General features: G+C 34.5%; 6 protein-coding genes and 2 non-coding genes across 8 annotated transcripts; 4 read left to right on the top strand and 4 right to left on the bottom strand.

Annotated features, from left to right (window-relative positions):
- Positions 1-19,266: 19,266 nt before the first annotated feature.
- LOC130941876 (tRNAse Z TRZ4, mitochondrial) lies at positions 19,267-23,330 on the bottom strand. The gene is made up of 11 exons (XM_057870503.1): positions 22,880-23,330; positions 22,755-22,799; positions 22,623-22,677; positions 22,423-22,466; positions 21,914-22,336; positions 21,549-21,799; positions 21,332-21,458; positions 21,196-21,246; positions 20,667-21,070; positions 19,941-20,571; positions 19,267-19,851 (listed from the first exon to the last, which is right to left on the bottom strand). The coding sequence occupies exons 1-11, from the start codon at positions 23,291-23,293 to the stop codon at positions 19,534-19,536; spliced, it is 2,763 nt and encodes a 920-aa protein (XP_057726486.1). The 5' UTR covers positions 23,294-23,330; the 3' UTR covers positions 19,267-19,533.
- Positions 23,331-27,528: 4,198 nt separating this feature from the next.
- Positions 27,529-27,602, top strand: TRNAK-UUU (transfer RNA lysine (anticodon UUU)). The gene has a single exon. It is a non-coding gene; the product is annotated as a tRNA-Lys (tRNA).
- A 55-nt stretch (positions 27,603-27,657) lies between these two features.
- On the top strand, positions 27,658-29,277 carry LOC130940754 (photosynthetic NDH subunit of subcomplex B 3, chloroplastic). Its single transcript, XM_057868983.1, has 6 exons — positions 27,658-27,974; positions 28,067-28,177; positions 28,272-28,328; positions 28,407-28,469; positions 28,844-28,906; positions 29,015-29,277. The coding sequence occupies exons 1-6, from the start codon at positions 27,735-27,737 to the stop codon at positions 29,093-29,095; spliced, it is 615 nt and encodes a 204-aa protein (XP_057724966.1). The 5' UTR covers positions 27,658-27,734; the 3' UTR covers positions 29,096-29,277.
- Positions 29,278-30,183: 906 nt separating this feature from the next.
- On the bottom strand, positions 30,184-31,762 carry LOC130940753 (aquaporin TIP2-1-like). The gene is made up of 2 exons (XM_057868982.1): positions 31,261-31,762; positions 30,184-30,736 (listed from the first exon to the last, which is right to left on the bottom strand). The coding sequence occupies exons 1-2, from the start codon at positions 31,636-31,638 to the stop codon at positions 30,368-30,370; spliced, it is 747 nt and encodes a 248-aa protein (XP_057724965.1). The 5' UTR covers positions 31,639-31,762; the 3' UTR covers positions 30,184-30,367.
- A 1,503-nt stretch (positions 31,763-33,265) lies between these two features.
- On the bottom strand, positions 33,266-36,730 carry LOC130940343 (proteinaceous RNase P 1, chloroplastic/mitochondrial-like). The gene is made up of 6 exons (XM_057868454.1): positions 35,475-36,730; positions 35,265-35,354; positions 35,009-35,190; positions 34,618-34,738; positions 34,270-34,338; positions 33,266-33,935 (listed from the first exon to the last, which is right to left on the bottom strand). The coding sequence occupies exons 1-6, from the start codon at positions 36,609-36,611 to the stop codon at positions 33,792-33,794; spliced, it is 1,743 nt and encodes a 580-aa protein (XP_057724437.1). The 5' UTR covers positions 36,612-36,730; the 3' UTR covers positions 33,266-33,791.
- A 1,376-nt stretch (positions 36,731-38,106) lies between these two features.
- On the bottom strand, positions 38,107-42,391 carry LOC130941271 (uncharacterized). The gene is made up of 13 exons (XM_057869708.1): positions 42,247-42,391; positions 41,997-42,150; positions 41,705-41,910; positions 41,504-41,541; positions 41,067-41,146; positions 40,644-40,711; positions 40,231-40,540; positions 39,706-39,818; positions 39,559-39,624; positions 39,204-39,294; positions 38,966-39,033; positions 38,534-38,571; positions 38,107-38,404 (listed from the first exon to the last, which is right to left on the bottom strand). Exons 1-13 carry the CDS (start codon positions 42,334-42,336, stop codon positions 38,218-38,220), a joined length of 1,509 nt encoding a protein of 502 aa, XP_057725691.1. The 5' UTR covers positions 42,337-42,391; the 3' UTR covers positions 38,107-38,217.
- Positions 42,392-50,666: 8,275 nt separating this feature from the next.
- On the top strand, positions 50,667-51,738 carry LOC130941272 (dehydration-responsive element-binding protein 3-like). The gene has a single exon (XM_057869710.1). It carries the CDS (start codon positions 50,789-50,791, stop codon positions 51,401-51,403), a length of 615 nt encoding a protein of 204 aa, XP_057725693.1. The 5' UTR covers positions 50,667-50,788; the 3' UTR covers positions 51,404-51,738.
- A 16,361-nt stretch (positions 51,739-68,099) lies between these two features.
- Positions 68,100-68,172, top strand: TRNAR-UCU (transfer RNA arginine (anticodon UCU)). The gene has a single exon. It is a non-coding gene; the product is annotated as a tRNA-Arg (tRNA).
- The last annotated feature ends 3,505 nt before the right edge of the window (positions 68,173-71,677 follow it).

The raw sequence follows: 71,677 nt of genomic DNA, 5'->3' as shown, positions 1-71,677 counted from the left end.
CCTCCACGCCTAAGTCACGTGACTTCTAAAAAAATCATATTCGCGAATCGGCGCGCACGCGTGAGGTGCGCGCACGCGCCGTTGAGGCGTCTTGCGAAGTGCGCGGAGGCGTGATGTACGCGTGCGCGTCCATGAAGGTCCTGGCTTGGCTGCTACTCAAGCCGGCTCGTGGCTTGGCTCTTAGTCTCGGCTTCACGTTGCTCTCATCCGCGCGCACGAGCCCATCGATTCTGCACCCCTCTCTAAGCCACTTTACAGAGAGTTGAGCCCCCTCCAGGCCCTTTTCATGCCTGGGGCACAACCACATTGACGCGTGCGCGCACCGTGCGCGCGCGCGCCAAAAAGCCCAAAAGCAACCTCTGGTACTTCGTCCAGAGAGTTATGCTACCCCTATGCCTTTCCTGTGCCACCAGCCCAAGCGCATGGGCGCATACGCGCAATGTGCGCGCGCGCGCCCCACTCCACCTCGCCTCCCTGCGCGAGCGCGCACTGTGCGCGCACGCGCGGGTGATCGGCGCCAATGTAAGAAGGGGCACACTCACCCCTTCACTCTCATTTCACATTCCCCCCCCCTCTCCTCATACCTTCCACTACACACCCAACTTGAAAAGGGGCACACTTACCCCTTCATCCTCATTCCACCATTCCCTCTTCTCCACTACCTCCTACCACCTATCACCAATGGCTCCATATTAACTCTTCATCCTCCATCAACCCACACTACAACTTCTTCTCCCATATCATTCTTCATCTCACAAGGTATTATACTAAGCTACCCTCTTAGTCTAATAATCTCTTGTGATTCTTAATCATTTAGTTGCATCATCTTTTAGGTAACTTCTTTCTTTTCTTTCTTCTTTCTTTAATATTTTTGGGATGTCTTTGTTCTTTTCTCTCTTTCAATCCAATTCTTCATGGGAATTTGGGTCTCGAACTCACTTACATGAGTAGATGAATGGTGTTGCTTAATTTCCTTGCAATCAATATGCACTATAATCATTAATAATGGATTGTGGAATGTTACATTGCTCTCATTTTCACATAATCACATACTACTTCAAGGATGCACGCCAGGTGTTCGATGAAAGGCAAACTTGAATTTTGGACTCACTGTGACTACCTTACCTCTCAATCAATCACTTTTGAGTGCATCCCCACGTTCCACAATCCATTCACTCATATTTTCTTAGCTTGCTACCCATTTATGGTCCCTAAGGGTGTGCGACTCCCACGCTCCTTACTTGCGTGCTTAAATTGCCCCTGCACCATATGAAAATGATTTGCCTTGCTTTTCTCATGTTATCATAGTTACATGTTGCAGCTGTCATGTGACAACGATACCCATATTCTATGGCATAACTTTTCATTGCATATTCGCATTTACTTCCACTCATTTAGGTTTGATGTTTTCCCTTTCTTTGCTCTCATAGGATGGTGACCAAAAGGAACAAAGGGAAAGCCCCAAAGAAGCCAGCTTCCAATAAAGCGCACCACGACCTAACGGCCAAGCCACTCTTAAAGAAGACTAAGGGCCCCGTTGATGTTCTAGAGAAGGATAACCCTCCTAAGGATTCGAACAAGTTTCCCAACCGCTATTGCGAACTTGTTTACTCAAGAATGATCGAAAGGAATTATCATCCGGAACCCCTCCTAGTCCTACCGGCCCACCTCAATCCGATTGTGATGCCACACATTAACAGGAGGCAATGGAAGTTCCTCTTGAGGCAACCAACGGAGGCCAATCTCTCATGGGTGGTGGAATTCTATTCCAACTACCACTCACCCCTTCTCACATCAATATTTGTGCGACGAAAGCAAGTGTCGGTCACAATAGAAACCATCCGAGAAGTCCTTGGGATTGAACCATCAACGGATGCATATGACGCCTACCAAGAAGTCTTGGCTACATGCGATGACCGTGCATTTGATTGGAGCGAGATCCTCCGCGTCATTGCTCTACCCGACGCATACTGGATTCGGGGGACCATAAAGCAACGACCCAAAGGTTTAGATGTCCGCCACCTCACTCAAGAAGCCACGGCATGGGCCCAAATTCTGGCTCACTATGTGCTCCCAAGCACACATGGGTCATCCATCACCGCCGAGCTGGCCTTATTAATATGGTGCATCTTAACCGATAAACCGGTCGACGTTTCGCATGCCATCCGCCAATCCATGGGGCGCATTCACGCCAAAGAAAATCTGCCATTCCCCGCTTTAGTGACGGCATTAGTTGCGAAAGCCGGCGTCAACCGGGAGGCTAAAGATAGGAGAACCACAATTCCGGTCGATGGTGATATAATTCCGACCAAGAGATGCCTCAAGCCTCTGGAAGACACCAAGGACATTGGATTACCCACACAAACTTGCAACCCTACCACTCCATCTACATCACAAAAATCGGCCGCCCAACGCCTTGAGGACCTTCACACGAAATTGGACCGTTATGAGAGGCGTAACCAACGCCGTTATTCTCACGTGAAGAGACTTCTAAGCAAAGTAGCCCCACCTATGGAGGAACCCGATATCTCCACATCCACCGCAACCTCAAGCGGAGATAGCGATGACATTGGAGATGTGGGACACTCGGAGCTCAACCACCCACTGCGCCTAACCTATAGCACGGAGGACCGTGCTAAGTTTTAAGTGTGGGGAGGTCGACCGACCGATCTCCGTAGGTAACATCTGAATAAATTAGGATAGGTTGCATGATTAGGTTTTAGTTAACACCATTTGCATGATAAGTTTACTTGGTTGGAACAATGAAATCCTTTCTTAGGAAACCAAAACCGTGGGGCATTGCAAATTTTAAATGCTTTGATGCCTAAAATTGCATGAGGAATTATATTTTGGAACATGGGTTTGAGTTAAGAACACAAGCTAGTGAGTTTTGAGCCTAATTGCGTGGTTACATCTTATAACCACTTATTCTCCATTCTTGTGTGCAATATTCTCTTTCTATGATTGTAATCTGTGATTTGTTTGATTCTTTATGTCCATTAATCTGTGTATACATGCATTTATATGATTGAGGCCATCATTTCATTAGCTTACATATCCAAACAGCCAACCCTTTTATATTCCTTTGTTAGCCAACTTTGAGCCTACGCTTAACCCACTCATTCTTATTTTAGCACATTACAAGCCTTAAAGCGGAAAACAATGAATGTCCTTTATTTGGATCTTTGATTGGCTTAGGCTAGTGAGTGTGAGTGCCATCCGAGAGTGGGAAGATTTTAGGACGTTGGTTGGGAAAAAAAAGGGCGTTTGTGTTTTGTATTTTTACATTGGGAAATTGGGTACATGCTCATGTATCGATCAAATGTATAGACCTTATGCATTGATGTTCTTGTACATGGTTTGAAAAAAAAAAGAAGAAAAAAAAAGAGGAAGAGAAATAAAAGCTACTAAAAAAAAAAGAAAAAAAAAGAAGAAAAATAATAAAAGGGGACAAAATGCCCCAAAGCGAAGCCCAATAAGATCAATGCATAAGTGTTGTGAAACGAGAAAAATTTTTTGCATGAGTATGTGGAAAAGTGAGGAATGGGTAGTTAGGTTAGTGCTTAATTGTATAGGTCATTATGTAGGTTGGGTGGGAAAATCTAAGTTAATCAAAGATTCAAATCCCAAGTCCACTAGCCATATATGACCCTACCTTGACCCTAGCCCCATTACAACCCAAGGAAAAGACCTCATGATAACTGTATGCATGCATTGGATAATTGTTGATTGTTAGATGAAAAACAAATCTTGGAAAGCATGATTAGGGAAGAATTGAGAGAATAAACCCCCAAACACCGAGTGACTAGAGTGCAAACATTTCCGGTGAGGGTTCGATGCTCAATCCTATGATTCCCTGCTCTCGCAAGCATTCCTTATGCAAAGATTACACATAATGCAATTGATGCTTAGAAAGTGGCAAGTCCTATGCTTTGACCACCATCGTGTCCCATGTGCTCGCATATGTCCTAAGAAGGCTAATTTGTTCCCAACCAAGTGGAAAGTAGCACTAGTCATAGTTGCATGCATATAGGTAGGTTGCATTTCATGAGTCTTATACTTTTGCGATCCTTCGGTCATCTGTGTTTCTTTGCATTTCTCTAAGCATGAGGACATGCTAGAATCTAAGTGTGGGGAGGTTGACAAACCCCATTTTGAGGGTTTATCTTGTGCTGATTTCAGGGGTTTTATCAATGATTCCACACACTTTCTATATGAAAGTACAAGATTTTGCATTCCTTTCCTAGTTTTGCCTCATGGATGAAAACATGCTTATTTTGTACTAAAATAGATACATTTCTAATCTTCTCTTGATGCCATTCGATGCCGCGACTTGTGTGTTAAGTGGTTTCAGGATATAGATAGGAATGGACCGGAAGAGAGAAGGAAGACGGATGCAAAGGAGAGAAGCATGAGAGTTGAGCCTTGGGAATTTCCGCATGGGCGCGTGCGCGCACCTGGCGCGTCCGCGCGGATGAGAGCAACGTGAAGCCGAGACTAAGAGCCAAGCCACGAGCCGGCTTGAGTAGCAGCCAAGCCAGGACCTTCATGGACGCGCACGCGTACATCACGCATCCGCGCACTTCGCAAGACGCCTCAACGGCGCGTGCGCGCACCTCACGCGTGCGCGCCGATTCGCGAATATGATTTTTTTAGAAGTCACGTGACTTAGGCGTGGAGGTAGTTAAGAATCCCACTTTTGGGGAAATGCTTTGGCGGGAGAAGGCTTAAGAAGACCAAGAGAGCAAGGGTTAAGGACACTTAGCTCATTTTCTAGAATTAGATATTTTGGGAGGAGTTAGTTACACTTTTGGAGAAGAGAAGAGAGAGATTCCAAGCTTTTCCCTAGGGTTCATCTTCATTCAATTTCTGGATTTTCAGTGACTCTTTGGTGAGATCCATTGCAATTCTCACTCTACTTTGTTCATGTCATAGATTTTCCTCTTCAATTTCAAGTAGTAGTTGTAATTGACCAATTCTCATAGATCTAGAATTCAACTTGTAATTTTGGATTTCATCCATACTTTGAGAATTTGATTTCTATTGTTACTCTTTGAGATTTGTTGTTAGATCCTTGTGTTGAAATACTTTTAATTCTACTTTTTTTTTCATTTTACTATGGCTTTCCTTGTTGCTCATCACATGTTTGATAAAATGTCAACACCAGCTATGGAGTAGAATTTCACACTTGGCATAGGGTTTGGTCATTGGAAGAAGTTGAATAGTTATATCAATGGTTGATTTGGAATTAGGGATTGCTAGTTGGCTTGGAGTGCACTAAAGCTAGATTCTCATGAGGTGAAACTAGGACTTGTGACTCAAGTTGATTGCTTCCATTTGATTTTTTTTCTATACTTAGGGGATAACTAAATGAAGCAAGACCTAATTGTTGTCAACATTGAATGAACTATAAGGATAGAATTTCCAATGCCAATCCTAAGCCAAGTCTTTTGATAATTGATTGTTTGTTTCTCATTGTTTTGCTAAAACCTTCAAAGAATTTCAACAAAGCTTACTAAACCAATAAGATGCACACTTTGGCAATTCCGAGGGAGAACGACTCGGGAGACTAATACTCTCGGATATAGATTGTAGATTTGTTTGATGATGGATTTTGCGTCGGTTTAGACTATACTACGATTGATCACTTGATAATTTCTATACCGGCAAAAATTCATTTGTCAAAATGCGCAGGGAGGCGAGGTGGAGTGGGGCGCGCGCGCGCACATTGCGCGTATGCGCCCATGCGCTTGGGCTGGTGGCACAGGAAAGGCATAGGGGTAGCATAACTCTCTGGACGAAGTACCAGAGGTTGCTTTTGGACTTTTTGGCGCGCGCGCGCACGGTGCGCGCACGCGTCAATGTGGTTGTGCCCCAGGCATGAAAAGGGCCTGGAGGGGGCTCAACTCTCTGTAAAGTGGCTTAGAGAGGGGTGCAGAATCGATGGGCGCGTGCGCGGTAAGGGCGCGCGCGCGCAATTCGTGCTCGCAGTGTATGGACGCGTGCGCGCCAGGTGCGCGCACGCGGCAAAGGTGTTGGGCCCGTGGCTTAGCGTAGGCTTAGGAATGGCCTAACTCTCTGTAAGATGTACTAGGGGTGCAGCAAGGCAATCGGCGCGGACGCGCACAGGACGCTTGCGCGTCGATTGGCGGATTTCGTCATGGTGCGCGGACGCGCCATGTGCGCGCTCGCGCGAGCTTCCTATGCTTCAGGCGTGGTCTTGGCATGGTGTGGGCGCAACTCTCGGATAAATGTATGGAGGGCTGTTATTCGCGATCCACGCGTCCGCGCACGGTGCGCGTCCGCGTAAATGACCGCTGAGTGCTTTAAGGGCGCGTACGCGCCAGGTGCGCGCACGCGCAGAGGGGGTGCTTTTTCTGAATTTGCATGTGTTTACATCACTTTTTGATGTTTCAACCCCCTCCCCCCCGATACAGCCACTGAAACACTATAGCAAGGCATTTTAATTGGTGAACTATCAATGAATTTTAACAAATGAAGGAGAATTGACATTAAAATCTAGCTAACAAACATGAAGTCAAGTGTCTATGTACAAAGCTAAAGGAAGATCTTACCATGGTGGGGTGTCTCCCACCTAGCACTTTTGTTTAACGTCCTTAAGTTGGACTTTCTGTAGCTCATAATGGTTGTTCAAGAGTTGCATCCCTCAAGAGGAACACTTCAAATTCCTTGGAGTTCTTTCTTTGCTCACCATGATACAATTTGAGACGGTGCCCATTTACCTTGAAGATGTCCGGGCTTGTTGGGTGGCGCAAGTGGTAGACCCCATAAGGTTCTACTTTCTCCACTTGGTAGGGTCCATCCCACCTTGATCTTAGCTTTCCGGGTAGTAATCTCAACCTTGAATTGTAGAGGAGGACTAGGTCACCGGGTTGGAACTCTCTTCTCCTAATGTTCTTGTCATGGATGGCTTTCAACTTTTCCTTGTAAAGCCTAGAGTTGTCGTAGGCTCCTTACTTGCGTGCTTAAATTGCCCCTGCACCATATGAAAATGATTTGCCTTGCTTTTCTCATGTTATCATAGTTACATGTTGCAGCTGTCATGTGACAACGATACCCATATTCTATGGCATAACTTTTCATTGCATATTCGCATTTACTTCCACTCATTTAGGTTTGATGTTTTCCCTTTCTTTGCTCTCATAGGATGGTGACCAAAAGGAACAAAGGGAAAGCCCCAAAGAAGCCAGCTTCCAATAAAGCGCACCACGACCTAACGGCCAAGCCACTCTTAAAGAAGACTAAGGGCCCCGTTGATGTTCTAGAGAAGGATAACCCTCCTAAGGATTCGAACAAGTTTCCCAACCGCTATTGCGAACTTGTTTACTCAAGAATGATCGAAAGAAATTATCATCCGGAACCCCTCCTAGTCCTACCGGCCCACCTCAATCCGATTGTGATGCCACACATTAACCGGAGGCAATGGAAGTTCCTCTTGAGGCAACCAACGGAGGCCAATCTCTCATGGGTGGTGGAATTCTATTCCAACTACCACTCACCCCTTCTCACATCAATATTTGTGCGACGAAAGCAAGTGTCGGTCACAATAGAAACCATCCGAGAAGTCCTTGGGATTGAACCATCAACGGATGCATATGACGCCTACCAAGAAGTCTTGGCTACATGCGATGACCGTGCATTTGATTGGAGCGAGATCCTCCGCGTCATTGCTCTACCCGATGCATACTGGATTCGGGGGACCATAAAGCAACGACCCAAAGGTTTAGATGTCCGCCACCTCACTCAAGAAGCCACGGCATGGGCCCAAATTCTGGCTCACTATGTGCTCCCAAGCACACATGGGTCATCCATCACCGCCGAGCTGGCCTTATTAATATGGTGCATCTTAACCGATAAACCGGTCGACGTTTCGCATGCCATCCGCCAATCCATGGGGCGCATTCACGCCAAAGGAAATCTGCCATTCCCCGCTTTAGTGACGGCATTAGTTGCGAAAGCCGGCGTCAACCGGGAGGCTAAAGATAGGAGAACCACAATTCCGGTCGATGGTGATATAATTCCGACCAAGAGATGCCTCAAGCCTCCGGAAGACACCAAGGACATTGGATTACCCACACAAACTTGCAACCCTACCACTCCATCTACATCACAAAAATCGGCCGCCCAACGCCTTGAGGACCTTCACACGAAATTGGACCGTTATGAGAGGCGTAACCAACGCCGTTATTCTCACGTGAAGAGACTTCTAAGCAAAGTAGCCCCACCTATAGAGGAACCCGATATCTCCACATCCACCGCAACCTCAAGCGGAGATAGCGATGACATTGGAGATGTGGGACACTCGGAGCTCAACCACCCACTGCGCCTAACCTATAGCACGGAGGACCGTGCTAAGTTTTAAGTGTGGGGAGGTCGACCGACCGATCTCCGTAGGTAACATCTGAATAAATTAGGATAGGTTGCATGATTAGGTTTTAGTTAACACCATTTGCATGATAAGTTTACTTGGTTGGAACAATGAAATCCTTTCTTAGGAAACCAAAACCGTGGGGCATTGCAAATTTTAAATGCTTTGATGCCTAAAATTGCATGAGGAATTATATTTTGGAACATGGGTTTGAGTTAAGAACACAAGCTAGTGAGTTTTGAGCCTAATTGCGTGGTTACATCTTATAACCACTTATTCTCCATTCTTGTGTGCAATATTCTCTTTCTATGATTGTAATCTGTGATTTGTTTGATTCTTTATGTCCATTAATCTGTGTATACATGCATTTATATGATTGAGGCCATCATTTCATTAGCTCACATATCCAAACAGCCAACCCTTTTATATTCCTTTGTTAGCCAACTTTGAGCCTACGCTTAACCCACTCATTCTTATTTTAGCACATTACAAGCCTTAAAGCGGAAAACAATGAATGTCCTTTATTTGGATCTTTGATTGGCTTAGGCTAGTGAGTGTGAGTGCCATCCGAGAGTGGGAAGATTTTAGGACGTTGGTTGGGAAAAAAAAGGGCGTTTGTGTTTTGTATTTTTACATTGGAAAATTGGGTACATGCTCATGTATCGATCAAATGTATAGACCTTATGCATTGATGTTCTTGTACATGGTTTGAAAAAAAAAAAGAAGAAAAAAAAAGAGGAAGAGAAATAAAAGCTACTAAAAAAAAAAGAAAAAAAAAGAAGAAAAATAATAAAAGGGGACAAAATGCCTCAAAGCGAAGCCCAATAAGATCAATGCATAAGTGTTGTGAAACGAGAAAAATTTTTTGCATGAGTATGTGGAAAAGTGAGGAATGGGTAGTTAGGTTAGTGCTTAATTGTATAGGTCATTATGTAGGTTGGGTGGGAAAATCTAAGTTAATCAAAGATTCAAATCCCAAGTCCACTAGCCATATATGACCCTACCTTGACCCTAGCCCCATTACAACCCAAGAAAAAGACCTCATGATAACTGTATGTATGCATCTATGAAGCTTAGATACCGGTATCCCGCTGCCGCGTCGACGAGTGCGTCAATATTAGGCAGGGGGTAGCAGTCTTTGGGACACGCCTTGTTGAGGTTAGAGTAGTCCACGCACATTCTCCATTTCCCAGTGTTTTTTAACCAGGACTACGTTTGACAACCAGGTCGAGTAGTCCAGTTCCCGAATGAACCCTGCTTCTAGGAGGCTGGCCGTCTGCCTGGCTACCTCTTCCGCCCTTTCCTGCGACATTTTTCTCCTCCTCTGGGCCACTGGTTTGGCTCCCGCCTTTACGGCCAGGTGATGCGACATGAGCTGGGGATCTATCCCGGGCATATCGGCAGGTGTCCAGGCAAAGAGGTCGGCGTTGGCCCTGATCATTTCCATCAAAGGCTCCTTTATCTCATGGGGGAGGTTCCTGTTTATGAATGTGAATTTATCGTCCTCCTCGCCGACCCTGAACTTTTCCAAGTCTCCTTCTGGCTCTGGTCTGGGTTTGTCGTCTACCCTGGCGTCCAGGTCGGCAAGGAAGACCCCTGATGCTTCTTTGGATTTTTTCCTGAGAGAAAGGCTGGCGTGGTCGCAAGCGACCGCCGTTTCCAAGTCGCCTCTGATGGATCCTACGGATCCGTCATCGGTGATGAACTTCATCACCAGTAGCTTTGTGCTGATAGCTGCCCCCAGGTCGTTAATGGTCTTTCTCCCCAGGATGATGTTATAGGCCGTGGAATCTCGTAATATTACAAAGTCTGCCATGACTGTTCTCCGTCTTTGCCCCTGTCCCACAGAGGTCGGGAGTGTGATGATTCCGTCCGGCTTGATGAAGTGGTCCCCTAACCCTACCACACCGTGCTGGTGGGTCGTCAGGTCGGCATCTCTCAGTCCCAGGGCATCGAAAACGTTTCGAAACATGATATTTGAGTCTGCCCCCGTGTCTACCAGGATTCGTTTGACGAGGCCAGTTCCGACCCTGGCCGTGATGACCATGGGCGGACTTTCCGGCACCTCGTCGAACCATTGGTCCTCTGGGCCGAAAGAGATGGGTGGGAGACCCCGGAGACTTCTAACAGATGAGGTGGAGACCGCTAGGACCTTGGCGTCTTTTTTCTGCGCCGACTTTGACCTTGGGGCGGTATTCCTGGCCGTCACCACGTTTACCACCGTGAGGCCGTGGTCGTCACCCTCTGGTTCTTGTCGTCGCCTTGTTGGTCGGGATCTATCTTCGCTATCGTGGTCCCGGTTGCGTCTCCTTGGTTCCCTTATAAGGTGGGAGAAGTCGGCGAGTTTCCCATCCCTGATAGCTTGCTCCAGGGCATCCTTTAGGTCGAAGCAGTCTTGGGTCTTGTGCCCGTAACCCTTGTGATACTCGCAGTAGAGGTTCTTGTTTCCTCCCGTCCTGTCCTTCAGAGGTCGGGGCTTCGACAGTATCCCCTTTTCCGCTATCTGTTGGTAAACTTCGGTGATTGATGCCGTGAGGGGGGTATAGTTGGTGAACTTCCCAACTCGGGGGAACGGTTTGGGTGCTTTACTCGGACCGCCGTCCCTGGCGTGTTCCTTTGGTCTTTCTCTGCCTTCATAGTGCCGGGCTTGGTTGTAGGCGGGCTGCCGTTTATTGGCAGCCACGACCCGGCTGACTTCTTCGTCATTGATGTACTCTTTGGCCACGCACTGGATCTCTTGCATTGTCCAAACGGGCTTTGTGGTAAGGTGTTTCCTGAAGTCCTCATTCGAGAGCCCGTTCGTCAAGCACAGACTTGCCACCGAGTCCGTCAGACCGTCAATTTCCAGGCACTCGTCATTGAAACGGTCCAGGTATTTCCTGGTCGGCTCTCCGGGTCTCTGTGTCACCCCTAGCAAATTGATTGGGTGTTTGGCTTTGACAATCCTGGTCGTGAATTGAGCCAAGAAGGCGTGGCTGATGTCGGAGAATTGGGTCACCGAGCCCTGCGGGAGGTTGTTGAACCACCGTATCGCTGGGCCCGCCAAGGTGACCGGGAAGGCGCGACATCTGACCTCGTCTCCTACCCCTTCCAGGTTCATTCTGGCCTCAAAGGCCGTCAAGTGTTCCAGGGGATCTTGTGTTCCATCATACTTCATGTCCGTTGGCTTGTCGAAGTGTTTTGGTAGCCGGACCTCGAGTACGGAACGGTGGAAAGGAGTCGCTCCTATTATCACGGGTCCCCGGGTAGTTCTTCTCGGCTCGTCGTTCTCGCGGCGCACCTCCTCGTCGCCCCTGTTCGACGCACGTCGGGCGTAGATGATGGGGTCCCGACTTCTTCTGGTGCGTCCCCGTCCCCCAGTGCTCTCCGACTCGTATTGGGGGCTGGGCGTGCGCCTCGAGCGGCTCCTTGAACGGGAGCGGGTGGGGCTCTGCTCCGGGGTGCGTTGGTCGCGTTCTCTCTCTGCTAGCCTGCGTTCTAAGTCTTGCATCCTGTGGCGTAGCTCTTGCATTATCCTGGCGTGGTTGTCACCCGTCCCCCCGAAGGGGCGTCTCTCGTGAGTTTGCGTCGCATCCCTTGGGGGCGACCTTTGTTGTTGCCGAGTTTCCGTCGCAACGGCGCCTCCCCCGAGCACGGGAGGCGCTGCCTCGCAGCCTGTCCCAGTTTGGACCAGCACGAAATCCATGGACGAGTCCCCACAGACGGCGCCAATGTTCGGTAGGTCGGGTACCGGACGGTTCGGGTCAGGACTCGGAGGTCGATGTTTGGAATGGTGGAAAAGCTCGTCTGGTCGTGGTCTCCTGGTCTTGGGTGCGCGAGGTCCCGAGCACTTCGTGTGGAGAGGGGAGGTGCCACCTGCAAAGACACTCCGACGCTCTTGTCAGAATATGTGCAGGCGGAAAGGGGGTGGTGTAAGAATGTGACGTACCTCGGGGGAAGAGCCAGTCTCCCCCTTATATACATGTCAGTAGTGGGCCCCTTGAGAGGACAGGCCCATACCCTCAAGGACGCTGTCCTACAGCTGTGCGCAGGCCGTACGGGACGCGTGTCCGGGTCGGTTGGAGATCACGTAGCCGGGCCGGGTGGAACCCGGGTCGGGCAGACCTGCGCAGATCTGGGTCAGGCCGTAACAAGTGGATTAAGAGCAAAATTGTATTCCACTCTGATCATACAATCCAAAATTGCAATGTTAATTAAGACAAAGGATAATATTGGCAAGAAAACAAAAAAGACTTGATGATAATGGAGTTGTTCTTTTATTTGCACTTTTGGTGAGTGTTTTTTGTGAAATTTTTTTATTTCTCTTTTTTTTATGAAAAATATAATTTAGATTATTATCATTGCTGAGAATATCAGTGAGATAGTTTATAATATACATAAGTTTTTAATTATTTTGCACTTTTTTTAATTATTATCAGATGGTTTGGACATGTGAGAAGAAGACCGATAGAACATCCAGTCAGGAGGGTGGATGAGATGGAAGATGGACAAAGGGCGAAAGGCAGAGGAAGACCTAAGAAGACCATCCATGAGGTGGTCAAACGAGATCTACATGTAAACGGTCTCTGTATAGACATGATACATGACAGAGCACAATGGCGTCGTTTGATTCATGTAGCCGACCCCACTTAGTGGGACAAGGCTTTGTTATTGTTTGTTGTTGTTGATTGAACAACTATCCATTTTTATAGAAGTCTCTTTCAAATTCATGATTAATAAACTATAAATTAAATTAAAAATATTTAAGCTTAAAATTTTTATATATTATTTAAGATATACTCGATCATGATTTAAAATTACATACTATTTAATCTAAATTAATACATAAAACTATATATTAAATGCTGGAATATAGAATTTGATGCTTTAATTTAGATTTGTTTAATTAGATTTAAAAAATTATAATTTTAAAATTATATTTAAATTTAGAGTTTTATTTATTATTTAAATTAAATTGTATTTATTTTTAAGTGATAATTTGGTATATTTTAAATAATATTATATAGACAATTATTTATTTAATTTATTAATTTTAAAAAATAATCAAATTAAACTAAATCAATAAAAAAAATTTTCATTGACTACGAAAGTTTGCTACTAAACATCATATATGTATACATATAGAGTAAAAAAAACATAATTGATCCTAGATCGGGATGGACCCACCCAATATACCTTTTTTTCCTAAAAAGGGTTAATTTTGAGTATTTTGTTACTGAATATATTATTTCTATCTAATTTATTTGTGAAAATTTGTTATGAACTTATGATTACCTAAAACGGAAATATGAGGAGGAGTAGATTAAATGATGATTAAGAAATTAATTAATCTATTTTGTTAAATAAATAGGTTTATTTTTATTCTTATTCATATGGCTACCAGCTAGGTATGGAAAAATAAATTACCTATTGATATTGTTATGGGAAAATACGAGGTGCTTGCTTAACTTTTTTTTTTTTAACAAATACGAGATTAGTTAATTAAATAATTATTTGTAAGCTTTGTTTTTTTTTTAATATTAGTCTTAAAAAATAATAAAATACAAATTTTAACATACATAAAAATGTATAATATATTGATGCAAGTCAAATAATAATGTATCAAAAAATTGGTATGTCTCATCTAATATTTTCAGGTTACAATTAAGTGGAGACAAATGTAACATTTTTTTCATTGTAACCGACTCGTATTTATGTTATTTTTGAAATCCCAATCTAATGATATAAAAAAGATTTTAAATATCTCTCATTACTCATTTATAGAGAAGCAACTCTCTATGTATAGTGTATACTGTGTGCGTCCTATAGAATTGAATAAAAAAATATTTCTCCTATTTATATAAAACTTTCTACCTCGAAAATAAGATCTAAACAATCTTCAGTTTTACTAATAGATCCCTCATTGACAAGAACTCTATTGTCCATAGTAACAAATAGTATGTGTAATTAATGACTATTAAATGATTCATGCACCGATATTTGATTTCATCATGCTTCCTCGACAATCATTTATATAACAGATTTATTACAATTCTAGCATACTTCAATGTAAACAGATCCATCAATAATTTAACACAAGTCGTTCCGCCAAATCAGTTTGCATCATACTTTAATTCCCAAAGATCGTACCTAACAAAAAGGTAATTTAAAAAATATATTAATCATTATTATATTCCGTTCTTTCTTGCAGTAATTAATGTTTTGATTGAATAAAATTTAACTTTTTTTTCAAGAAATTCTGCTGTAAATGGAAAATAAAAAGACAATCTTTTTTTATTATTGATTCGATAGCTATTAATTCAGCGCATATTTTTGAAGATGTAAATTTATCGATTACTAGAGTGTATTTACCCAACGGTATGTGGCCAAATGTTAACCTTTTTGTCGATTATGAAGGTAATCTTCTATTATACCAAAAATTTAACTTGACAGTTTACAAAAGATGCGAATTATTAATAATATTTCAACATATATGTTTTTATTTTTTATAATTTTTTATTGATTGTAATTGTTAATGTTTATGACTATTCAATGTTGGACGTGGATTTAGAAGATTACTTTATACCATCTTCCAAAATTTTAGACAGTATGTACAAATTTTATTTGTACGTTTATTTGCATCTTTGTGTACATCATAGACTAAATTGCATCAATATGATAACTGAGTATTTAAAAAAGGTGCATTTGGCAGGTGTGTGGAATATAGGGGATCTTATTTACCAATATCAACACTGTAAAGCATGGATATAGTCTCATTAAAGACTTGCTAAATTCAACTAGTAACTGCAACTAACATTTTATTATGTTGTATGAAGATTGAGCTTCATCTATTGTCTATACCTGAGCTTATTCAACTTCATACTAAGGGAGATCAAAGAAGAGCTTATTTTTTGAAAAATATACAGGCATTTAATTCAATATTTTTTTTTTACATCAATGGCCGAAAAATTGACCGTGGAGTGAACAATGGGACTCTCTCCCAATTCAATTTTTAAGCTGGGGGGTCAAAATTACCATAGTATTGATAGGCTACTTCCTTCGAATAATCTATGATCAATATTTGTCCAGCTATATAAAATATGACACAGAAAATGAGATTGATAATTGGATAGGCACACTTCAATCATTTTTATGCAACCAGTCAAACACTTTAGTTATTTTTTAATCTAAAAGAGAATAACATAAATTTTATCGTATCTTCTTTTATGCAGTTCCAATAAAGCTATAAATGAGCGGGATAGAAAAATTGTGATAATATTAGGAAACATGCTAGACAAATATAATAGTTTGGCAATAAGTTTTTGCTGTGCAAGAGATAGGTACCAAAAGAAAAATTGCATAGATATAGAGCTTAAGTTGATTAGTAAAAAGAATACAAATGGCAAAACGTATAACTTGCCTTCTGCATCTGAAGTGACTGCATTGATTGTTGACGATGTCGAACAACTAAGTAAAAATAGGGTATAAAGAGTCAATCTAAAAAACTCCAATAGATTGATATTTTTCACCCATCTTATTTATCCTTGCAATATCCATTACTGTTTTTCCATGAGGAGGATGAATTTCGTCTGGGTATTGCACCATTACAAGAATATAATTCAATGTTTTGTTTTACATTTTCTACTACCAACGCAATAATGAATAAATAAATATAAATAGAGATCAAAGAAGAGCTTATTTTCTAAAAAATATAAGGACATTTAATTCAATGTTTTGTTTTACATCAATGGCCAAAAAATTGACCGTGGGATGAACAATGGGACTCTTCCCCAATTCAATTTTTAAGCTTGTCAAAACTATTAGCATTGGTAGGCTACTTCCTCCGAATAGTCTATGATCAATATTTATCCAGCTATATATCTATGACACAGAAAATGAGATTGATAATCGGATAGGCACACTTCAGTAATTTTCATGCAACCAGTCAAACACTTTAGTTATTTTTTAATCTAAAAGAGAATAACATAAATTTTTTCGTATCTTCTTTTATGCAGTTCCAATAAAATTATAAATGAGCGGGATAGAAAAATTGTGACAATATTAAAAAGCATGCTAAACAAATATAATAGTTGGGCAATGAGTTTTCGCTATGCAAGAGATAGGTACCAAAAGAAAAATTGCATAGGCATAAAGCTTAAGTTGATTAGTAAAAAGAATACAAATGGCAGAACGTATAACTTGCCTTCTGCATCTGAAGTAACTGCATTGATTATTGGCGATGTCGAACAACTAAGCAAAAATAGGGTATAGAGAGTCAATCTAAAAAACTCTAATAGATTGATGTTTTTCACCCGTCTTATTTATCCTTGCAATATCCATTACTATTTTTCCATGGGAGGATGGATTTCGTTTGGGTATTGCAACATTAGATTCTATCTCTACTAGGTCTACAAAGAAAAACAAAACAACACTTTGCAACAATTCTTTGCTTTTTGCCTACAGTAAAGGATGGATGAATCTCCGTTAATTCTGAGATCAAAGAGATTATTCCAACAATTTTTTGTGGATGCCTACATAATTGTGAAATCAGAGAGGTTAAAATTTTTCAGGTGTAAACAACCAAAGTTGAGGGTTTGATAAATACAAATGTCTACATTAGAGTCTTATAAACAGGGATGTAAATGTTACTAGGCTTGGCAAAAGAATCATTATTCCTAGTACTTTTATTGTTGGACCTAGGTACATGATGAATAATTTCAAAGATGCACTTACAATTTGCAAATATACAGAATATCCTAGCTATTTTATCACTATGACCTGTAACCTTAAATGGGATGAGATAAAGAGAGAAGTGACTCATATTAGATTGAAGGTAAAATACCGTCCCGATATATTGTATTGAGTTTTCAAAAACAAGATTGATGATTTGATTAAGGACCTAAAAGAGAAAAAAAATATTTGGCAAAATTATGGTATGTAAGTCTGTGTTTATGCAACACCTTATTAAAATCTTATGTTGTAGATAATGTTTTAGTCATTTGTCTTTTCAATTTTCATATGTTTGTACTATAAAGTTTTAAAAGAGAGTGCTTCCACATGCACATATTCTTTTATTTATGAGTAATGAGTTCAAGCCACAAACACTAGATGACATAGACAAACAAATAACGATTGAGATTCCTGATAAAAATAAAAGGCCAAATTTACATGGAGCTATTCAAAACTACATGGTACATGGTCCATGTGGGCCATACAACAAGAATTTACCTTGCATAAAGAATGGATTTTATTTAAAGTTTTATCCCAAAGAGTTTAGGCAGTAAACACTTATTAACGAAACTGGGTTTCCTAAATATAGGCGTACCAATAACGGTCGAACTGTGACAAAAAAAGAATGTGTACTAGATAACAAGTTTATTATTTCGTATAATCCAGAATTGTTGTTCAAGTTCGGGTGCCACATAAATGTGAAATACACATGCCAAATAAGTTATATCAAGTATCTGTTTAAATATGTACACAAGGACAATAATCGTGTAACAGCTAACCTATACAATGCTGGTGATTAATCAGAAACCACACAAGTTGTCGATGAAATTAGGAATTATTATGATTGTAGGTACATTTTGGCATGTGAGGTAGCCTAGTATATATTTGAAAACAAAATCCAAGAGAAAGAATCATTTATTATTAGACTTCCATTTTATTTGGAGGATGAACAATCCATAGTTTATAGTGAAATTTCTAATAAGAATGATATCGTCGAAATAGTAGTATCTCATAAGTCTGTATTTTTGAGATGGATGACGGCAAACATATCATATCTTTATGCTCAAAATTTGACTTATGTTGAGTTTTCAACCAAATTTATTTGCAAGGACGATGCTTCAAATTGTTTTTTTCAAAAACAAGACTTTGTAATTAGAAAGTTGACTCATGTGCCTGCATAGAGTAATGAATTTATATTCAATTTTATTCTTATTTATTTGATGATTTAAATTTGAAATATAAGGATTTGATTATATACTTTCATTTCATTGAAAATAAATTCAAGTTTTTTAGTAAAAACACAAAAGCGTACATTATATTAAAATATTATTTCTATACGAGTGAATTATTGTCTTAATCTTTTAAAAGAAATAATTTATTGATAAAATAGTCTTGAAAAATCAACAATAATTTTCATGAAAATAATTTACTAAAAAAATAAATGTTAAATAGTTGATTATCATGAAATCTAATTTAACCGTAAATTTGTAATTTGTAATTGAATCAATTTCTACACCTTAATTTGGAATAGGTGTTAGAGAAGAAATTAGAGTGAAAACTTGAGTAAAAACTTGAGTCATCGAAAACAAAACAAAACTCTCCAGAAACATACAAACAGAAGCAGGAGAAACAAAAAAAGATTGGTACCATCTATGACTATTTTTATATGAATTCTATTTTTTTTTTCAATTTCCAATTTTTCTTACGTGAGTTTTTTTTTTTTAATATCAAACTTTACTTTTCAAACAAAAAAATAAATTTGAAGAAAGAGAAAAAAACGTATCAAATTTATCCTTTAAAGATAATACATAAAAAAAATAAAAAAAAAACCTTTAAAAACTAAACCAACTTTTTGTGTAAAATAAAATAAACTGGATTTCTTTATTAAATCAATCTCAGATATCATTTTAGGATTTAACTCAGTATTTTATATTATACTTATAAAATTATTCAAGACAATCAATGAACTATAACTCAAATGTCATTTGTTTTCCTTTCCTCTGTAGAGGTCTCTATTTCTAGCCGATGTACGAAAAAGAAAAAGAGAAAAAATCTATTCATTTATCATTTTGAATAATCCTATGTTTATTATAATTTTACATATTTACTAATTAAAAAGATGGATTAATACAATAATAATACTTAATGTTTCTTGCAGCATGCGAAAGTGACCAGAAAACTTCATTAATATATATTAATGTAAAATTAACTTTTAACTAATAATTCAGTGAAGTTACAAGTGCATAAAAAACGAAAAATCTAGGAATACAGGTCAATTTTGGCTTAGGAAGGAAACTTGATGCTCCAAGGAGAACTGAATGACTATATATATTGCTTTTTTTGATAGCATGATTCTATGATCTATGTCTATAACAATCTAATATACAATGCAAAGCAAAAGAAAAAAAAAAGTAAATAGAATAGGAGTCATTTTGTTAATATGCGGCGGTCACAGCGTCTACTACATCGTCTGACTCATCAACTATCATTTCGTTTCTGAAAAGCAATTTCAAATATGGAAGAACCTTTGGAAGAACGGGCAAATCTGCCACATTCACACTCATCATGTCAAATGCAACACACGTTTTGTGCATGTTTGCTTCATCCAACACAGGTATTTTAGGATATCTTTGGCTGAAATGAGTTAAAATGATTCGGTATGCATCAGCGGAGTTTCCCATTTCTATGGCTTCATTTGTGGTGCTGTGGTTTTTTGCTATAGCCTCCTCTACCATAGCTTCCTCAAAAGTTGCCTGCATCAATTCTCAAACAAGTTAAAACAAGTCTCCCTTTGATGGCATTAAGATGCAGATAACATTAATCAATTTATAGGAAGACTTGCCTCGTGTATAAGAACTGTTGCGCCTCGAGATGCTTCTACCAACTCTGGACAGGGCCTTGTGTCGCCAGAATATACAACCTTCCAGCCAGGTATCACTTCTCCAGCAGTACTAGTCCTCTCTGCTGCTTTTAGAACAACACCAAATGCCTGTGGGCAATGTACAACAGGGAAACTAATCAAGGACTTCAGACCAGCTTCCTGTATTACCCCCCTAAATCTCTCTAGGATAGGAGAAACGGCATCTTTGTCAACAGGACTGCCTGGTCTTTTCCATAAACTTTGCATACGAGATCCCTTGGCAAACAAAGTTGAATCAACTTTTGATGCGGATACTTCTCTATTACTATTGTTCAGGTCACAGCCATCCTCAAAAGCATCCAATGAAGCTGCTGTGGTGTGCTTGCAATCTAGAAACAGCATATCCAAATCTTCGAGTCTTTGGTAAGCATCTAAATATCTCTTAAGCTGCCTTGGCCCTACAACAAGAACTGGTTCATGAGGCACCCCCTTCAGCAATTCACGGCGCAGAGCAAGGATCCTAGCCAAGCCAGTGTGGTGATCAGCATGGATATGTGAAATCCAAATGCATCTTAAAGCTCTCACAACATCATCAGCACCACTTACACCATATCTGTTTCCAAAGGATGTGTTAAATAACTATTCACATTAAAATCGCAAAAAATGCAGTAAAGTGAAAATGTGTTTAAAGAATACAGATGGACATGCCTTCTTTTGAGTTGTCCCAAGGTTCCTTCACCACAATCCAAGAGCAAACCTCCTTTTGAGAAAAGATTTATATATATTGAACTCACGTTTCTGTACTTGGATGGTTGGGATGAACCAGTTCCAAGAAGAACTATCTCCAAGTCATCTCTCCTTATATTTTCCAAACACGAAGGAACAGTAGAATCACACAACCAAGGTTCCTCAATCATCATATTTCGATCTGCTGCGGGAACTAAATCCTCCTTTGTCTGATTAGCTTGTTGCCAGAGCTGACTTACATGATGAGCTGCTTCCACGACCTCTGGAATCTCTGAGAGTAACTCATCAATTATTTGTGTGGAAGTCACCGTGGTTGGAGTACCGGATCTATCCAACCCAACACGAGCATAAGGACGCAATGTAAACTGCATAACACAGTTAATATGTTCATAAGTATACAAATATTGCGGAGTCAGACTATAAAAGCTTTATACAAAGACTTCTACAAGAAAAAAGAAATTAACAGCAGGGCCGAGTCAGATGTTGATACCTTGAGAAGATTTTCAGCAGAAATGACTTTAGAAGATTCAGAAAAGGAACCCTGCAAAAAACACAAATCAATCCCCCAGATTAGACTAATTTATTGTTAAATACAGTATAAGTTCCCCTTCCAGCATTTTACAAACCTCACTTGAAGCAAGAGCACTTGAAAGTGATGAAAATCCTGGGGCTGGAAAGAACTGAGGACAAACATAATTAAGTCGAGATGCAATTCTTGCACTAGCTTTCAAGATAGGAATCTCTACATTCTTCCTGAGAACAATAGAAGCAAACAAGAGTAATAAATAATGTGTTGTAGAAGAAACAAAAAAGGAGGAATTGCCAGAAAAACTAGCAACTTACTTTTCATGCCCAGCCATGATATGCTGTGCAGAACCAAATTTCTTCATCCATTTCTGGTAATCTGAAGAACTTACAACAGAAGCAGGACTTAAGTGAATCACACACGTTACGCTCTTCCCAGCTTCTTGATCATAGTAACTAGTGAGTGATTGTGCATTCAATAACGATTCCAAATGAGATTTTGTTGGACAATCAACAAGGAGTACAATGGGACCAGGAACAGAAGGACCCAAGACATCACTTGGATGAACCTATTGTGTCACACAAATGGTTACGTTAATATGTACGGAAGCCAGGTATTAATTAAAATTAACTAAAGCAAACTAAATGGTGATTGAAATATCAGTGCATATTCCATAAATTACCGTAATATTCAGGCGATCTGATTGCACTGAATTTCCAAATTGCAGTTCACGATACTTTGGCCCAGGTTTCAAACCTAGGGCCTTCGCTTTATCTTGATCAAATTTTCCCTTGATCTCAGGCAGTTCGCAAATATATACTACAGACATATCACCAGGCTTCGCAGCAGCCTGGTTTTTCCCGTTGGGTGAGTTAAGGGTCTCTGAAGGTGTCATCGGGTGATGTGGTCGCAGGATGATAGCAGATATTTTGACCACCTCGTTTTCAATGAGAACAATGGGATTGTCCAATAGCTTACATCCAGTAAGCACAGTGGTATCATCGGTGCCGCCAAAGCTCTTTGTGTGAACCATGGCGGCATTGGGAATAAATGATCTCATGGCATCTACTAAAAACTTAAGATCTGAAGGGCCCCATATCTTGACCTGCAAATCACATGAACCTATCAATCACTACAACAGACTATGCATTACACAGTTGAACAACAACACGAAGTTAATCCGCCACTTACACACATCCCCTCTTCTCCCATTCCAGCCAGCGTAAGCAGCAAACCTGTGAGTCGAAGACTGATATGTATCAACATTCTAGTAATCCAATCTAAATATCAAGTTCTACTCTTCTAGTATGAGTATCTTAGCAATGAAGCAATGCTATTTTCTGCAATACTTGCATGTAAACCCACAAGATTCTTAAAAATTGAAGACAAACCTGGAAGGCCACCGGCGGTTTCTGAACAAACACGAGTTAGAAATATGTGATCAATCTGCAAAAAGGTAAGTACATTTCGTGAGCTGATAACTAGTGATGACAAAGATAAGAACTTGAAATTCAAATTCAAACCTTGGATAACTTAATTTTATGCTCAGTGCAAAATCGTTGTAGTCCCTGAAACAAGCAAGAGAGGTTGAGAAAATGCAGAGAGAGAGAGAGAGATAAGAAATGAGAGAATGAGAAGGAAGAGTGACCTCTCCAGCATTGAATATAAAACGTTGTTTATCGAAGAAGAGGTAGACGGAAGGAGAAGTATCCTGAGTATCCATGCCAGTTCCGAGTATCTGAAGATAAGCTATGGTGTTAACTGGATTGACCTTGCGATGCTTTAATTGGAGGTCCTTCTTGGGAGCGTCGTTGTTGTCTCTTCCCTCTGCTCTGCGCTTGTTGAAGCCAGCAGAAGAAGCGTTCTTGTCGAGTTCCATTGGGTGAGTGGTTCTTCCTCTGCCACCGCGGGTGTTGCTGTTGTTTCTGCGGGTAAGATGGAGAGGGGCGTTACGGTGTCGTCTCGGAGAAGAAGAGGAAGCGATAACCGTCGAGAAGATGGATCGGAAGTGGAGGGTGGAGGGTTTGGAGAGAAAGAGGCGAAAATTTGAGAGTTGGGCCATTCCCCTCTCTCACTCCACCCTGTTTTTATTTCAAGGGTTTAAGCCTTTGCCCACTTTCTTTCTTTCTCTGCACCCAAATCCCAAAGGGATAATAAAAAATGAGCAATGCTACGGACCAGTAATTTTTGTGATTGTTAGCCATCAATTAGCCATTAATGATGATTTGATGGTGTGAGATTGGTGTGAAATTTTATTCAATGGCTCACCTTCCTCTGCTGGTTACATGCCGGCCAAAATTCAATAAAACTGCTGGTCCTCTAGACTTTTCCATAAAAATTTAAAACTAGTTTTCAGTAGTTACTTTATATTTTTGGAAAAATATATCTAAAATACGATATTGGTAAATTGGTACATAATGTTTTTTTATTAATTATTAAATCAATAATTATATATATTAATTTATATTTTTTAACTAAATAATCAAATATATTATAGTACAATAATTAAATATGTAAATAATATAATAAATAAATAATTAGATTATTTATAGTAGTATAATAAAAAAATTTATTTATAATTTCTGTATGTAATAGTTAATTGATTGTTGATATTTTATATATATAATATGACACTTTTTAATTTTATTATGGAGGCTAGAATGGGGTAGGACCTCCTTATGGAGATCAGGTGTGTTTTACCTGCATGTGATGTCAGCGAAAGAGTAATCGGACGGTGCGAGTGGGAGGGGATTTATCGGACAGTCCAAGTTGTTCACTCCAGCCACGTGTTCCATGCGTCTTGCTCCCTACAACGGTGCCCCTTTAACCTAACATACCCCGTTTACTCCATCCACACCCACCTTCCGAGTCACTTTCACAGCTTCACCCTCATCCCCACCAAGCAGCCATTCTCTCTTTTTCTTTCTCCTTCAACAAGTCCTGCCTCTACTTCATTCAAAGAAAATTAAAATGCCAAAAAATAAAAATTTAAAAATGTTAATCGTCCTAAATTTCATATTACAAAATATCTCAATCATTCTGATTTTATAAATTTATTTATTAATTTTTTTATATTTTAGAATTATATTATTTTTAGAAATTTAATTATAATTGTTGTTGTTAGAAGTTGAACTGAGGAACATATATGTGACAGAATTATTATTATTGTTGATAGAAATTTAGAAATAAATGTTTAAATAATAGTTAGAAATATGTATGTTTAAATGTAGTTAGAAAACATTTTAATCAATGATAATATTTAAGTTAGACTAATGTGATAGATTAGTAGAAAATACATGTGTAGAATTTTTTGTAATAATTTTAGTAATTATAATTAATTAACTAACTGTTATAATTAATTTCAGAAATTATAATTTTATAAATTATAGTAGTTTTTCGTAACAATAAATAAACTCAATCGGTGTATAATTTTTTGGAATAATGTTGATAATTTTGTTTAATAATTAGGTTTTGTAAAATATAATGTATTTTATTTTTGGTAATAATTATTTGTTTATTGTTAGCCTTTTAATTGTTATTGTAGTTGAGGTTTTAATATTATTACAGTAGAACATTATTAGTTAGATAAAAATTGAAAGTATCTAATAGTTATTATTATTAGTGGTAAGTTAGAAATAATTTGTAGTATTATTAATTAAATTTAGAAGTTAAAATATTATTACTTAGTAAATTGGATTCAGAAAAATTATTTTTTTTAATTAGATTTAGTAAAATTATGTATGATAGTTGTGGGATGTCAATTAATATTTTTTGTTTAGTTAATTGTAAAATTTTTTCAATAATGATAAATAATTAATTGGTAGGTTAACATGGTAATTAGTAAATTTGGTAATCAATAAAAAGTTTAGCACGAGATTAATAAATTAGTTGCTATAGTTAGAAAATTATTATATTCTTGTTGTTAATTAGTAATTGTTAATAATGATTTGAATAATAATTTGTTATGTTTTTGTAGAGTTTACAGATGTTGACATGTGATCATCTTGTCTTTTTGGATCGGTACAATGATAAGGTTGAGGAGCATTTATAATTTACTGGGTTTTATCATGTGTCCCAAATTAGAGTAGTTCAATGTCAGAAAGCACTGGTAAATGTTCTAGTCGAAATGTGGCACCCAGACATGCATACCTTTCACCTTCCAGTTGGTGAATGTGTCGTAACACTAGAAGACGTAGCTATAATTCTTGGTCTTTCGACGGACGGTCTTCCAGTGATCGGGATGACTATGAGTAGTTTTGAAGTATTAGAGGCGGAGTGTTTGTACCAATTTGGAGTTGCACCGATAAAGTCGGACCGTAGAAGAAGCTGCATAACTTCTCTATGTATCAATTAACTATTTTATGTATCTTTACTATGCTTCCCTGAACTGAATTCCATCCCCACGGCAAATTCACCATCTGCGACAATAGAAATTTCTGCCGCAATGGCAGCCATACGAAAAATACTTAATACACGAATATTTAATAACTGATATTAAAAGTAAATCAATACTCACTACATCAATTATGATATAAATAAATTTTACATAAGGTTATTATTTCAGTCTAAACAAAATAAAAACATAAACACAATTAAATACTAATTAATAAATACTAATTTATATTTAACTAAATCAATAACTAACAAAAAATTATTATCTTAAACTTAACTAAATAAACACATAAACAAATGCTAATTGAGTATATTTTCACATGTCACTTAACTATTTGGTCCATCGATTAAGATAAATTATTACAAAATTCTAATCCTTTTTATAAATATAGGCAATTACATACCTGCACTCATATATTCCGGAAACTCCAAAACATGCATGCTTCCAAATCCAAAACTCGCATGAAAGATGGCTCCTCAAACGACACTTCGTTTGCGAGTGCATTTACCATGTCTGTCACAGTTGGAGTCATAGTGTCGTCACCTTGATCTTCATCTTCGTCTGAACCAACAACTTCGTAATTTCTTTTCGAACTCTTATTCACTGTCACTATTGTAATCTTCCCGTACAATATTCCGGTCGGCTTCAGATTGTTCGAATTCAATGTACAACTCGATGAATAAGATTTGAGCACAACTTTCAATATACACTGAAAACATCTCTTGCATACTTGCTTCGTCCGTTACATATTTGGTTTGAAATTGGACGAATCCACCAAATACTGGTATGGGATATATGTATAAAATACATGATATTTTTCTTGACATCTCAGAATCTATATTCTCACAAATCATATCTTTGAGCTTTTCAAATGAGATTGTGAAGGGAATAACAACATCTAACGAATTTTTACACATAAATTTTACTCCTTCAGATGTTTGTAACAAAATCTGATCAAAATAATACACTTTTAAAAGAACTCTATCTTCCATTTCTCTCACTCACCTAAACAAAAACAAAAACTTCACTCCCAAATTTTTTTACTTCATACCAAAGAAAAGAGAAACACGAGTAAAAGAAAGCAGAAGAAGAAGCCAAACAAAAAGAAAAGAAAACGGGATTTGATATATTGTTTACGAGTTACACACTTATATATATATAAATCGGACCCAACAATTAGTTTCAGCTCATTCAAAAATTTTTTTATAATAATCAACTCAAACTGTACGATTTGATTTTCGCATTATTATAAAAAATTAAAGATATATACAACACGGACGATCCGATTAGCTTACTCCAAAATTCAAAATTTTCCTCCTTTTAAATTGAACCCTTCAATTTGTTTATCAAATTTTTCAAACAAAAAATTTGCATGGTCCAAATTCTTCACACTATAAATAAAAAAAATTGTCCCACACATTTATTTAGCATCCCCAGAATCCATAACCAAACACAATACATATATAGCTTCCATAACCAAAAAAATAAACCATAATATGATTATTTTTTTTAAAAGTACTATGTGGATATAAAAAATTGAATACTATATATAGTTATATTAAGTCACTATTAGATGCTCTAACACTAAAATAAAAAAAAATCATTCTCTCTAATTTAGCAATATACACTAAAATAATTTTGTTATAAACACTCATTAATTATCAATCATTCAACTAATACATTAGTGTAAGGATCATAGTTTGTACCTAAAATATTTAATAATTATATATATATTATATAAAATAACTGATTTCATAATTAATATTTTATATACACATAAGATCATGCTATTTTTATTAGACTTAAATCTTACTATTTTATTTTAAGATTAATTAAAACATTAAAGGAGTTATATTTTTAATAGTTGAATATATTAAATGACTAACAATTAAATTTTCAACCAAGCTGGAGTAGCTCAGTTGGTTAGAGCGTGTGGCTTTTTACCACAAGGTCGAAGGTTCAAGCCCTTCCTCTAGCGTTTTGGGTCATGCATTTTTTGTTTTCTCTTGAAACAACCACCTAGGTAGAGAGTTGAAGATGAGATAAGATCATCATCACAAGAACAACCACATATACATAATACACCCCACTGAAAAACCTCAAAAAAATCATGTCACTCCTCCAACTCAACTCCTCTCATGGCTTATGCTCTCTCTCACCCTATTCCCATAACAACTTGAGAAGAAGCTTCATGATTCCTATTCATTCCTCTAATAAGAACCACACCTTTGCAACAAGAAGAGTAGTTGTTAGAGCTATCAGCACTGTCCCTGACACAAACACAGACACAGACAAAAACACCACTCAACCCTCCCAAGCTCCTCCCTCTGTTGGCTTCGCATTCATACATGTATATCTTATCTTGCCATAACTAATATCTTCCATGCATTTATAGTTACATGTCTTTATCTTAATTTATGGTGTTGTTCTTGTTAACTTCAGCCTGTGTTGCTACCTGATGGAACACCAGACATTCATTATCGTACTGCTTGTGGTGGCCAGAAGCTTAGGGACATAATGCTTGATTCCAATCTTGATCTCTATGGACCCTATGTATGTAACACACTAACACACACCTTCCTTCTTCTACAACCATGTTCTTTTGTTTTTCTTCTAACTAACAACTACTTTGATTATTCTCTTATAGGGTAGACCTTTGTTGAATTGTGCTGGGGGTGGAAGTTGTGCCACTTGTATGGTCGAGGTGAATTTCATTTCTGTATAATGTTACCACAACATTTAGCATATTGATTGATTTGTACTATTTTACAATTGGTGTTAGGTTCTTGAAGATGGGGGGCTTCTTAATCCTCGCACTGATAAAGAGAAAGAGCATCTCAAGAGGGTGAGTGAATGTGAATCATTGTTTTTGATACTTAGGTCCAGTTTGGTAACCAACTTAATTAAGTTCCTTTTAATAAAATAACTTAAAGAATAAATGACTCTATTAAAAGTAACTTATAAATAAGTTATTTTGTGTTTGAAAAGTAGAAGTATTATGAGAGAAGTCATTTTTTTTAACTTCTCTATAAACTCCTAAATAGCTTCTTAAAAAGTTACAATTTGGTTTTAAAAATTGCACCAGACATTAATACTACTACTTTTCATAAGTCAAAAGTTAAAAATAAGTTACTTCTAAAATTTCCCAAACGAGCCCTTAGTCTCTGAACTGGACTCTGCTAATAACATTTTCTATGTTCGTGTTTTTCTTTCTGTCAGAAACCAAAGAATTGGAGATTAGCATGTCAAATAACTGTTGGTAAACCAGATTCAACAGGCGCGGTTCGTCGATTCTAAACTCTTTGGATCATCACTTTATTTTTATGTGGAACTATATACTATAGTATAGTATATGTTGATTGATTTTTGGTTTCATTTAACTTAATGCAGCTTGTGATCCAACAACTACCAGAGTGGAAAGGCCATGAATTTAAGTATCAAAACCGTGAAGATGATTCAGAGGATTCTTAAGGAGGCTTTTGTTGTTGTACTCAAAAGTAAATAGAAAATGAAGTAGTCTTCATGATGCATTTTTTTGTTCTTGGTCTCTTGCAATTTGCAAAATGATGAAGAAAATCTTGGAACCTGTAATTAGGAGTTAAATTCTATCTTCTAGTGGCAGGCACTTCAAGAGATGGGAGAAAAAAAAAGAATGAGAAACATAGCATACATTATAATGTCAATTCCATACAGTGATGAAAGAAATCAGGATAAAATATTTATTAATCAATATATGAAACAAAAAGAAGTAAAACATCTATTAAATAACTGAGTAGTTTATCTTCTCTTTACTCAAACATTTAAATAACTGGAGATAACTCCACCTTATCTGCTAAAAATTGTGGATAATTGGATACTTTTGCAAGGAAAAGATAGCTCTCTTGTTATATCAAGTGCAATTATTATTCTAAGTTTAGGAAACACAAATTGTACATCAACATCAACATTTATGAAGACAAAGGAACTTTGGTGCTAAATTCTGATCAAAATAGAGCATTGCTACTACAGTGTATTGAAGCAGTGAAGTTAGTTTGATATTTTTGCAGCCTTATCTTTCAAATGTGGTAGAGGGTCCCCATAGAGCATAGGGTCCACTCTACCTAAATGTTTTTAATGGATGTGACCATTTTCTTGTTTTCATTTGTCTTGTTATGTATTGCTTGGACCCTTGCCATTAAAACTATTCAACATCAATAATTCTTGCTTGCTGTACTGCACTATCACCCTTTTTGCATATACCTCAATCATTCCATTTGAAGCTTTTGCATTAATTAAGAGATTATCTTCTTTAATTAGGATTCTTAGTATCTTCTTTTCTAACCACTCTTCGTATTTGGACAGCACAAAATGACAAACCTAAAGGTGTTATGACTATTGTTATTATTTTTTATATGTCTAATGCTTTCTCATTTGAGATTCTCATAATTTACAGCCTAAAATATCTCTGAATCATAAACTTGTGTTCAATTCATTTCTAGATGCCAATAATGGCAGGCTAATCCCCCCTAGTAACAAAGTAATAGCAACCCAAGAAAGAAAAAAGAAATAAACACCAGAGATGAATAATTAAACACTACTGATCCACTGCACATATCAATAATCTCTTGAATTCTCTTACATGCCAAGCTGAAAAAGCCAAAGGATAAATCAGATAAGAAAAGAAAGAAAGAAAAACAAGATTTGCTTTTCCTCCTTTATTACAGAGGAACTTGAATTACAAAGGCAATAATCTCCAAGAAATCATCAAAAATCACTGGCCAATGGTGCATGCTCAGTAGGCATGTAAAAAAAGCTATAGACAAGACCAGCCACAGCACCACCAATAAGAGGTCCAACCCAGTAGATCCAGTGATTAGTGAAGTCTCCACTGATAACAGCAGGTCCAAAGGAGCGTGCAGGGTTCATGGAGCCGCCAGAGAATGCCCCTGCAGCCAAGATGTTGGCACCTACAATGAAACCAATGGCAATGGGTGCAATTGTTCCCAATGAACCCTTCTTTGGATCTGCTGCTGTTGCATACACAGTGTACACCAATCCAAATGTGATTATAATCTCAGCAACAACTCCTTCTCCTGCTCCAACTCCAGCTCCAACATTGTGGATTGGAATAGTCTGAACACAAAAATCACTGCCATTTAGTTTCTCTTAGCTTAAGAATGTATCACAGTTAATCTCTTATATCAATAGGATCTGGTCTTAACCATCAAAGACTTAAATTACAAGGGGTCCTACACCAATTATAATACATGTAACATTCAAAACCCAAATTGAATCACTCCATTACTTTATGTGATCACAGAAATATCAAGCTTAAACATTCAACCCGTTTTCACAAAGACAAAAACCAACAGTTAATAAAAGTCCACAACAGAAAATTCTAACAAAAATAGGTCCTACTTCATAGTTCACATACTAAAGAAATTATGCAGGAAACTATGTTTCAAGTTCCAACACAATAAAACAAGTTGTCCCCTCAATCAATGTGATAAAGAGGAAAAATAGCAGACATGCCCTTGTGTGGTGCATGAAGCTTGTGGCCCAAGGATGACAATTTTTGCCATGGTTGACACACAAAATGATTTGAAATCATCATGGAAAACATATAGGATGGTTGACTTGGTTCAGTGTGAACTTACCAAGCCTCCAGTGACAAGCTTGAGGAGCAAGCAAGCGGCTATGGAGCCAAGAAGCTGCGAAATTATGTAGAAGATAGCGGTGAGAATGGTGATCTGGCCACCAAGAGCTAGGCCAAAAGTCACTGCAGGGTTGACATGGCCACCAGAGATGTTGGCACTAACAGCAACTGCTACAAAGAGAGCAAAAGCATGGGAAACAGCAACTGCTACCAACCCAGCAGGATCAAGAGCTGCACCTGAGGTCAACTTATCATAGGCAATGGCAGAACCAACACCAGCAAAAACAAAGATCAAGGTTGAGTGTAACTCTGCAATATAGCACTTGATGGAGCCAAAACTGAAGGAATCATCGAATCTTCCGAATGCTATGCGAGCCATCTCTCTCTAAAAGTTTCTATGGAAGCCTCAGAGATAGAGAGAAGAGAAGATAAGAAAATGTTATAAGAACTAGATACATATAATATAGCACACTATGCTTCTTTGTTGAGCTATTTATATCTGTATATAGTAGGATTTAATTTGCCTAGTTGCTATTAAAGCTTTATTAAATAAGGTCACGGCTTATTAGATAGGCCATGTTGAAGTTGCATTATTGTTGTTGTTATTATATTATATTATATTATATTATATTATATTACTGTCTATGTTTTATTGTTTGAAACTAGAAAGGAGTAAAAGAGAATATGGTTAAATACGAAATATCAATTCAAATCAAATGGGGTCTTTTTTCTGGCAATCTTAGCTGTCATTGACGTAATTCATTAGAAATGTCTCGAAGCCAATGAATGATGATTCCTCCATGTGAGTACAGTAGAGACTAGAGATAGAGGTGGTGTTTGGTGGGGCAAAATGTGAAGGACATAATAATAATAATCATATAACAAAAGGAGGAGTGCAACTATGCAATGCATGAATTGCTTTGGTCCACAGAATAGCAAGGTCCAATTCTGTTTTTTGTATTATTCGGATTAGTAGTTTAAATGATGGTTGTTTTGGTCTATGTCATGGAAAAGTTGTTGGCTAATTGGAGCTAATGAAATAAAAGAATCTTAAGGAGCTGTTGGGCACCGTTAAAATGAAGAAAACTTTTCAAAAACAACTTAAAAAGCACTGTTAATTATGAATTTATGATCATGTCATCATTAAATTGTATACACCAACAAAGTAACAAACCCTTTGCCAATTATTGTACATTATCAAAGAACAAAAGAAAAGAGAAAGTGTTTTAATTTGGATATTCCCATGTGATTCTCTTTGTCCTATGGTAATAGGCCAAAAGTTGAACATGGAGTGGCTAGTGATTGGGCCATGGCTGCATGTTATTGCCATGCATGGATAGGAAGTAGGAACTCATGAAAGAGCTTCAATTGCTAATTTCAAAGCATCATAAATAATTTGATGATGGAAATACATAGTTTCATTCAAATTAAGCACAAATGGTTAATGAGGACTAATAGGTAAATACTAAATAGTATATACTTCTATAGTTTTATGTGAAGATCTTTTTTCAACACTAGACTACTGCCATCGCAGTCGCAGCAGCCCATGTTTTGTCTCAATAACTACGTATTAGCCACTAATTAAAAAGGAAATCTTATCTGCCAACTATTGTTTGAAGAGATGGACCCATAAGGCGGCTATAAAATAAACATGTTAACGTCCAACAATTGTTTAAAGATATGGATCTGTACGCGCATCTTATCTCCTAATTTATCCTATCATATATCATCATATGCTGTTATTAAAAGAAGGTTATGGATACAGTAAAATAATCACATGATTTTATGAGAAGAATTTGATATTCTCCAAAATTTTTAGCCTGACTTATTAATCGTTAGCTATTTACTTATGTTTTTAAGATATTAATAGTTTTGATCTTATAGCAAATTATTAGTCAACTCTTTTAGAAATTACTTTTTCACTTTTGATGTTAAAAATAATTAATAAAAAATAAGAGAACATAAAAAGAAATTATCTATTATACCATAAAAAATTTGTACCAAAGAGACAAATACAAAAATGATACAAACACCAATTTTTTTCTCCTTCCAATTTTGCTCCTTCTTGCTCTTCATTACCAAAAACTTTGTATTAAATACTGTGGACTCGAGCCAAAATCCGTAAAAATAAATCCATCAATCATATATATTACCTGCACCTGCATATTCAGTTCAGGAATAGATGTGGTAGCACAACAGAATTTTCTTACAAAGAAGATAGAATGAATAGGAGGAAAATGGGACTTTATCTACTTGAGCCAAGGCTCATACGCTAAATCACCTACAAGCTAGCCCTAATCCTCTGGTCCATACTACCTGAACTTGCCTCAAGAATCAAAATAACCAAACTATTTTGCTCATTTCATTCTGAATATCAACTACTGAGGGAAACCTAAAGATAAGAATGGTAGCAGCCTTTTCCTGTTCCTGCATTTGTCACTGCAGGATGCAACTGCAAATTTAAGATAAGGAAAATACTTATGGCTGCTGAAAATAAATAAAAAGGATAAGAAAAAAACTCCTTTCCACTTCTCATGTGTAAACAGTGGTCGAGGTGGATTTCCATAGATTGTGTAATGATTTTTCTCTGCATCTAGAAGCGCACAACCATTTCCTTGGTATATCAAGATCATCGCCAGTTACACTCGGCACATGCCAATTGCCATTTGCAGATTCCTGCAGCATATTATCCAAAAGCTTATTTAACTTCCATGAGACAACGGTATTAGACTATTAGCTAACGTATACAACTAACAAAGCATACTATTATCTGTAAATCATCTTTTCTGCTTCTAATAGATAGATGGATAAAGAGAAATATATAATTGGAGTTAGACAATCACCAAATTCCTCATTTTCTTTAAAAAATTATGGGTCCAAACCATTGAGACCACAAGTGTGAGTTCATTTCAATACCAAGTGTGGAGAAAAAGCACCATGCTGTTGAGGCTTGGTGGAAACATGCTACTCTTATTCAATGGAAAGGAGAGCAGTTGGGTGATCATCTCACCTGAATAACTATTGAGTAACAGGGAGGCGGAATGAGGACAGGTTTGCCAGTGGAGGTTGACACTCGAACCTGCACAACAAAAAAAGGCTTCAGCAGTCTTTCAACTGAGTCAAAAACCATATACTGAAGTCATTAGCAGAAGATAACTGGTGCTTTAGAAATTCAGCATCAAGAAAGGCTTAAGTTCTTGAGAATCCAATAGCCCGTGATTCCAATTTTATTATGCTAGAATAGTTGTCAGGAAAAATTATGGTTAGGAAAATGGAGCAAGACGAAACACATCTATCATCAATGGGATTAGGATGTAACTGTACAGTGTAAAAGAATTTCTCTGATAGTTTGAAATACCTGGTGTTTTTCCTTCCATCGTGGAAAGAAACTCGAACCTAGTAGCTGGAACAAGTGGTCCCTCATCTCGTCATTTGTCAAGAGTAAGCATTTACAACGAACAGCAGCATACAACCAGTACCTGTGATAACAACATTTTAGTACATCACAGCTTTGTAACTGTAAGCATAAATACTAAGATACATCTATACTTAAGATTTCACATTCCTATTGATGATGGCCTTGGCCTAAATATGTAACAAAACAAGTAACCAGAAACCAAATCCTAACTCACTAGATGTAGTTAACTACATGGATCTTCAGCACCGTTAGGCTAATTGGAAATTCATAACAAGAGAAAACAATATTAGCCAACTCAATCTAACTAAAATATGATGGAGTACTTCGTTACCAGTCATCATTTGAGCCCTGAGGTGTAGCATAAAGGACGCCATTCTTTTTCCAACTTTCTATAAGTCTCCTGTTATTTGGACTCAGAGCAGGACCACAATTTACTCGATTTACATGCAAAATTATAAGTGGCAATCTCTTCGTAGGGCTCATTTGGCGTAATTCTTCAACAACGAATCTAAGCTACAACCAATGGCAAAGAACCATTAAGCAGATGCTTTTGTCATGTGCCAATAAAATGAATGATTTCAACTCACACGCGCAAAGCTGAAATGCTGCCCATCCGCAAGGCCTATGTTGGCACCATCTACAACCGCATCAAAAGGGCCATAACGCTTAAGCCATTTCTGCAAAAGTTAAACCTACACATCAGTCCCTATGGCAATATTACTTGGAAGTAAAGGCACTATAATGAACAAGAACAACCATCAAAATTCAACAGAATTCTCAGTGAAAAAATGTTATACCTTAAAATGAATAAAGCTTAACTTAGGATCTTTTTTGCAAGCCAATATGGATAAAGAGTCAGCAAAATCTTCAGTCTCTTTGGGATCAATATCAATGCTAACAAGCTTCTCACCACAGGAAAGACAATGTCCATCCTGATTCACATGAGTCTTTGCCACTTTCCATTGGCCACTTCCAAGCCACCCTTGTCCATGCCACCCTCCACCTCCTCGCTCAATCCCTTCCCTTATCCGGTTAACATCCCAATTCTTTTCCCCAATTTTGGATGCGAATTCCTTGTTAAACCAACTCTCAATCACGTCGAAAGTCGATTCAGACACCTGCCTCACGGTGGTGCGCAACCGCTGCAGCATCTCATAAACCTTATCTTCCCTGTTTGAACTCACACTGACTTCCAAAAGAGCAGACAGTTCGGACTCTTCGGCCGCAATGCCGGAGTCAATCATGTTGGCATCAACTTCATAGGCCTTGTTAGCATCACCTTTCTTGCAAAAGCCATACAGAGCAGGGCCATAGGACCGCAGCTTGGGCGCAATGGCGAAATCCTTCATTCGCTTCAGCAATTCAAATGCCATGTCAGGATCGTTCTTCGCAGCAGCAAGCCTAGCAGCATTGGTAAAGGTAGCTTCATTAGGCAAAACACGATCAATCAACATCTGCTGAAAAATCTCCATCCCTCTCTTGAGGCCTAACTCGGAAGCAGAACAGAGGTATAGGAGCTTGTTATAGTGATCGAGGTTCATCGAGACGCCGTCGTTTCTGGCGGCATCATAGAGACGAAGCGCTTCAACAAGGTTACCGGTCTTAGAACACTCGTCGAGCTTGTGCTTTAAGATTCCCTCGGGAGATCCACGTGCGATTCTTCTCCGTGCCTTGGTTGAGAGCTTAACTGCGGTGGGTTCAGCTAACGTGCTGAGGTGGTGAGATTGAGATTTCCTGTACCTGGAGAAGGTTCTTCTAGAAGAAGAAGAAGTAGAAGAAGAAGAAGCGATTGTGGTGAGTGTTCGTGTTGCATTGCGACGGAAGAAGAAAGGAGTGTTGGAATTGAAAGAGAAGTAGGGAGATTGGGAATGAGAGAAGAGCGAGGAGAAGAGAGGAGTGAGCCGAGTCGTCAGAAAGGTTGGACGCGGCGGCATCACAATTCACAAGGCGGCGTTAACCACCGTCGCAGTTTGCACCAAACTAACAGCACGCCCTTTTCTTTCAGAGTGAGAAATTAGTGCTTGCTATCTATCTATCTGAGTCTATGACGTTACAAAACTAACACCCAATCTATTTTCGTTTTTGGTAAATCTATCTCTTTTAACTGGATTGAGTTTAGATTTCGGGCTTTCGGCCCAATTTTCCAGAATGTTCTCCATGTTTAAACCAAAATCCCAAGACCTAAACAAAAAAAAAAATCCAAAAACTTTTAAAAAATGAGTTTTTGTGTAAAAAAAATATCAACTATTAACCAATTTGCATTGGTCCATTAGCTAGTTCACTCTTCCACTTAAATTAATATCAGATGTTCGAATCGCATCTTATATATGCAACACTTTAACCTATCGAATTAAGGATGCCGTAAAAAAAATTGAGTCATAAGTCCGAAAGAACATGAGTTTTATTTTTCTTTTTGGAAAGGTAGAAACTCAGGTGCAGTTAACTTCACGCAAAGTTAATAACTGAAAGTCGTTAGATGAAAATTTAGTCAACTCAATCAAATTATTTAACAGTTCTTAGCTATCAATTTTACGTGAAGTAAACTGCACTTGAGTAAACATAAATATAAGAAAACTATAATAGTTAAAATTTTGATTTGTCATTTATAAATTTGGGACCCGAACAACTAATAGCTGGAAAGAAGACAACAAATTAAGTGTTGAAACTTTAAACTTCAATAGTTTGTCCTTTGGATTGACAAAAGGCGCAATCATTTACAATGTCTTAATTTAAATTCTCAGATTTTTTTTATAATTGTGTTCATACTTCTTACATTTAAAATTCCGGGAACCTAAAAAACAAAAATATGATTTTGCCGTAGTTTTTGGAGTTTTTTAAAAATGGGCTTATCATGTTTCAAGCAAGCAATAGAACGATAGAACTACCTTATTTTCCCCGTCTAGGCCAGCCTGTTGACCACCAAAAAAAAAAAACTACCTTATATTCTCCTACTCGTCATTAGAAAATGAATAATCTTAGTCTTTTACAATGATGCTTCAAGTGATTAAGAAAGTTATATTCTCCTACTCGTCATTAGAAAATGAATAATCTTAGTCTTTTACAATGATGCTTCAAGTGATTAAGAAAGTTTATCCATGTACGTCAATTGTAATAAAAAAAACTCATTTGTGCAGCGTTTCTTACACGTCAATTTAGTATGCATAGGAAATGGATATATTAGGAACGATGTCAACAAAAAATATATAAACAAAAAAAATTTTTAAATATACAATAACGTGGAATAAAAAATATTATTTTTGGTCACAAAATTTGATCCATAGGCATATATAACATATAAGAGTATTTTAGTATCTTCAAAATTAACCATTCTAAGAAAAGATCTTATTTATTTCTGGTCTCAATTTGATCCATATATTACCATTGCTGTACTTCAATAACTCTTCCTGAAGAGTATTTTAATAACTAGGATTAGCAAGTTGACTTATTTATTTGCAAGTAGAAACATTAACCAGAAAATTTATCCAAATCCTGATTCCTCATTACACATGGGAGAGCCAGGCAGAAATTTTATGACATCGATCATTCTACCTGCATTTCTTCAGGAAAAGTTATTGAAGTACAGCAATGGTAATATCCAGTTTCGTCAAAGGAAAATCTCTGCGAAAGATGAGCTTCACGAATTAGATACTCCCCCCATTCCTCTGATCCATACCGCTTGAATATGCCACGAGCATCAAAAGAATCAGCCTTTCTTGTCCATGTCTTCCTGAACAGTGAACAACAGCAATCGATATCGGATAAGTTCTGTTCCGAAGTTCTAAAGATCAAGGGAAGTTGTTTATAGTGCAAAGTTAAGAGAGTACTTGAACAAAAGAAATACAAACGGCAGCATTACCTTTTCCTGTGCCTTGCATTCATCACAGTGGCGTGCAACTGCAAAAACAAGACAAGTGATGGTTGAAAATTGCCGAAATACAGAAGAGGGGGTTGTGAAGCATGATTCCGGGGGTACAGTTTCCTAAAAAAGGCTCATAAGAAGAATGTATTCCTTCTTTCCTTTATTGTCCCATTAAAGTGGTATTTCCAAACTACTATATTTTATTGCTAGAATGAGATTGATAATTCAGTTAAAAGCAACGATAAATAGCATTCACAATAGGGTACATATGGACAAATATACAGATGATATCATAATTCAGATCAAAACATGTGCTAACAATGCAATGAATGCATTAACATAACTCTCAGGCATGTAGGTTACAATATTTTAGTTACCATCTATCCAAAAGAAGCAAATTGTACAATGAACCCGCTAAATTTGATTTACCTTGAGGCTTTGCTTAGCATCATTCTCTAAGACAAGTCCAGCTTCAGTATATGCATCAATTATGACTTCTAGAAAAGCTCAGAAAACACAAATAATACTTCGGAAAGCAAAATATTATCAAAAACATGCATAGTTATTGATCCATAATTATCCGTTATTCAGAGAAGAACAAAAATAAGCTCCTAAATCCCTACACCAGGAAATATAGACACACACAAAGCAATTCATAGATGGATACGACATGCACGCAAAAGACGGCCCTCACTGCCGATTTCTTCCACAGGAGCATACAAAACACGGGCTTTTGCCAAAGAACCTTTCATGCAATCCTGCAAGATCGGGAATATATTTCTCTTATTAAAGATGGCAAACAAATTCCGCAAGAGCCAAATTTAATGGTTAAAGGAAAAAAGTTCTACGCAACAAAAGATATTAAAACTATTAAGATGTCGATTCTTTGAGTCGTGTACAGTTAGTCTTTATTGAATATCTTAGTCCTAAAATGTCACTTTATATTTAGGCAATGGGTAATCAGAAAGTAGTTATAAATGAAAATCATTTTTGCTAAAATAGACCACAAAATAGACTCTTACCAATCCTTTTAGTCTTATAGAAAGAGGCCGATTATCCAAAGCATCCATAATTTTTGAGGAGATACTCTGCACAGTTACATATATAAGTATAAACATAACAATCTAATTCACATAACATGTCATAATGCTGAATTTAACAAACATCACCTGCAAGACTTCTGTGGCTCTCTTAACTCTGTCTTTGTTCCAGAGCTTAAGCATGAGCACAGTAAGGTGAAAGGTTTTAGGCTTTATGAATATAGATTTGTCAATCCCCAAATCTGAAAAAGTGTGACCAAGCTCAGTGAAATTTAATATTGGCTCTATGATTGTAGGAAAAAGAGAGGGGGGGGGGGGGGGGGGGGAGAATAACATGTTATGAGATACTAGGAGATGTAAAACATAGACATACAGATCATGTCGAGCTTGTACGCGATAAACTATATTCACACACTATAAAAATGGTCCTGGTCACTGCATAATAAAATCATCTTGGGAATTTAACCAGGAAACATAGTTTAGGCTTCAGGCTCCACAAAGTGGAAAATGAAGAGGAAGATTAAAATGCAATAAAACAAACATAAGCACATACATAAAAATATTTAGGCTGAAGAATTAATTCCAGAGTCTCTTAATGCGAATTTCTAAACCAATTACGCATGTTAAATATATCAAAATAGATTGTTTTCATACCAGAGGAAGTGGAAGACTTGGAAGACTTGGATGCTTTAGGTGCATAACTGACAAGTGGTATGTTAGTAAGATTAACTTTAACTGCTGCACTACCATCTTCGACTTTAAGTTCAACTGCAACATCAACATTTTCTTTTGACAATTGATCTACTTCTGTATTTTCAGTAGTATCCTCATCCTCATTCGTGCTAGCATCTTCATTTCCCAATATAGAGTTTTGGAAATTGATGAGTTTATCAACTAACTCAGGATGGATGGCCAATGGAAGTGATATGAAGTGTGAATAATCAAGATTTCGACTATTAACTGACTGGTATAAACACAAGAAAATACATGAATCTTTGCATAAGTTGGACAAAGAATGTAGTCATAGCCATAGAACTTTTGACAAACGGTATGGACAGTAGACTGACCTCATCAATTATAGCCTGTATCTTCTCTGCAGCTGAATTCACACTATCAACAGAAATACCCTCAATGGCTGCAAAAGACAATTACAACAAATCATTTAGATATTGGATTTCCTTATGGCACAGTAGTAAGGAGTCAAGCTGGTAAGAGGGAAGAGCCTCTACTTAAATGAAAATCCACCAACTAAGCCAATGAAAGATTCCTGCACATATAATTACTATGTGCTGGTCTCTCAATCAATCAAGTGCTACATATATAGAGTTAACAAACACTCATGAACTGAATATATTATATTATGAATGAACTATATTAAATCAGCTATGACATAACCATATCAAAGTTAAAATGAAAGCATAATAGAAAATAAACATTTCAATTTGATCCATACAAGTTAGGCAGTAACTTAGGGACAGCCAGGAACTTACTAACAAAATCATCTTCTTTTGAAGTAGGTATTATTATCTTAACCCCCAATTCCTCTTCTATCTTCTGTTGTGTGGATCCCCTGAAACAATAAGTATAAGCAACAAGCATATAATATACTTCGCAAATAATAAACTCAATCTTCTAACCTTTGCATATGACAACAGCAATGATATTTGTACGATTGTCCTATATATTGGCTATATGAATCCAAGAGCCAAAACCATTTAAATTCCTCTATGCATTATTAATTGTCTTTTCAGCCCAGCCCATAATTTGTTTTCTATTTATAACTATGTAAGAAATCTTTTTATCAGCTTTACCCATGTAATAGGCACCCTCCCTTTCATTTTCTTCTTAAATTTATCTACTTCAAGTTGGCAAAGCAATGTAGCAAGCAAAGACAAACATAAATTTAAAACTAGCTTTACGGCTTTACCCTTTTCCTTTAATAAATCGAAATAGCGAAGTGCCAACCTGCACAACAGACACAAAGAAAACAAAGATGAAACTGCAGAATTTTTTTCACTATTCAGTTCATAATCAGAAAAGAAACTAGCTTGAAGTAGGTGTGAAGAACAATTTTAATCAAGGCTGACAGCATTTTAATCAAGAAAGGAAGTGAAATTTCTAATCTTGCCTCAACAGAAACTGAATGCTTCTCAATGGAACTAGACGATTCCCCTTCTATTACTCTCTGTTCATCATTGGAAAAAAAGGTAGCCGATTCAGTAGTTTCATCAGTAACTACAACAGCTTCGTTGATGGTATGATCAGTTGAAATAGTGGCTCGAACTTGCCCTCCATCTTCTGACTCAACCGTTAAATCCTTCATAGCCAAACTTTCTAGAAAACCACACCATTTAATAGTAGCTCAGATAACTCAAGTTTTTACTGAATTAATAGGAGGATTAAGTAATAGTAATAGCTACCTAGAGAAGAAGAAGTGGCAGTAGTGGAAACTGGTCTCCAGAGCATGGTTTTGGGTTTGTTATTGGAGTTCTTATCATCAATGCATATTCTCTTCTTTCTATTTCTACCACGCATCATGTAATTACACCTCAAACTATGATAACTGCACTTTCCCTACTCAGTTCCGAAATTCTCAAATTAATTCAAATCAAAATCTTAGAACAAATTTAAAAATTATAGACAAACAAATCGAGTGGGGAATGACGGAACCTGAAAGATACGATGTGATGCAGTAGCAGTAGCAGCAGCAGCAACATACGTGTTGGTGAATTTCAGAAACACAGACCTGCACGCTATCATTCTCCACTCTCTCTCTCTCACACACACCAGTGCAGAAACCCAAAGCGCACGAACACGCAGGACTCACGTGTCATTTTTTTTGTCACAGAATATTATTGGGCCTTTTAATGTGGGCCTTTACAATGGTTATTCCCGTATTGGGCTTCACGTTTTTGAAAACGAACTTTAAACATCCGTAACGGAAACAAAAAAAAACTTTAAACATTACAGAGGATGACAACAAAACTTTAAACAAAATATTATTTTATTTATAAATAAAAAATTGGTTTAAATATTATCTTTGTCCTTATAATTTTATCAATGAATTATTATACTAGATTTTTTTAATTAGATCTTTACTGATAGTTATCAAACTTTGAATATAAAAATTTTAAAAATATTTTTAAGATTTATTTTGTTTTAATTTTATCCTAAAAATTTTCGATTTACATAAAAAATAATTCTGACGGCTAATTTTTCAAAAAATTTAAAATCAGTTCAACAATAATTACATAAGAACAACTTTTAACACAAATAAATCAAATATAATTATTATACATTATTGTTGGACTAGTCTTAAATATGTTGAAAATTTAACTGTCAGTGGTATATTTGATGTAAATTAAAAATTTTTGGAATAAAATTAAAACAAAATAAAACTTAAAAAAACATTTTTAAGTTTAGCTAGAATGTATATAACTCACCAAAGGCATATCAAAATGCTATTTGAACATTAAAATTTGCTACTAAAATTAGTCATCAATGTATTTATGTGTAAATACATTTGTCATTGTTGGCTTTTTTTTTTTTTCAATGTGTATTTATATTTCAACATATATTTTATACTCGTGATTGATTTTAATGGCTGATTTTAATGTATAAATAGCATAGTTGTATTTACATAGTGTTAGTTATTATCTTGTCATGCATGCATGGAAGTACGTACATACAATCATCCGTATTCATGTATGTATTAGATACGTACCTCAAACACGAAGGCTCAATGAATATGCATTCATATATATGAAGGTTTGGAGTGCCTAAAAAATGAAACAAATGTGGAATTGTTTTATGATCAGTGGCTCTTGTCCTGATATCACTCTTGTTAAAAAGACACATCACATTAATTGTCATTAGCTGTAAATGATTCTTATTCCTGCCTAAGTTGGAATTTATGGTAATATTCCTAGCAATCATCACACTGGGATCTACCCTGTATCTTAATAAACTTATGGAAGCTAAGGCTAAAGATTTAAACGTATTCTTTCACACACTTCAAGTAACTAAAGTTCTCATCAGCATTTATTTTGTGGAGTTTTCAAAAATAACAAGCTTTTGTGGCAGTGACCTTCGGACTATTTCGTAACAAACAAAACTTTCGCAATGGCTACAGAAATGTGATGTCATATATGATATATCACTCTTTCTCATAAAAAGAAAAGGTAAAAATGAACAAATTTAAAATGCTAATAAAGTCATTATGTTATTATTGCTGTGAATAATATTCTCTTAGATATTTATGTAACTCAACTATATATATGTTATTTTTTTTTTAGTTTTAACGTTTTATATGTTTATCCAATTAGTGATGATGAGGCGAAATCTTGTAGTGAGAAGGGGGTAATGAGCTCCCTAAATTTTAATTTTTGGTTATAAATTATATATAAATTTTAATTGAATTCTTTTAAAATTTTTATTTTAATCTTATTTTATTATAAAATTATTAATAACTTTCTAATATTTTATCTAATTTGTTCTTTGTTCAATTATATATAAAAATAAATGACTGTATTACGTGTACACCAAAATCAGCTATTAAAGTTAATCATCAATATAAAATACATGTTAAAATATAAATATACATTAAAAATAAATTAAACCATACATATATTATTTATACAAAAATACATTAAACTAATTTTAATAAACAAATAACATTTTTAAAAAACAACAATTTTCATCATACATAAAATAAACTTAAGCATGAGAATCTCATCATTCATTATCATACCCTAATTATTATTGAAGCAATTATATATGTGTACGAAAATGTTAAAAAAAAGCCAAACTTACTTTAATTTTTTAGTATTTATTAATTATTATAATAATTAATAAATATTAAATAAAACATATTTTACTATTTTTAATTAATTTTTTTTTTTTTGTTATCAAATATTTTTCATATGCGTATTGTATATTTGTATAGTAATATGATGAGTCCTTGATTGATAATTTAAAATAAAGTTTGATCCAATATAATATCTAAGGTGATAACTAAATAACAAGTTGTCAGATGCAGAAGATGGATCAAACAACTAACTCTTGTCTCAGCAATGTAGCAAGGTGCTAGTTATAGCTGTGTTTGTGTTTTTGTGTTGAAGCCTCAAGGCCTGGCCACGTGATCCAGCAGAATAGAGTGGGCAAAAACTGTTTCTCTGAATAATGCCATAAGTTTCTAATTATGGGGCATTATGTTTTAGACCAAACAAAATATTATAAAGAGATAATGACCAAATCAGTACCCGAAAGATTCAAACGCTGACATTTTGGTACCTCACTATTGTTATTGACAAAATGGTCCTTAAAAGATTTTAAAATTTGACAAGCATACCCACGAGTTCACCGGAGCACATTTCCGGCAAGCACAGTGCTGACATGGCCACTGCATTGGCCACTGCATTTTGATGACATGGCAAATACCTTTCTCCACCCTAATTCTTCTCCTTCTCCTTCTCCCTCCCCAACGCACTCCCTTCTTCCCCTTCCTGAATGCATTCTCTCCCTCCCCAACCCTAATCCTTCCCTCCCCCTCCCTAATCCTAATCCCCCATCTCCAACGCACTTCCCCCTCCTCAATCCAAAATTCCCCTTTCTGAACCCTACTCCTCTTCCTTTACCCCTTTGAATTCTAATCCCCTTCCCAACCTAATGTCTCACACTCTCAACTCTCTCTCCCCTTCGTCTTCACTGCTGTCGCCAACCAGAATTAGGAAACTAAATCTTCATCTTTTATCAGAGAATTCTTATCATGAATTATCCAAAACCCAAATTTAGCTACTCCGAATAAAAAAAGGCAAGACTTTTGAAGTAAAAAACAGCACTTTGCAACAATCAGCATTTCTCAGAAAAATGTGAGAGTAATAAAGAGTAAATCAGTAAAACACCAAAGAAAGAAAGCACTTTTGGCATGAAAGAAGCAAAAGTCCATCTGGGACTCAAGATCAGTGGAAGTCCGGCGAGCAGAGGGGGAGAATTCATTGGAGTTGTTAGGTCTAAGGAACCTCTCAAAGATGGCCATGAGAAGGAACATGGAGATGAGGATGGTAGTGGCCACAAAGCCAAAGGAGACAGCGTTGACTGAACTCTCAAAGTTAGTCCAATGGGAGTCATCTCTGCTCTGCACATTCACATTCATTGGAGACCCTATTGGTGCCCACCCACCATTGTTGTTGCTGTTGTTCTCTTCAACCACCATTTCTTCCAAAACTACTCTGATGCTGTAGTATTCTTCTGTTATGCTATGCTTTCAGCATGTTGGTTTTTAATTAATTCTGGTAAAGGTAATAGCTTGTCTTGGTTTTAGTGGAGAATTAGTTAAGGAAGGGGATTAGGGTTCAGAAAGGGGGATTTTGGATTGAGGAGGGGGAAGTGCGTTGGAGATGGGGGATTAAGATTAGGGAAGGGGAGGGAAGGATTAGGGTTGGGGAGGGGGAGAATGCATTCAGGAAGGGGAAGGGGGGAGTGCGTTGGGAAGGGGAAGGAGAAGGAGAAGAATTAGGGTGGGGAAGGGTATTTGCCATGTCATCAAAACGCAGTTGCCATGTCAGCACTGTGCTTACCGGAAATATGCTCCGGTGAACTCGTGGGTACGTTTGTCAAATTTTAAAATCTTTTAAGGACCATTTTGTCAATAACAATAGTGAGGTACCAAAATGTCAGCGTTTGAATCTTTCGGGTACTGATTTGGTCGTTACCTCTATTATAAATATCTACTCCTAAGTTCAAGTAGTGTTTTGGGTATTCAGAATCTTGCATAGTGCTTAATTAAAGATAATGTCAGAAAATTAATACTATAGCAGCTAATTATTTCAGTTAATACTATAATAAATTATTAAATAAATTTAATATGAAATCCCATTAAAAATAACAAATTCAAATTTTAAAATTGTGGGAAAAAGATCATGACTAACATCATTTTTATGTTATTAGTTACACATTAATATTATAGAATTTAATAATAATAATAATAATAATAATAATAATAATAATAATAAACTTCTAAAAATTTATACTTTGAATAAATTAAATTAATCTCGAAAAAAATACTAATAAAATTTTTAGAATAATAAATATAAACATACTATCTTTAAATTAGTCTATATAATTAAAATAAAAAATATTAATTTAAACTAATTTATCTATGTTTATTATTTAAAAAACTTTATTAATAATTTTCTTAAAAACTAATTAACACAAAATGTAAATAATCGAAAATTTATTTATCATTCTACTCTAATAATAATTGACGATGAAATTCTTAATTTAGAAGTTACAACCTCAAAGATTTATTTAATATTAGACGACTACTTTCAATATATATTATTGGCATTATCACACTATTATTGTAGATATAATACGTTGCGAAATATTGGTAAAATGTTGAAAATAATAAATTATACTTTTCATAATGAATGTCACGACAATAACGATCAATGTATACCAAAACTTCATTGTTGCAGAAAATTGAAAACAGTACGTAGCATATTTTAGTGTAATAGAAAAATGATTATAAAAGTATTCATAATCAGTAATCATTATCTGTTTGGGCACAACATAGTATTCTATATTATATTTATTCCAACAAACACGCAATAATGTAATATCTCCCTAGTCTACCCTCAAAATAAAGCACTTATGGAAACCCTAAGAAATTATGCTGAGTAATTTGGATGTATAATGCTGGAATTAGCATTATGCTTATATATTATTGGAAGCATTTCAAGTGCACCGGGAGTACCGGTGTACCAGTTGTTTTAACCGTTGATCTGAATTATAAAAAATATATATAATATATATTAATTAAAATCAACGGTTAAAACAACTGGTGTACCGGTGCTCCCTGGTGCACTTGAAATGTTTCCTATATTATTTTTTCCTTTATGATGTATGGTCACCTAATTAAGGCTCAAATTACTCTTCAAGCAAGAATTTAACCTGTGAATATTTTTAAAAAATATATCATATCAATATTTTTTTTATTTTACTAAATATGATATTGTGCATTTATATATACACATATTAATATCATGTGTAGATTGATGTGATTTTCACGCTTACATATATCTTGAATAATTGGTGATGGTGATATAGATGGTGATGCTGAAATGATTTTTACTTTTAGTGCATCTAATTTAGATGTGTCACTTTTACAGTGGTAATGTGAATTGGTTGAAAACTCAGATACAGTCAACTATAAAATTGATAGCTGAAAATTGTTAGATAAAAATTTAATTAAATCAATCAAATTATCTAATAGCTCTTAAATATTAACTTTATGTAAAATCAACTGCACCTGAGTTTTATCTGGCAGTTTCTGAATTATCCGTAGCAATTAGCAATTAAGGGCTACCACCCCCTACAAATTTAGATTCTAGAGCATTATATATTGGTGTCGTTGATTAATAAGCGAAAGCAAAGCAAACCTATATCTATCTATAATCTATGGACTATGGTTATATATATGTCAATGTGTAGCTATGCTTACTAACTTACAAACAATGATTAAGACATTAATGGAATATTTAGACTCCCAAAAGATCAAGTGCGTTATCATCCCATGCATTCCTTTTTCTTAGAATGGATGATTATGACTTTAATTCCCTTCTATCTCAATTAGTACTATCCCAAGTCCTAACAATTAGAAACCACATAAATTAAAACATTTTATAATAATAATAGTAGTTTAATTTTAGTAAAATAATAGTGTAAAAAATTTATACGATTATCTAATTAGATTTATCTCTTTAAATATAAAAATTAATTATTTTTGTTGATATAATTTAGAGGATAAAATACATTTTTTATTTTTAAAATTTATTAAAAAATTTAAATTAAAAAATTTTCTAAGTTTTATTTTATTTCAATTTTATGTCAAAAAATTTTCGAATTGCTTGAAACATATCCTTGACGACTAATTTTTCAAAAAATTTAACACCAACTCAACAATAATTTCTCAAAAATAATCTTTAACACAAGTAAATTAAATATAATTGTCATATATTAATATTATTACTGAATTAGTCCTAAACTTTCTAAAAATTTAACTGTCAAAAATATATTTGATGCAAATAAAAAAATTTAAGAGATATTTTTGAAATAAATTTTGACGATAAAAAATATATTTTATTCTAATTTATAATTAGTTGTTTGTATAAATTTAGTTATACTGATAATATATATAAATTAAATTCTAATAATAATAATTAAATAAAGGAAAAAAACAAAAGAAAAAGAAGAAATGATGGTAAGAGTAGTGGTGAGTGTAGTATAGAGTTTGTCCAAGGGCTAATGAATTATGAAATTGTGGAAGGCAGCAATTGGATGTGAAAATCTTTTAAATAGGTGGGGAATGGGGTTTGGACAATGCACCAGACAATTTTGACCCCTAGAGGCTAAATAAGGGAGCACAGGAAAGGTGAGATGTGGACTTATGAGGCTTAGCCAGAAAGGCCAGGTTGATAGCATTAAATAAATAATTAAAACTTTATAATTAATAACAACATTGCTAGTACAAAATACTAAATACAAAATACCTGTGTAGGGCCCATATATGTGTGATGTTGTGTAAGATAGAAAAAATTAAGATTTTATCTGAAATAAAAAATAAATAAATTAAATACGTAAAATATAAAATTTTAAAAAAATTTAAATTGTAAAATTATTAAATTTAGTAAAATTTTTTATAAAATTTATTAATTTATTTAAAATCATAATATTAACAAATTTTAAAAATTAAATCGAAATCGCTACTACATCACCTGGTAGTGTTTTCTTCACTAGACAACCCTAATGGAAACATTAATTTCTATCTTTATGCATTTCCATTTTTAACCCCAGTATGTTTTATTACTCATAAAGTATCCACATTTCTTCACTTATTTCTTTTTTCCCTCCCTCAAAAATTCCCTAGTTTGTGTTTACAAGAGTGTATCATCAATCAACGTCTAGCTTGTAGCAACTATTGACCATGTTGTATAATACATGTGATAAAAAAAACTATATGAATCAAGTCGACTTTATTCTGATCTTCCCAATAAAAATGCTGCTCTCTTAACATTTTTCAAACTAAAATATATATATTGCAAGCTCAAAATTTATTACAGTTATTTTTATATAAAATAAATAATTAAAAATTTTAAAAATAATTTAATTAAATACATTAAATTATCTAATATTTTTTATTGAGTCCAAACAAAAATGTATTTTAAAAATATTATATATAAATTAAAATTAATCATTAAAATTAATTATAATATATTTATATATATTATTTAATTTATTATCAATATTTATTTTATAATCAAAACTTATATATAGTTGTTTTCATATAAAGTTAATAAGTAAGAATTATTATAAATTTATTAAATTATTTAATAATTTTTAAATATCAACTTTAAACAAAGATAATTATAGAAAAAATTTTATCTTATTTTATATGTTAATATATAGGAGATCACTTTAATAAAGACACTAAAAATATCTTTTTTTTAAGACGTTTACATGTGTCATATTATTATTGGATATCTTTATTAAATCAATTAATAATTTATTTTTTAATAAATAAGAACAAAATCGATTTATTATAATAACAATAATAAACCCAATTGTCGGCATTATAATTATTAGACCTAATTTGATCTGATCGAATTACATAATCTAAATCGAATATTTTTAAATTTTTTATAAAACGACAAATATATCCCTGACTTTTTGTTTTACGAACATTTAAATCCCTAAAAATTAAAAAATATAATTAAATTCCTAAAAAAACTAGGTTTATTGATATTGTTATAAAAAAATCGATTTTATTCTAATTTGTTAAGAAATTAAAAAAAAATCGATTCATTAATATGTCCAATAATAATACAACACATAAACATCTTTATGAAAGCATTTTTTTAATATATATTTTATACTGATAACTGATTTTGCGGAGGAATTTGAGCGTAGAGCTTACATAGTTGAACATATTATTGGTAGGTTAAAGGTCGCTATATCTCCTGTATGGGAGCGTACCATTTTGGCTACAAAAAGCCTACTCATAAGCTATATTTCTACTCATCACACACTGCTATTCCTCTGCCTCCTGCCTCTGTTCTTGGCGCCTCTATATCAATCATTCTACTATCATGTACTATCAATATTCTTCTTCTTCTTCATCACAAACATTCCCCTTCTGATTCCAAATTCTACAATGGCTGAAGCTTCTACCACCTCCTCCACAACACGCTCCCCTAGAAAACAGAGCAAGCCCAAGAAACCCAGAGACTGCAGCAAGCACCCCGTCTACCACGGTGTTCGGATGCGAAATTGGGGCAAATGGGTTTCGGAAATTCGCGAGCCTCGCAAAAAATCTCGAATCTGGCTCGGCACCTTCGCTACGCCGGAAATGGCGGCGCGTGCGCACGACGTCGCCGCCTTGTGCATTAAGGGCAAAGCAGCCATTCTTAACTTCCCAAAGATTGCTAAATTGCTCCCTAGACCAGTCACGCCGACTCCACGTGACATCCAGGCCGCGGCCGCAGAGGCCGCGGCCATGGTAGACTTCGACTCTGTTTCCTTTGACTCGGAAGAAGTAACAGAGGAAACAGAGTCGTCGGAGCTGAGCGAGATTGTAGAGCTGCCAAATATAGAAGAAAAGAGCTTCGACTCGGTGGACTCGGGGACTGAGTTCATGCTTCTTGACTCGGTGGACAGTTGGGTGTTCCCGCCAATGGCGGCTTCAACTTTGTCGGAAATGATGATGATGTTTGAAGCAGAAGACATCTCTGCCTCTGAGTGTGTGGTTCCAATTTGGGGTTCTGTTTAGTAGAAACATGAATCATTCAGTTCCAAAGTGTTTGGAGGTGTTCGTGAGTGTTGCCTCATTTTGCTATCATAATCAGATGTTGCCATCAATGGCTGATTCGTTATTTTTGGTCTAACTGTAATATAATGCTTGCTTTCTCTGTTTCCTTCCTCTTCTTCTACAATGATCTTCTTTGTTCTGAGAAACTTTCCTATGATCAAATGATTTAAATCTTAATAATGTATAAAAGAGGTTTTTAATTTTTTTTTATCCTAATCTTAATTATTGGAATCATGATGATATCACTCATATCATCAGTGTTTACTCTCCAATGCTTATATTGTTATGTCACTGATTTTCCCGTCACTTTATTAAGTTGTTTAATAAATTATTAATTATATAATTTTTATTTCCTGACAAAGTTACATTTATTCTTTGTGCATTATGCTTAGATAATTGAAAAATAATTTTCTTCATGATAATGAGTCATTTAGTCAAGGATTATGAACCATTGAGAATTCTCCTCTCTTACCTACCAAAAAGAACTACCAATACAATATAGAGTTTTTTTAGTGTATCAATATGATAATAGTTTAAAATTATTATATGATAATATTAAATTATCTAGTAGTATTTAACTATAAATTTCATATGAAGATAAATTATATGCGATTATCCACTACAATATAAACATAACAAAAATTAATTAAATTAAATATATACTATGAATTTAAAATGAATAATAAATCATCAAGTTCTTAATATAGTGCTGAGTAAGGAAAGGTACGAACGAGGTTAACGCGTGATTCATGCTTCATGGCAATTATGCAATTCTTCATACATGATTACATGGTAAACAGTAGTACTTTATTCGTTTCCTATTATTATTAAATAAGGTGGTCGGAACTTATTTACTTATCACTGTTATCAGATTGAGGCATTTAAAAAGAAAACATCATAAATAAATATTATAAATTGACGGGTCTAAAAAATATCTTTTCCGAAATCTTTCTCGCATATTTATTTTAATAATTTTAAATATTGTATGAATTACAAATTTGCAATTCATCATGCCTTTATAAATGTGATTTTAAATTCAACAAGGTTTTTAATATATTATTAAAGAATGTTTCATTACTTATAGAAATTTAGTAAACCTCAAAATTTTCGTCCATTACAAAAAATGCACGAGACAATTCATTGTTCAAGTTTTGAAAATAATACATTTTTCTCTCAATATTTAAAAATAATTTTATACTGATATTCAATTAAATGTTATTATAGAAATATATATATATATATATATATATATATATATATATATATATATATATATGAGTTTAACTAATATGTATTTAAAATTGTTATTAATAAAAAATTTTAATAGGGCAACATGCAAAAAAAAGGGGGGGGAGAAAAACGTGTAGGGAAACATAAAATTGATTTCCACGTTCTTTAATTATTATTTCTTTATGAATTTCCAGCATTACTTATATACAAGGCTTACGTTGGATAGGAATTTAATCATTTTAAGAACATAAGTATTTGAAAGTATTATTGTAGGGAGAAACAAAGAAACTAAAAGAAAAGTGTGAAAGTGTTACGGCCAATTAAGTTGATACTTTGTCTAATTCGATCTGGTGTATAGAATTATTCGACTCAAATGGTCGATTTGACGGGTGTCGTGCGTTCGGACCATGATCTGGGTACTTATTTTTTAGCAGTTAATTATCTGACAGTTGAAAAAAAAAATTTTAAGAAAAGCACCAATCCTGTGGGACTTGTCTTATTGACAGGGTATATATGGAGAAAGTCCTACCTTTTTCTCACAGTACGTCACTGTCTCATCTTACTCTTATTGTCATCTGTACTATTTCTGACTTAAGGATGCAGGTAGTGCCCCCTTCACACCACAACGGTTCGAGAAGTCGTCTGCCCTCACATCTCGTTCATCAGGCACCAGATTTAGGCTGACTTCCACTATCTCATCTCGAGAACATCTCAAACGAGTTAATACTCAAAATCGTCCCTGAAAGATACCCCGATCTCCATTTTAGTCCTCAAAAGATAAAATTAATCAAATTTGTCCCCCAAAGATATCCTACTTGATCACATTCGTCCTTCCGTCATTTGTTGGCAAACGGCCACTGACGTGGGCCGTTAACTGCCAACGTGGCAGACAACCAAAATGACGCCGTATTGGTAGAAGGCTCTCCTAGCCTTGAAACGTCGCCGTTCTTCTCATCTTCTTCACAGTTTTTCTTCTTATTCTTCTTTACATCATCTTCAATTCCCAAGCCTTGCAATTCATCAATGCAAGGTTTTTCTTCACCTTCCCCCAATTTAGCTCCTTCTCCAACCACAATTTCATCCATAACCTCCTCCACTTCGCAGCTGCTACCACCAGAGACCTTCACCTCATCGCCGCCTTCTTCGCACCCTTTCTCGACGGCACATGCTCCGGGCAGCTCGTTCTCCAGCTCGATCCCAATCACAGCATCAGAGGTTCCCTCGGCTGCGGCTGGCAGTTGATTCTCTTATCCGCACTCCGCACTCCGCACAATGCTTTCGGTGGCAGTTTCTTCTTCTTCTCTCTCTTCCTCCCTCTTCCATTCCCCTTCACTTCTTAGCCTCAACACTCATCGGCACCCTTTCACTTTCACTTCTCCACCTACTCCACAGGGTCTTCATTCTGTTTGCTTCTTCAACGCACTTAACAAACCCGATACCAATTGGCCTCTTCTCAGCCGATGGGAGGTACCTTGGAAATGGCAAACCGTTACACTAACCTCTCTCGCTTGTGGATTAGGGTTTGTTTTCAAAACCTTATCGTAGAACTAACCACATCCTAATAATAGGGTTTTAATTTTAATCCACTAATTTATTCACAGGCAGTTTTGTTTTGACAGGTTTGGTTGAGGCCACAGCTCTTCCATATCAAGGTTTCTAAGGTTAACATTTGTCACTTCAATTAAGTTCATACTTCATAGTCACTTGTTTCCACATCTAAATGTTGTTCTAAAATCCACCTTTTTGTTCTAAAGCTTGTCTTACTGAGGTGTTTAGTTAGCAGTTTGCTTACCTTGAAAAGTTACAATGTTATACACCTATGAGTGTTGAGGCTGAGAAGTGAAGTAGGTGGAGAAGTGAAAGTGAAAGGGCACCGATGAGTGTTGAGGCTGAGAAGTGAAGGGGAATGGAAGAGGGAGGAAGAGAGAGAAGAAGAAGAAACTGCCACCGAAAGCATTGTGCAGAGTGCGGAGTGCGGATAAGAGGATCAATATCCATTTTCAGTCAGTACTTTTTACAAATAGATGGTCTGTAACTTCTACTCTTCCTCAGAAATAGCAGGAATTCCTGTTGAAATGTAATGGTATTTTGATTTGAATTGATTGAATGAGTAGATATTATTGTGTAGTAGTATTTCAGCTCGGAGTTCAATTTTTTAACTTCACCTTTTGATGGCTAATGCTGCTATTGATACTGAATTTTGAGGAGAAGAACCTCCGGAATCGTTGTTTATGAATAGTGCTCTTAAGAGGATCCTATTAAGGACTAGTTTGACTAATTTTTAAAATTTGAGGGATGAAAATGATTTATAACTGGACTTTCAAGGACTATTTTGATTATAAAAAAATTTTTTACATGTCAAGTGATGCCACGTGTCACTGACCTGCCATATCGCGTGCCACGTGTCACTGATCTGCCACGTGGCGTGACACGTCATCATGCCACGTGGCACTTAACGTGACACGTCATCATCCAACTGACGGAAGGACTAACGTGACTAAGTCGTGTATCTTTCGAGGACGATTTTGATTAATTTTATCTTTCGAGGACCAAAATAGAGATCGAGATATCTTTCAGGGACGATTTTGACTATTAACTCCATCTCAAACCCGTCTGGCACACGAAGAACCAAACAAAAAAATATTTTTATTATTTTATCACATTTACAAAATGTCCTGTCATCTATCTTCATCATCATCCATCAAATAAATGTGGAAGAAACTAAATTATCAATGATACTACATTATCAAGTTATTTTAATAATACGTATTTAATTAAATTAATCTTTTAATGATTGATAACTATAAATTTTAGTTTCAAAAAAGAGAAAACATACATAAAAATAAACTTGAATATAAAAATAATTTATTTATCTAATGTTTCTCTTAAACTATACAATAATAATATAATATTATTATTGAGGACATGATTTCGGTAGCAATAGTAATTCGAAGTTTATCTTGCAATGCAAGTTGAGAACATTATCTAATCTTTTCAAAATCTACTTTTCATCCACAATCAGGGACGGATCTAGAAATGATATTATGGGGGGGCCAATAACACATATAATATTAAAAATTATGTAAAAAATTATATATTATAAGATGTATTACAAAAATATACCGACAGAAAATATATTTTAAAGTAAAAAAAATATGTGTATACTTTTTACTAATAAAGTGGTCGATTTTTCGTATCATAAAATTCACCGATAATAGAATTTGTATCAAATTTTTTAGTAATTTTCTTTTCAATATAATTAAAAGACAATTAGCAAGAAATTCATCTTTTATTTTGTTTCTAAGTTATTTTTCACAATATTCATAGTTGAAAAAGATCTCTTAATTGTAGCAGTTGAAACAGAGAGAATTAATACCAAATGAATAAAAAAAGACGATCACAAGAAGAAAAAGAATTCACTTATGAGATTTGAAAATTTTTATTTAATTAAAAAATATTAGTAATAATATCTTTTTCAGATTTCTTTAATATTGTTACTTACGTTTTAGATATTAAAAATTATTAATATTTAAATTAGACTGAACTTTTATTTATACTAGACTAAATACTAAATAATTTTTTTAAAAAAATTAAATTATATATAATAACTTATTACTATTAAAAAAAGTTGGGGGGGCCGAGGCCGCCACTCGCCCCCCCTTATGTCCGTCCCTGTCCACAATCATATAATAATAGTAATGCTATATGATTAATAAAATTTATCAGTTTTAGTTAATTTGAATGATTTTAAATATTAAATACTAAATTTTAAATTTATATAATATTCTAGTAATATAAAAATAAAATATTTAACTAACGTGTTAGTTAATATTAATAAAAAGTATTGTCTCTCAAACATTTTTTTTTATGCAGTATGAATTTTTTTTTCCTTCAAACTTAGTTTTTTGTTCAACAAAAAAAGAAGATTAAATCAATTGAATCAATACCAATTGGATTTTTAAAAAGATAAAACACTTAATATTGATTAAAAGTGTATTTTATTGTTAACTATTTTAATTTTAAAAAATCAGTTATTTAAGTTGGTTTAACCATTGTTGGCTCAATAAAAAAAATTAACTAATAATAAAATTACGACATACATACATATATATATATATATATATATATATATATATATATATATATATATATATATATATATTTATGTCACATTCTTATTATTTGATCATAATATATACTTGATTTAAAAATATTTTGTCTACCGTTCATTTTATAATTCTCCAAATTATATTACATAATAAGAGATATTACTGCATTGCATGCATGCATATAGTGATGGATGTATGTCCACACAAAACACAAATAAAAAAGCCTTAGAACTAGGCTTTGTTTTTGTCACTTTTGAATCTTCCATGCAAGTTGAAGCTTACAGCACTGTGAATGTGTCCCCAATAATATTATTATTAACAATGCCATGCATTGTGTGGGTCACTACACTGCTATATTTTACGTTCTTCCTACCTATTCCTATTAGTCTTTTATATATGATGTCATCATCTCATTTTTAATTTGTATTAATTCCAAGAAAATGCTAAAAGTTAATACTTTTAATAACGGGTAATACAATAGACACAATTAGTTAGTATTAACTTAAATATAAAGTATATATTAATGCATGGAAATAAAATTGTAATGTCAAGTTTGATTTAATAATTCAAACTTCACTACATTCTGATACTTAAGCTACACTATATATCTTCGTCTTTCTAATGATTCCATTCATCATAATAAACAATTTAATTAGATTTTAGATTATTCCATTATTTATGTGGTATGGTTTCATGCCGGACCACACACTTTCACTCACTACATCATCAAAAACTAAAAAAAAAAAAAAAGAGAAAAAGACGAGACACACGAAATTGGACACTTTTTCTTTTGGGATAGAAAGGGTAAGATTAAGACTTTTTTTTTTAATTTTGGGTACAAATTAAGACTATTATTTTAGTTGTAGAAATTTCATGAAGTATATATCTTTGTTTCGAATAACTAATTGATGTATGATATCATTTTTTAATAAATTAAAATATCAATTGTTGCATACCTAACTTCCAAGTCTAACGACCATTCAAATCTTAACATGATATGAAGTTTCTAACTCCATATCAATTTAAGACTAAATCTAAAAATCTTTGCATGTTTAACATAATCTTTTTGAATTTTTAAAATTAAAAATTTTCAATTTTCTAATAACTACTTAACATATAAGATAAACAGTGAAACATATAAATAAGAGAATTCTGAGCTTTTTCAGTACGTAACACATATCTATATCTTATATATTAATTCTATTTTTAAGATTCATTCTGACTCGATCATCAAATTGTCAACTGTAATTAGATTAGAGACTACAAAACTTATCAACTTAAAAAATAGTAGATCCCAATACTTTAAATAATTTACCAACATTTTTTAAACAATATAAATAATCATCAATCAAATCAAAATACATTATACTCCTAAATTACCTACCTAAATCTTAATATTAGAATAATTATCTGCACATCTAATGAAATGAACATTCAATATATCCATTATTCACATTATTTAATATTTTTATTGTCTACTTATATTTTTTCTAACTCACCAACTCAAAGAATAATAGATCCTAATGCTTTAGATAACTCACGAACATCAACATTTTAATAACACAAAATTTCCGTATTTTTCTTTCCTTGATGCATATACATTTGCATTTTACTTCAACAAGATCAACATTGGAAAAAAAATAAATCCATTAATTTACATCAATGTAATATGTTGGCTATGTGAATTTTGTACATGTAATAATAATTAAATGAACACATGGCATTATACATAGGATTCAGCAAATATTAATTGCAAGTTTAGGTTGAAAAGGACAATGGACAAAGGAGGCAGCAGGGGTTGGTGGTTTTGATTGCTTTGTCTTCGTAATCGCAATCTACTTAGGGATGTCAATGGGGCGGGGCGGGGGCGGGGGATGCTTCCCTACTCCCCGTCCCCGCCCCCAGAATTAATCTCCGTCTCCGCCCCATTCCCCGTCATGGAGGATAATTGTCCCCATCTCCGTTTCCCGCATTCTCCGCGTTTCCCGCGGGGCCCCATTCCCCATCTCCCTATGTTTAACATTCATATGGAAATTATAGTAAAAAATATCAAAAAAACAAACTAAAAAATATTATTACAAACACACAAACATATCTTATCTAAGATTATAAGTCCAGAAATACAACATAGCAAATCATAGTCCATAAAATAAAATCTTAAAATGCAACTTCCATTATAAAGAAAGCAATAAAACAAAGTCTTTAACATCAAATATTCTTTCATTGTCGGCATAAAACTTCCAACAAACATCTCCATGTTCTCTGTTAAAACAATAGAGACAAATATGTTAACATACAGTGACGAGAATGGAAGCAAACACGCAGACGCAGAAGTGGAGAGGAGAAGGACGCCGTGCCTGAGGAGAGAGAACGACGCGGTGAAGCTGCTAGGGTGACGGCGCAAGAGTGGCCGGTGGCTAGCTGTGAGGGTTTTGAAGTTTGAACAAAGTGGAGAGTGAGTGAGTGACTGGAGTCTAGAGAGTTGGGGTTTGGATGGGAATAGAGAGTTAGAGAGGGCGCAGCAACAAAGGTGAGAAGGGAATATAGGGTTAAGGTTTTTTAATGGGTGAAATTACTAAAATACTCCCTATGTTAGAAATAAAGTAAGAGTATTTAAGTAAGTTTAACAATTCGGGGAATTATCGGGGATGGGGTGGGGATCCCCGCTCGGGTCCCCGCGACTGTCTCGGGGAAATTTTGCTCCCCATCCCCATCCTCACGGAGAAAATTCCCCACCATCGGGGCCCCATTTGGGGCGGTCTCCGCGGGGATCCCCACCTACTGGGAATTTTTGACACCCTTATCTACCATGACATGTGTAACAGTTCTAAAATTTTTATATTATATTATATTCTACTCAATCATTGCCACCAATGACCAATGTCCTCCATTGCTAATAATTAAATATTTGTACTAATGTATATTATTATGTAAAATTGTATACTATTTAATTTATAAATGATGAAATATAATAATATATATAAAGGGTTTCAAAAATACCAAGTTTCCGTAATTTTTTAAATAAATATATTGAAAATAAAACTTTATGTCTAATCACTGGGGATAGTAGCCTTTATCAGTATGATTCATACTTTGAACCAATTTTGTTAGGTGCCTACTACTGTAAAGATGCATCTTTACAGATTTTTGTCTTTTATGGCAAAAAAGCGTGTCACTAAAAAGCGTTGCTTTAAAGAAAAAAAATGTTATCCTTAATCGTTAACTTGGCTCTGATACCAATTTTCATGCATATTTTTGAAATATTTTTCTTGGGTTGGATTTGCATTATTAAAATTTTCTATTTCTTTTAACAAATTTTCTATTTCTCTTGATATGCTTTCTATACAATTTTTACAGAATTGTTCCACTTCTTCTCTATTTCTTGTGTAAATGTTACTATTCTGTAATCTTACTTCATAATATCTTTTTTGACTTTTCTGAAAATCTAAATCTTTTTTTAATTCTTGTATCGTTTGATTTGCTAAACCAGGCATTTTATACTTGTAATTCTTGTTCAGATTCAATTTGTACTTGTTCTAGGGGTTCATCCTGTAGAGGTTGTATTACTTGAATATTTTGAACATGTATTCTTGATTCAAAAGCTTGTAATGCAATCATATTTTGTATGTGAAGATAATGCAATCTTCGAGCACGATAAATTTGTTTATTCTTAATATTTTCTTTTAAATTTTGACTGATTTTTTAGTTTTAAAACGTTGTATTAATTTTCTTGTTCTAAATATCTTTTTGTTTACCTTCTTGATTTCTGTTTCTAAATCTGAAGATTCAGTTGTCAATTTCTTATTTTTATAGATATAGCCATTATTCTTGTTTTCATATTCCTTTTAATTGTTTTTAAAGAAATAAGACTTTTTTGAAAATCTTTCATATTAGAATTTCTGCATCTTCTGCCATAGTTTCATTGTTATTTTCTAAAGATTCTATTATTTTTTCTAATTCTTCGACTTCTTTTTTCAGATTGTTATAAGATAATACTAAAGTTTTGAAAGCTCTTTGGTTTATTTCAGAAAACTTTAAATATTTCAAATGATTTTCTCTTTCAAAGAGTTCTTGTTTCTTATCTTGATAAGACACGTATATTTCTTCTTTATTTATCGTCATAATTTATTATTTAAAGTTTCATTCAACTTTTCAATTCTTTTTGTTAATTCCTTTATTTCAGAATCTTTTTCTTCAATTTTTAAATGAGATAGACTTAGAGGGCTGTTAATTTTAGATTCTCTTATTCTAAAACTAGATGATGAAAATGAATTTCTTGACGGTTGTTTTAATAACAAAACTGGGCTTTCAATAGCCTTATTTCTTGGAATTTCTGTTTTTACAAACTTTTGAAATAGTTCATCAACATAAATTCTTTCTTTATCTTTGAAGTCTATACTATGATGACTATTTGTCAGCGCATAATTAATTGCATATGTGATAGAAAAAGGTTCATCATTTTGTTCCATTAAATCTATCTTATGGAATTTATAAGCCAGACTTAAGGATCTGCCGAGATTTTCGGTTGATAGAGGAATAGCGTATCCAATATGAGCATTGAATTTAACATTTACATTTGCCAAGTTACCATGGATTATTCCAATTATTTGATCTCTAGGATTAGTGATTCTTTTATCACAGATTGCCAGACTTATTGGAGAATTGATTCCTTTCATGTATGTGGATTTAACTAAAACTTGAATGGTACTAATATGAATCCATCCAATTTTAGATCTTTTTTGTTGATCTTTAATTTTTCCAATTTGTTTATTTACATCTTGTTCATTTATCAGAGCTATTTCAAGTTCTCCATTTGCGGATTGTATTTTATTGGAGTTTCGATCTGAATTTTTCCATAATATATTATATTTTTTCTATTAAAGATTTCTTTTAGAGGATTTTGTTTATTAAAATTATCGTTAGGTTTAAGATCTAATTCCGTTTTTAAAATAGCTTGTTTTTCATTATCAAGTAAAGCAGTTAGCTTATAGTAATCAGATTCTTCAGTTATTTCTATATCTTCTAAGTAATTCATAACTTAAAAAGATTGGGATAAAGATGTACCTTTCTGGAGAATAAACTTCTTTATTTATTGCTATTTTACAATATGTGTTTTGTTCTCCAGAGGGGAGATTTTACAAACTAATTCCAGAGGGGAATATCTTAGAATTATTTTTCTAATGGATCAGACTCCAGAATCGCCTCAGCTACTTCCTCTTTGCCCTCCTGGCCTGTGAGTACTCTAAGCTTCCTGCTTTCTGATTTCTGATGGTCTATCAAATGACTTAGCACTCTATTTATAATGGTTGGGTTTGATGGACAAATCCCATCCTTACCCTTCTTATGACGTCATTGCTTACGTCATTGAACAATAATTCGCACCAACTACATTATTGGTGCCTTGCGACGTAAGCTCTTACATCATTCAACAATAATGTTGATGGATGACTCAGATGTCTCATCCTCTTCTTTTCCCACGTGGGTGGGGTCTTCAGCATTGTTACTTTCTTCAGACATTTCTGAGGCGCACAGCTGGCACCTATGGTCTTCTTTGTCTTTTAGCAAATGGCATAGATTCCTCCTTATCCCGTCAGGAAGTTTTTCCAGTAATCCAGAAAAGTTGTAAAATGCTGATTCAAAATCCACTAGGAGTCTCATCTCTCTTGATTCAATTTGGTTTTTCTTACTAGAAACAATTAGAGTGTTTCTGCTTTTGTAGTTTATTCTTGTTCTGGATTCTTTGTTTATTTTTTGGGCTCTCTCGAAGACTCTTGCCAATGTACTGGCCAATCTTCCTTCGTCGCTATAAATTGATAGATCTTGAACTTGTTCTATTGGTTGAAAATCTCCTGGGAAGACTGACATGAAAATTACTTGAAATGCTGGGATTAAACATTCTCCTTCTTCATTGAAGATTGGCTGACTACTTGTAAATTTTAGGGATATATCCCTTGGTTCTCTTGCATCAATCATATTTTGAATTTTTCACTGCATCTATAAAACCTGCAGGAAATTCTTTAATGATATTTAAATTGTCAAAAATTAGGATTGTATCAATTAATCTGTATTGGAAAAATTGATATGTATCAGAGGGTGAAGCCTCTGGAAAGATTACCAGCTTTGTTAGATGTTCTTTGTTAATGGGATAGTATCCCAATATTGCTCTTTTGTCCAGAGTCCAGTTTAGAACCAGATTAAGGGTTTCTCTACAGTTTGATCTGCAGACCCTTTTCTTGTCATTTATTTCGGCCCTTGTGGGAATATTTTTCAGCATTCCTGTTCGGACTTGGACTGGAGTCCTTTGGGCTTGGGCTGGAGCTTTGTCAACTCTTCTTAGAATTTGCTCTGGGTGGAGCACTTCATATTCTCTGAGGGATTCTTTTGCTTCTTCTATTGTCAAGAATCCTCCTTTGTGAATAGTTTTGGGCTGATGGGTGAATGGGGCTGCTTTAGCCCAATCATCGTAAACTCCTTTCATTGGGCCATTATATATGACATAATATTTTTTGTCCTGAGTTGATTTTTTAACTATTTCTGCCAGAGTTTTATTTTCAGGGATTTTTTCAGAAAAAATTGGTTTTGGGTTTTGTGGCTGGTCCACCACGCTTAGCTGGCTGAACTCTGATGGTGTCGCGAGCATTGGTATTGGTGTAGGTAATGTTACTTGCTGGGGTACTTTCATGGCTTCCATGGCCTTCTTGATGGATTGAATTTTAGCTCTTAGCTGGTGGCAATGATTGCACCTTTCAAGCTCTTGTTCAAGCTTCTGGATTTCTTGATTCATTGTGTTGACAATGAACTCCATTCTCTTGTCAAAGTGTCTGCAATAATATTTTTATTTCCTTTAATGTACTCGATTTTTATCGGATATTGTAATAAAAACATTTGCCATCTTACCAGACGACCCTGATTATAATCAGATTGTAAATTATATCTAATAAAACCTGTTAAATAACTTGAGTCTGTTCGTAATGTAAATTCCTTTGGAAGTAGATCAATCCTCCATTTCTTAATAGTTTTTATTGCTGCTAGAGTTTCTTTTTCATGGGTAGTATACCTCTGTTCTGTTGGTGTAAATGTTCCAGAAATATATCTACATAGTAATTCCTTTGAGGAATGTTTAGAATCTAGTGATTCTTTTTCTTTGTTCAAGCTTTTTTCAGCTTTTTTAGCTTTTAGACAGCCTGACCAGGTCTTGTCTGAAGCATCTGTTTCTACTATTAAATAGTCATCTTCTTTTGGAATATAAAGTTCTGGAAGATTTTTACAAAGTTCTTTAATTTTTTGAATCTGCAGGCTATCCTTTTCTTCCCATTTCCAACTCTTTTTTATACTTATTTTTGAAAATAAGTTTTTAGTATAGTCTGTTATATTCTTTAAAAATCCTTGATCAGAAATATAATTTATGCATCCTAAAAATCTTTGTAATTGTTTTCTATCTTCCATTTTATCAGGAAATAAATCTACTTTTTCTAATACATTTGGTTGAAGTTTTAACTTCCCTTCAGTAGATAGAATTAATCCAAGAAATTCTATTTCTTGTTTTGCTATCTTAGCTTTCTTTTTACTGAGGACTAAACCTTTTTCCTTACATCTTTCTAAGACAATTAGTAATTTTTGAAGATGATCTTCTTTATCTTGTTTTGTAAAGATTAGTATATCATCAATGTAAACTAGAACAAAATCATTTAAATCTTTTAAATTTTCTTCCATAAATCTCTGATAAATACCTGGAGCTTGTTTTAGTCCAAATGGTAGGACATTCCATTCGTAGAGTAAAACTCCTGTTGATTCTTTTGTTGGACAAGTAAAGGCAGTTAATTTCTTTGTTTCTTCGTCTAAACGAAGTTGCCAATATCCTGATTTTGCATCGAGCGATGAAAACCAAGTTGCTCCTTTGATTTTTTCTAGAATAGAATCCTTTCTTGGGAGCTTATGAGCATCTCCTATGGTTGCTTCATTCATTTTTTTATAATTAATAACCATTCTTCGTTTTCCTCTTTTAATTTCGTTATTGTTTTCAACATAGAAGGCTGGGGCCGCATGAGGGCTTTTACTTAGTCTTATAATTCCTTTATCCAAAAGATCCTTACATTCGGATGAAAATTCTTCCTTATCTCGAGCTGAATAGGGGATTCTATTTGGAACATTTATTTCCCTTGTAGGAACTTTTAGCTTAATACTTATTAATTCTTTGTTTGTATTTTAATATCTAAAGGATTTTCAGCACAAACTTCATTTAAAAGTTCTTCTATTTAATTTCAAGGTCATTTTTTGGAGTTTTATCTGAAAATATAGGTTCAAATAACATTCTTCTAGAATAGAAAATATTTTAAATTTTAGAATTTCGTTTATAGTAGTAGTTGGGATTTTTATTAATTTTGTCCTTTGATTTAGAGAGGAATCATATGGGGCTTTTAGAACTATATATGTTAATTCTTGGATAAAAGGGTGATAAAGTTTAAGGAAATTATTTCCTATAATTAAATCTATTCCAGATTCTAATTTATATATAGCTGGAATGATGAATCTGTAATTTTGAATGAAGACTTCAATCATTTCTGTTTTAAAATTAATTTTGTGTATAGATTTATCGGCTATTCTAATTCTTAGTGGATTTTTTAATTTTTTCCAGTTAAGTTTTATATTTGAACTTGCAAAACATTTTGTTGCCCCTGTGTCTATGAAGGCATTAATAAATTTTTCTGTAATTTTTACAGTAATAAATGTAGCGCTATTACTCAGTTCCTGAGTTTGTCTCTGAGTCTGTTTCTGAGACATATTCAAAAATATATTTTAGTTCATCATCAGATTCTTCTAAAGGTTCCATAAAACAAGTTTTTGCGACCTCTAGTTGTTTAGTTAGGTCTTTTTTATCCTTCTTTTTTGGACATTCATTTGCATAATGTCCTTCTTCTTGACAATACCAACATTTACAGTTTTCTTTTTTATTTGGGCAATAGTTCTTTTGTTTTTTATTGATACTTCTTTCCCTAAAATATCTCTTTTTTCTCCAATTTGGATAATATTTTCTTTTTCTAAAGTGATATTTTCTTTTTCTTTGGATATTTTTATAAGGATGGTATTTCCGAATATTTTTATTAGAACCATATTTTTGAGGAATTTCTTCGTTATCTTGACAACAAATTCTAATTATATTATTAAATCTTTTTTGAGTAGCTTCTTGCATACAGCGTTCTTTTATTTCCTCTCTTATAGCAAATGTTGCTCCACCGAAATTATTTTCGATTGTTTTATTATTTATTTCTCTTATAAATCTTCCCATAATAATTTCATTAGCAGGATATGGAAGTTTTGTGATATACATGCTAAGATAATGATTTTTATCTTCTTCTTTTAATTTATAATAATATATTCTATATTCACAGATATAGGATTCTATATAGCAAAGATCGAATATTTGAATATTGGCTAAATGATTTTTTGCCTCTGAATACTCTTTTTCAGAAATTTCTTTTCTATGATTTATGACATTTTTTCCAAAAAATTCTTTGTATAGAACCCTCATTATGTGTGCTATTCTATCATAAGCTGTTGTTTTTTCAGCTAATTCTTCTATTATTTTATTATCTATTGATAACATATAATTTCTTATGGTTCCTTTAGTGTGGAAACCTATGAAGTTCCAAATATCCATTTCAGATAATTCATTTAATTTTGGGTTTGTATAAGCTTCTAATAGAAAAGAGTTCATCCAATCTTCGAAAATTTCTTTTTCGTTCTTTTTGCAATCTAGATCAAGCATTTTTTCTCCTTCTAGCTCTTGAATTTTAGGAATGTATTTTGATGGTATTTTAGTATATTTCGAATTTTTGCTTATAAAACCTTTTTTGAAAGCATAATTTTCAAAACCTGTTTCCCATTTAAATTGGGTTTGATTATTATTCCCAGATGTTCCAGCTTCATCCTTTACTTGTACTGGATGTACTGGTTCTTCATCACTTGAATAGTCTAAAACATATTCTTCTCTTTCAGAAAAATCTGGTTCTTCTTTAATCTGAAAACCTTGTTCCATAAGATTATCTTCTTGAGCCATTTTTAATTGTTTAAAAAGCATTGTAACTTCTTCTAATTTTTCATCAATATTCATAATTTTAGAGGTGGTCTAATCTTTAGATTTGTTGTATCAATTTTATTTTGGACATTTTCTTTTTTAGGAATTTCTTTTTGGAAATGTTTATCAAGTATTTGTTCAATTTTATTTATCATATTAGGCTCTTCCTTTTCTTTATTTTTCTGAAATTTTAGAGAAACTAATATTTCTTCAAGCATATCTATTATAGAATTTAATTGTGGATTAAAAGTATGATGAAGGTGGGGATAATTATCTCCCTGATAACATTTTTTAGAGACTCCATGTGAAATATAAGTTTTTTCGGGCTTTTGAAGTCCTTCAATAAAACTTATAGTAAAATAAAGATTTTGAGAAAAATCATTTTGTATTGATTTTAAGAATTCGGTGTCATTACAATTGACATTAGTTAAAATCATTAGTTTTTGATCTATTAATTTTGATAGATTAATTATTTCTTCTCTTAAATCTTCTAATTTACTAGTTTTTTCCATAAGGTGACGCTTTTCTTTGAAAAGGGCAACGGTTTTCAATTAAAAGTGTGGTTTTAGAATGTATGGTTCAGATTTTGCCACATAGCACATCTTTAAAACAACATCTTTACCATATATTTCACCATTTTGTTAATGCAGTTGACGATTATTCCACATTTTTGGCAAAGTACAACTAAATAAATCTGAATTTGGTGGTTAAGATAATTTAGTCACTGCTTAAAGCTAGCTTAGCTGTTTAGCAATATAGAAGCTAAGGACCAGAACCTGCTTCTTGTTCCTTTCTCATTTATTTTTATTTATTTAGCATAATTATTTAAATTACTTGGATTTTCTTAGCTTCTACGGTTTCATTAATTAGATATTTGTATTCAACAAAAATGATAATTTTAAAAAGAAATAATATAAAATTATGATGGTTGTTGAATAAAATAGAGTGACATGACATATCTATCACATAATTCAGTCACCAAAAAAAATCTATCACATAATTAATAGTTAATGATAGTGCTTGAAAGTTCAATTTGATATTCTTAATGAAAAATATTAAAAATTATCAGAATGTATTATTTTAACTAACAGTTAGTCATCAATGTATAAAAATATATTGTTAAATTTTTAAATTAAAAATAATGACAAAAAATAATAAATTCTGTTTATTTTTTAATATTTTTCGATATTGGTGTTATTTTAGATAATATTATTAAAGTTATAATGTTAAATGTTCATCAACAGCGCCCATGGCCTAATGGATAAGGCGCTTGACTTCTAATTAAGCGATTGTGGGTTCGAGTCCCACTGGGCGTGTTCCTCTTTTCTTCAAATTTTGTTAATTAATGTATTATTTTATTGCCTCAGGTTTCAATCCACTACCGTCATGTTTTAAACAATGTAAAATATATGCTTCTAGATGGACATAAAAATAAGAAAAATGCTACTTGGAGACACTGATTTGAGTGAAAATGGGAACATTAACATGTGATTAGATTCCTTTTGGCTTAACTATATGTCTTCATTTTCCTGCCACTAGGCACTTATTATTTCACTATGATAAATCCTTGCTTGTTAATTTTTTAATGTGAAAAACTAATAAAGAAAATTAAGAATTTTAACATAAAGCTATATATTAAAAATATAAACACGTTAAAATGAGCAGTAATGATAATAATGAGTTTGACAATTTGCGCAAGTTTCTCGAATGGTGGAAACTCAAGTGCAGTCGACTTCACGTGAAATTGATAGTTAAGAACTGTTAGATGATTTGACTGATTTGACTAAATTTTCATCTAACGACTCTCAGCTATCAACTTCACGTAAAGTCGATTGCACTTGAGTTTTCACCTTCCCAAATAATTAAGTACAAGCCGTGAGATTTAAATTGAAAGCTGTATGGATAAAACATTATCTTCTTATAAATCAAAGCCGAAAGTAAAATAATGGCCAAGCTAAGCTAAATAACAATATAATATAAATATAATTAAGTTAATTTGGTGGGACAAGATGTATGTGTCCCTTAACGCTTGCTACACTGAAATAAGTGCCAAATATTTTCAACGCAACGTGACTTGCCAACTTGGATTCATGTCCTTCTTCCATGAAAAACGTGAACCAAATTATGGATTTTACTAATGATTATGCATATTTGCATACACTTGTTATATATAAGTCATAATTTTGTTACATTGTTTATATATATGACCCGCATCTTTGTTCCTGTTATATTTTGTCCATAGATAATTAACATGCATACACTAAGAAAATTTGAATACAGTTGGCAAAGCTGAGGGAAGTTGGATGCCTCACGAAAACAAAAATTTGGGCTAAGATTTGGAGAATAGTAATAATTAATTAACATGCATACCCTTCTGATTATGATTATATTTTTGCAGTTATATTGGCCGTGTCTGAATATGAATGAATTGGAGATAGAAGTCACTTCATTTTCAATTGCATGAAAATTGCATAGTGCTAATAAAGGAAATATTCTACAGGGATTGTGATCTTGAAAGTTATGGTGGTTTTGTCAATGGTGGGTTCTTATAATCATTGTCAAGTCATTGTACTACTACTTTGTTTTGCCTATAAAATTTAATTTTATTGCTCTTTATTCCGTTTTCAAGTTCTCCAAACTCTGTTTTAATAGAAGAACTTAACTAATTAAGTATATGATTGACGAGTTAATTAGACCATCTCTAATAAAAAATTTATCCCAATTTTTATTTATGACTCACCTGTCATAAAAAGTAGTTTTTACGTCATAAATAGTAAATAGGAATCCAAAGCATTTCTCTCTTTTTCATTAGAAAGAACTAACTTTAGTCTCTATTGTGGTTTCACTTAATTAATTAAATAAAATACTTAAAATTAATGTAATTAATTTTTTTCAATAATATTATTTAAATTTATAAACTTAAAAAAATTTCACTATTAAAAGATATTAATATTAAAAGATATTAATATTAAATAATTAAAAAAAGATAAAAAAATTATATTTATTTTTTAATATAAATAAATTTAATTAATTATAATTTAATATAATATTATAATTAATATTTAATATTAATTATAACATAAATAATTAATATAAATTATTAATTAAATAAAAATTTAATTATTTAATATAATTAATTATTATAATTATTATTAAATTAATTATTATTTGATTATTTAATATAATTAATTAAAATTTTATATAATTATTTATTTAAATAATAATGACAAGTTATTATTAGCTATCTCAAATTCCGAAGGATTTATTTCTGTTGAAAATTGTGTGGAACCCAACTTTATTTCTGTCGAACGGTTGGGAACTCAATTTGTCAGAAAAAATATAAAGGAAACTCAGTGTTGGAATTGCTCTTAATATATGCACACCAAAACGAGGAAAAATTGAAAGGGAGAAATAATTAAATTAACAGAGTTTGTATGTGTGAAGAAAAATTTAATACAAGCCTAGTGAACGTTGTAATAATAAATATTTTGTTGATACTCAGAACATACATATATATACATTATTATATGTCACATATATCAATCATCATCTTGGAAAAGCATTTGCCATATAGCTAGAAAACAAAAATATTTGCATGTGTTTTATTAGAAATTAAAGCCATTAGCTGTGGATGACAACTGTGAATTTTTTTGTAGTTTCAATATCTGCATTCACTTTTTAATGTCAATCAAACAAACACAATATTTGGAGTGATCTTATACTGATAGGCCATTATTTAAAGAGGCATTGGTGGATTGATTCCCCTTCCATGGTGGGTTCTCCCGTACAACCAATAATTGCAATGTAATCAACAATCACTACACCACATCCGGCAGATAGCAGCGGTTATGGATAGGATTAGCAGCGGTTTTTAACTGCTGCCAAACGGATAGCAGCGGTTGATAAATCCGCTGAAAGATAGTGTGCGGCTAAACCCTTAGCAGCGGTTATTAGTAACCGCTGGAACAACCGCTGTTAAATGGTATTTTGTAGCAAAATTATTTTGCAGCGGTTTCATCCGCTACTAAATCGACTAAATATGATTTAAGAGAGATTGCAGCGGTTGTCAACCGCTGCAAAATGCCATACGTTTATAAATCCTGTTATCAATATAGCAGCGGATTTAAAACCGCTGCCAAATGTCGAATAACACTTTTTTTAAAAAAAACCAGAATTTATAATAGAATATGACAACTCTCTTATTTTTTATATGTTCATCCAGCCAACTGCGTTAATTTATTAAAATAACCAATAGCCAATCCAAAAACAACATACAAAACAAAACATAACTAAATAAATGCAAAGGTGAATCATTATAACGATAATTTGCATCCAGTGCATCCATTACTGTAAACTACAAATAAAGTCAACAAAATAAAAAACTACAAATAAATATCTCAAAAGTCATTACGAAAGACCAATAATAAAAGAGTCTTCCGATTCCAACACTGATAAGTCAAATCAAGAGCGTCCACACATCATCTTGCATGGGATGAGGTTGGTGCACTTCTCAAATAATCCAAACCCGCAGCTATTTCAGGTGGCAAGTTACCTCCCTGTTGCTGGATTACGTATGTCAACAAATCTCCCATTGTCTGTATTTTTGCCTTCCCTTCAGCTGCCTCTGTCTCCATTCTCTGTCTCTTTGCCTCTGCTGCTGCTGCTGCTGCCCTGAGTTCTGCTACCTCCGCCTTGAGTTCTGCTGCCTCCGCCTTGAGTTTCACAATCTCCATCTGATACTCCTCAATCTGTACACCGTAGTCCGACTGCTCTGGAATATTACGAAAACACCGACTCGGACATGTACCAATACCGAGTCCA

This window comes from Arachis stenosperma, chromosome 7 (genome assembly GCF_014773155.1).
Source record: "Arachis stenosperma cultivar V10309 chromosome 7, arast.V10309.gnm1.PFL2, whole genome shotgun sequence".
NCBI classification, from domain to species: domain Eukaryota; kingdom Viridiplantae; phylum Streptophyta; class Magnoliopsida; order Fabales; family Fabaceae; genus Arachis; species Arachis stenosperma.
Note: the sequence above shows the minus strand (reverse complement) of the source record. Positions and strands in the feature narration are given on the sequence as shown.

What these genes read in the sequence shown, in the direction of transcription:
- LOC130941876 (XM_057870503.1), bottom strand. Translation starts at nt 23,293, where the DNA reads ATGGCCCAACTCTCAAATTTTCGCCTCTTTCTCTCCAAACCCTCCACC. An exon ending in ATAAAATTAAGTTATCCAAG is followed by an intron (nt 22,678 to 22,754) that starts GTTTGAATTTGA and finishes ACCTTTTTGCAG; the next exon opens with ATTGATCACATATTTCTAAC. An exon ending in AACCGCCGGTGGCCTTCCAG is followed by an intron (nt 22,467 to 22,622) that starts GTTTGTCTTCAA and finishes TTCGACTCACAG; the next exon opens with GTTTGCTGCTTACGCTGGCT.
- LOC130940754 (XM_057868983.1), top strand. Translation starts at nt 27,735, where the DNA reads ATGTCACTCCTCCAACTCAACTCCTCTCATGGCTTATGCTCTCTCTCA. An exon ending in GTGCCACTTGTATGGTCGAG is followed by an intron (nt 28,329 to 28,406) that starts GTGAATTTCATT and finishes AATTGGTGTTAG; the next exon opens with GTTCTTGAAGATGGGGGGCT. An exon ending in AGAAAGAGCATCTCAAGAGG is followed by an intron (nt 28,470 to 28,843) that starts GTGAGTGAATGT and finishes TCTTTCTGTCAG; the next exon opens with AAACCAAAGAATTGGAGATT.
- LOC130941272 (XM_057869710.1), top strand. Translation starts at nt 50,789, where the DNA reads ATGGCTGAAGCTTCTACCACCTCCTCCACAACACGCTCCCCTAGAAAA.
- LOC130940753 (XM_057868982.1), bottom strand. Translation starts at nt 31,638, where the DNA reads ATGGCTCGCATAGCATTCGGAAGATTCGATGATTCCTTCAGTTTTGGC. An exon ending in AGCTTGTCACTGGAGGCTTG is followed by an intron (nt 30,737 to 31,260) that starts GTAAGTTCACAC and finishes TTTTGTGTTCAG; the next exon opens with ACTATTCCAATCCACAATGT.
- LOC130941271 (XM_057869708.1), bottom strand. Translation starts at nt 42,336, where the DNA reads ATGATAGCGTGCAGGTCTGTGTTTCTGAAATTCACCAACACGTATGTT. An exon ending in AGCATTCAGTTTCTGTTGAG is followed by an intron (nt 41,542 to 41,704) that starts GCAAGATTAGAA and finishes TCTGTTGTGCAG; the next exon opens with GTTGGCACTTCGCTATTTCG. An exon ending in CGATTTATTAAAGGAAAAGG is followed by an intron (nt 41,147 to 41,503) that starts GTAAAGCCGTAA and finishes TTATTGTTTCAG; the next exon opens with GGGATCCACACAACAGAAGA.
- LOC130940343 (XM_057868454.1), bottom strand. Translation starts at nt 36,611, where the DNA reads ATGCCGCCGCGTCCAACCTTTCTGACGACTCGGCTCACTCCTCTCTTC. An exon ending in CAGGGCTCAAATGATGACTG is followed by an intron (nt 34,739 to 35,008) that starts GTAACGAAGTAC and finishes TTGTTATCACAG; the next exon opens with GTACTGGTTGTATGCTGCTG. An exon ending in GATGGAAGGAAAAACACCAG is followed by an intron (nt 34,339 to 34,617) that starts GTATTTCAAACT and finishes TTTGTTGTGCAG; the next exon opens with GTTCGAGTGTCAACCTCCAC.